Source organism: Saimiri boliviensis, chromosome 6 (genome assembly GCF_048565385.1).
Source record: "Saimiri boliviensis isolate mSaiBol1 chromosome 6, mSaiBol1.pri, whole genome shotgun sequence".
NCBI classification, from domain to species: Eukaryota; Metazoa; Chordata; class Mammalia; order Primates; family Cebidae; genus Saimiri; species Saimiri boliviensis.
In genome coordinates this window covers 47,088,082-47,160,170 of record NC_133454.1, presented here as the reverse complement: position 1 = coordinate 47,160,170, position 72,089 = coordinate 47,088,082, and the positions used below count along the sequence as shown (strand labels likewise).

At 43.4% G+C, this 72,089-nt stretch overlaps 1 protein-coding gene and 1 non-coding gene across 2 annotated transcripts; one reads left to right on the top strand and one right to left on the bottom strand.

The window, feature by feature from the left end:
- Positions 1-34,187: 34,187 nt before the first annotated feature.
- Positions 34,188-34,375, bottom strand: LOC120364881 (U2 spliceosomal RNA). The gene has a single exon (XR_005580009.1). It is a non-coding gene; the product is annotated as a U2 spliceosomal RNA (small nuclear RNA).
- A 3,612-nt stretch (positions 34,376-37,987) lies between these two features.
- POU2AF1 (POU class 2 homeobox associating factor 1) lies at positions 37,988-63,346 on the top strand. The gene is made up of 5 exons (XM_003923730.4): positions 37,988-38,240; positions 58,177-58,307; positions 59,273-59,315; positions 59,399-59,664; positions 62,440-63,346. Exons 1-5 carry the CDS (start codon positions 38,225-38,227, stop codon positions 62,752-62,754), a joined length of 771 nt encoding a protein of 256 aa, XP_003923779.1. The 5' UTR covers positions 37,988-38,224; the 3' UTR covers positions 62,755-63,346.
- The last annotated feature ends 8,743 nt before the right edge of the window (positions 63,347-72,089 follow it).

Sequence of the window (72,089 nt, the reverse complement as noted above, 5' to 3'; positions counted from 1 at the left end):
CGTGGAAACTAGCACAGCACTTTGCATAAAGTAAGGGCTCGTCTAGTGTGTTGGGTGAATGACTCTCTGAAAATCCCTTCCAGTTTTATGATGCCATAATTCTGTGGCCTCAGAGGTCCCATAGCACTCAGATGGCTGAGGGTGCTGCTGGTAGCTGGCGTGAAGGTGAACAGACATGGGGTTTTATGATATGCAAAATCATTTATTAACAATTAAACTGGAAACCAGGGAGGAGAGCATAATGAGCTTCCCTCCTTAGCCCAGATTTCTGGGAAAATCCTCAGGTGTAACAACAAGAACATAGCCAGTGCAGCTGCCCCAAGTGGATGATCAGAGGCGACGTCTTACTCTCCACAAAGCCAAGGTTGGTCAAGCTCCTCACAGCTGTTTCCCACAGAGAGGAAATCCCCTAAGTTCCCAGGTAGTGTAAGCTGACCGTGTGTTTATAAAATACACGCCATGGCCCAAGAACATGAAAACAGTCCAGATGCATGAACCTGCAATGCAGCAGGGATTCAAGACCCTTGGGAGTAGGGAGGAGAACGTCGGTGAGAGAACGCGCTTCAACGCCAAGGCAGAGTGGCTCTCCTTGGTAGAACACCCAAATGGATCTAAAACTGAAGTTCAAAAAAGAACAAACATGCAAGCCTTTTGAAAAGGAATTGTGCCTACAATTTGAATGCTGAGTGGTCAACCCTTAGACAGTGCTGAGTGAGTGATTGCGGACCACCCCGCACCCAAGGAATCAGGGGCAGCTCATGCTCCTGTGTGTCCAAGGGCTCTGAGAGCTCAGATTAAAATTCTTTCCGCCTGGCTTTTGCAAGATGGAGCCCAAAGAACTCACTTGTGAGAAGGCAGGGGATTGAGGTGGGGTCCCCTCCTCCCAGTACAGACTGTGTGGTGCCTTCAGATGAGCTGTTTTGTTTCACGCTGAGCTGAGCTCACCTAGGCGATGACAAGAATACCAGGCTGAGTCCAGATCAGCAAAGAGGGGACAGGAAGAGGAAGAGGAAGCAAGTGTAGCCATGCGAAGCTGTGACTGACCGAAGCCTTGTCAGAGCTGCTGGTTAGCATCATTTTTAATCCTTTATCCGGGTTAGTAAAATGTGGACAAGGGAGAATCCTTGTAGTGACTCTCTCAGTCTATTAAGAAAGCTGTTTCAGACCTGGGGACATAAGGCAGGAGTGTTGGAGTCATCAGACTGTCTGCAAAATATTAGTCGTCAGACTCTGCAAAAACCCTTAGGCTGCACTGGGTATGAGTCCCTCCAGGTCGAACTAAATGCGGCAAACTGGGTGTACACAGACATCCTTAATAGCTTCTGGGAACTCTGGAAAATGCTGGGTACCAGCTCCCTCAAAAATTGACTCTAAGAGAATTCACTGCAGGCCCAGCGTGGCTGCTGGCCTAGAGGCTAACAGTGACTATGGCAGTGCTGATAAAAATAAGAATGACTATGAGTTATTGAGTTATGGAGTATTTGATCTGCTCAGGCACCGTGCTGGGCCCAGATAGTATCTCATTCAGTATTACTAAGGACCATTATTGTCCCTTTCCCACCTAGGGGAAAAGGAGATTTAGTGAAGTCAAACTGCTTTCTCATGGTGACAGGTAGGTGGTGGAGCCAGAATACAAACGCAGAGGCTCCAGCCCCAAAGCCTGTGCTCCCTGCTCACGGTGATCCGCCCAGGGCAGGCACTGTCGGAACTTCCTGGAGGTTTCAGGCTGTTCTGGGAGGAGGCCCAGATACTGAATAGGAGCCAAGGCGGGCTCTGGATCTACCTGAAGCACCCAACTCACTCTATTCCGTGGTGTGACTAACGGCATTTCAGGTCTGTTCGTCTTGACCTGACCTCAGGAAGCCAAAGTCCCTTGAGGTCTAGGGTGTGTATGCTTGGGGACCTGAAATCAGAGGCACACCTACCTAGGATTGAATGTGACAATCTAACCAAGAAAAGGGGTGTGTGTGTGTGTGAGTGAGAAAACAGGAGAGCAGGAGAGAGAGGGCGGAGGAGGAGAAAGAGAGGGAGACAGAGAAAGACAGGCCCGGTTTGTTATCCAGGGGCCAGGAAAGGAACTGAGAAGGCCCTGAAGATGCCATCCAGGCAACCTATACCCCCCACCAGGCTTGACCCTCAGCAGTACTTCAGCTTTCCCTTCCCCACATCCTCCATGCTCTTTCCCCTTAACAGCTAGAGACACCCTAGGGCCAGGTGTCCCCAAACTACGGCCCGCGGGCCACATGCGGCCCTCTGAGGCCATTTATCCGGCCCCCCGCCGCACTTCAGGAAGGGGCACCTCTTTCACTGGTGGTCCTTGAGAGGAGCACAGTATGTGGCGGCCCTCCAATGGTCTGAGGGACAGTGAACTGGCCCCTGTGTAAAAAGTTTGGGGACGCCTGCTAGGCTGCCCAGAATGAAAAATATCCTGGAACTTAACAGCAAAGGAGCTGCCATGTTCGACTGGATTCCTTTCTTTCTTTTTTTTCAGACAAGGTCTCCCTCTGTTGCCCAGGCTAGTGTGCAGTGGTGTGATCTTGGCTCCCTGCAGCCTCGACCTCCCAGGCTCAAGTGATCTTCCTGCCTCAGCCTCCTGAGTACCTGCCTCAGACTCCCAAGTACCTGAGACCCACCTATTTTTTTTTTTCCTTGAGTTTTAGTAGAGACAGAGACATTGCTCAGGCCGATGTCAAACTCCTGAGCTCAAAGGATGCTCCCGTCTCCACCTTGTGAAGTGCTGGGATTACAGGCGTGAACCACCTCTGCTGTATTTCTCAACTGTGGGCCTCTGCCTCCTCTCCTTTTCCCCATCCTGTAGCCCCAGCCCCCAGGGCTGCCATATCTTCCCCTCCCAGCTCTGCTCTGGAGGCCTGATTCTCTGACTGGAAGGCCGTTAGGCTCACCATTGGGAAAGGCCATCCTTAGGTAACGTGGAGCCGTAAGCAATGCTAGCCGCCGCCGCCTCCTCTTCCTCCTCCTCCTCCTCCTCCTCCTTCTCCTTCTCCTGCCGTTTTGCACATCAGGAGATACACCAGGAACCTCAGTGTCTCTCTTTCTCTCTCTAGCCTGGCCTTTGGGACCTAGGTCAGGAGAGCACAATGCTTTTAAATAGAAGAAATCTCCGGTTCTTTCACCCTCTATCTTTGCAAGCCCTGTCTTTTATATGCACTTCCTCTGACTTCTCAGTAAACATCGGTTTGAAAGTCAATGGTATTATCAGTTGCTAGTTTACAATATAAGGGGGTCTGAAGAGGAATGAAGGAGAAGCAGCTTTGAAGGAAGGAAGAGTGATCAAAATTAGGTTTCCGTCCTTTTGGTTGCAGGGGAGGGAGGGTCACTGGTGATAGCAAGGCAGTCACAGGGCTTTGCAGAGCAGGACCAATTCTGTGTTCTGCACTGGGTGAGGCAGGTGCAGTTGCCATCTGGGCTACAGTCTGGGTCCCAGAGGAGTTAGTTCATATCTTGGGGCCATCTTGCAACTGCAATCCCATTTTGAAGCCAGGTAGCAGAGTTTGTGCTCATAACCATTTATTCTTTTTAGTTGTTTCTGTCTTTTATTTTCCTTCTTTGTTTTCCAGAGCAGTCTTCTCCCCTCTCCCTAGCTCCACAAAGACCTGCCAAGTTTGTTTTCTGTTAAGTGCTCATCTCTCCCACCCCCCTGCAGCTGGGGAAGGTGTTGGTGTCTCCAGTGACCTCAGGCTTCAAGTCTCCTTCTGGGAGGTACCAGTTAGCTGCCCATGCAAATCAGTTTTGCCTAGAGATCTTGGGAGAAGAAAGGGAAGCTCAGAGGAGGCACTGATCTTGCCCTGTGTTTTAGGGAAGCTGCTTTCGCTGCTGCTTTCAAGTGACCTGGATCTCATTAAAGATACTGATGTGGGGTGTGCTTCTGAGAAGGTGCCTGAGAAATGAACGTGACTTGCTTGCTGCCTTTGAGGGTCCGTGGGAGAGAATCACAATCCGGTCCAGATCTTATCTTCTCAGGAAGGGGCACAAAACAACACAGCAAAACAGCTGCCTGGACGAGAATACCACCTAGTGTCTTCACACCACACACCCACATGCGGTGAAGTTTCTGTTTCCCATGAAGATGAAAGAGGAGGGGAGAGGCGTGTCAGGGATTCCCTGAGCCCTGATAGGAGGGCTCAACTGGGAGAAGTGGGGATTATCAGGCCAACCCACGTAGACGGACCCACTCAGCTCTCAGAACGAATCTCCTCCACCTGGACTGCTCTCCCTGGTGCCGCACTGAGGGACTGAGGGCTCTGGTTTTGTTTTCCAGAAGAGGCAATCCATCAGTAAAAATGTATGAAACATGCACTCTGCATCCACCTTGTATTCTGGGGAATCCAATTAGATACAAGACCATCCTGGCCCACGTGCAACTTCATGAAACCAATCACCAATAAAGGAAAAGTTAAGTAACAGCTAACACATGTGCTCAAATCACACACGTGAGTGGTTAAGTGGTACATGACTCATTCGCAAATGAAAGACACATTCATTCTCAGTTTGCTCCTATACTGACATTTCGCTGAACGAACGGAACAGTCAGAAGGGTAACACACCACTGCAGCTAGCTGAGGTGGGGGCGGGAAGGGGAGGGTTTTAGGGCAGCATGGCATGGCTACGGCTACCTCTATATGTCCCCAGTTGTAATATGAAGAACTTGTTTTCTGGATGGAGTCAGGGCCAGCTTTGCCAGGTTCCCAGAAGGCTCAGTTTGTACCTTCCTGCAAGACATCGGTCCTATCTGCTCACATCTGTTCCCTTCCCTTCAATCAGAACCTACTGCTGAGCCTTCCTCCATTGTTTGCTTAACACACTCTGATACAGGTCCTCTGCTTCTACCCTTCACAATGATGCCAGCAGTAGCTTCTCTGCTATTGCCTTGGCCAGGATAAATTCTCACTGAAATGCTAATAGAAATGAATTGAATGGAACGGAAGGTAATTGGTTTGGGCAAGTCCCAGCTCTGTTTCTCACTAGGTATGTGACTGTGAGCCTCAATTTCCTCATCTGTAAAATGAGTACAAAAAGGATATCTTTATTATTATTACTACTATTAATATTTTTTTGAGATGGAGTTTCCCTCTTGCTGCCCAGGCTGGAGTGCAACAGTGCGATCTAGGCTCACTGCAACCTTTGCCTCCTGGGTTCAAGGGATTCTCGTGCCTCAGCCTCCTGAATAGCTGGGTTTACCAGTGCCCACCACCACACCCGGTGAATTTTTTGGTAAAGATGAGGTTTCACCATGTTGGTCAGGCTGGTCTCAAACTCCTGACCTCAGGTGATCAACCTGCCTCAGCCTCCCAAAGTGCTGGGATTACAGGCATGAGCTACCACGCTGGGCCAAAAAGGGATATCTTTATTGCATGATTGTTATGAGGATCCCAGGAGATAATGAACGTGAGGGCACCTGTCACAGTGCTTGGTGTGTGTTCAGAATCTCCTGCCGTGTGGGCATCACCAAAGTCCACGCCAAAACGGTGCTTCTCAAATCCTCATGTGCACCCTGATCACCAGAGGAGCTTGAGAAACATGGATTCTGATTCTGTGGAACTGGATGGGGCCTGAAATTCTATATTTCTAGTAAGTTCCTGAGCTGGGTCAAGGGTCACACTTTAAGTAACGAGGTATAAAAGGACTTTGTGATTGGAATCCTGCATTTCCATGACTCACTCAGGTGCTGACCCTCCCCTGCATTGACGGTTTACACTGACTCTTGCCTTCTCTGTGTTTGGAACCTTTTCTGCCTCCTCTAGTCTCTATTTCCCTCTGCCTCTGTTGCTGGCCTTTTGGGCACCTCAGTCTACTTTCTCTAGTGGCCTCTGACTCTACACTTCTCTCCGGCTCTGCGTTCTAGAGTGGCCGCACTCATACTGACCACCCGTTTTTAATGCTTCTGGTTTAGTGTCGCAAGACTCTCTTAAAATTTGCCCGAGGTAACCTTTGGATAAAGCCCAATCCATTTTTCTTCTCTCCTGGGCTGCCAGGAAACTGACAATCAAGTTTTGTTTTGAGTTATAACATTCTCTCCCCAAGTTTTAGGATAAAACTAGTTTCTTCCCACTTGCCCTCTTTTATGACTTGGTTCTTACAGATTTTCTTTTTTATTGTATTGTAGGTGTTGCTATCTACTAGCTGAGTGATCCTGGGCAAGTCACTTAACCTCTTTGGGATTCTGTTTTCTTTCCTATAAAGTGGGGATAATGAAGGTACCTACTTTGTAAGATTGTTGGAAAGATTAAAGGAGTGAATATCTGTAAAGTCCTTAGAACAGCGTTTGGCACATTGCGAGCACCACGTGAATGTTACTCATTTGTTGTTGTTACTATTTTATAAACGGCCTCAAACCCTTTGGAAAGTGAAAATGGGTATCGTCATCATCATCATCAGAAAAACCATGTCAGCATCAAAGTGGTATATAATATAACATGAAATTATTATACTACTCTGAAATGCGTAAGTTATGGGACATCTTTCAAGCTATTAAGAAAGAGATTTAGGACAAATTAAACCAAATACAGTAGATAGTAAACTTTAAGAAACTCGTTTCTTGTATCCTAAAATCAAGAAGTTCCAAGATGGATTGAAATGAAATGGATTCGTCCTACCCAACTCCGTGCCTTGAACGACAGCAGCCTACTGATAGGCCATATCATCTCCACACCGCGAAGTGGGCTTTGAGATTTGTAGTCTTGACTGAAACAATTCTTTTGAAGCTGCTTCTTTTGAACTTCTTTTCTGCCCTGTTTTTGCTTTCGGGTCTCTTCTAGCCCCTGACACATGGGCTTTGTCTCTCATTTCTGGTCCAGCTAATTTCTTAAACCTAATCATTGGATTCAGCTGACTGGATTTGACACTGTTGTCTTCTCTGCCTTATCACATTTCTGTTTGTTTCGGGACACCATCTCACTGGATTTTGCTGTAGCTCCTAGGACTTTACCGGATGACCTTCTGGGGTTCTCACATATCTGCCTCATGCCTTCATGATTCCCTTAGTGAAATTTATTTTATGTTGGTTCTGTGCCAAACACTGATATAAATGCTAAGGAATATAGATGTTAAAAAAAAAACCATTAAAAAAACCGACAAAGTTTTGGCTACCATAGAGGTTACATTTTTGCCAGAGGAGACAGACATAAACAAATCAACAAATGCTTTATACTCTACATTCTTAAAGTGTGATCCATGGGCCAGCAGCAATGGTATCATCTGAAAGCTTGTTACCAGTGCAGAACCCAACCCTGCAGAGTCAGAATGTGCAGTTAACAAGATCCCCAGTTGATCTGTGCGAACATTACAATTTGAGATGTGCTGCTTGTACAAGATAGCCTGTCCATGCTATGAAGTAAAAGAAAGCAGGTTAAGGGATTTGAAAGTGGAGGTGGGGTGGAGTGTGCATGAGTGCTACTTTCTATAGGATGGCCAGGGAAGGCTGCCTTGGTAAGACAGCATCTGCTCAGTGACCTGAAGAAGGGAGGAACATGCCTGGTAAATCCTTTCCCAGCAGAGGAAACAGCGAGTGCAAAGTTCCCTAAGCAGGATCATGGTGGACCTGTTCAAAGAGCAGCAAGGGGGTCAGTGTGCCTGGAGCAGAGTGAACAGGAGGAGAGTAGAAGGAGACAGGAGCAGGAGGCTGCCAGATCATTAGAGCGTGGGTCAGATTGAGAACCGTCTGCTCAAGTGAGATGGGAAGCCTTGGAGGTTTTTAAAGAAAGTAGGGACATAGTTATGCCTTAAAAGGATCACTCTGGCTGCTGTGACTGTGGAAGAACAAAGTTAGAGGCAGTAAGACCAGCTAGAGAAGGGTCATATTCATCTAGGGGAGAAATGACAGTAGCTTAGGCTAGTATGGTAATTTTGGTGGAGGTGCTGGGAAGTAGTGGTATATGAGACATATTTTGAAGGTAAAATTAATAGGATTTTCTGATGGGCTGGGTGCAGAGGATGAAAAAAGGAGGGAAGCCAAGGACAACCCCAAGGTTTTTGTCCAAGAAACTTAGATAGGATTGCCATTTGCAAGAGGAGCTGATTTGATGAGGAAAATTGTGGATTTTGTTTTAGACTTGTTAAGTTAGAAATGCTTACTGGAAAATCAAGTAGATAGGTTGATGATGCATTTGCTTACACGAGTTAAGGTTTGTGGGAGACATTTAAAGTAGGATGGACTTTAAGGATCTTTTACTTACTTCACAGCTGAATAAACTGAGTCTGAATGAGGTGAGGTGTCCTTGACCAAGGGCATACAGTGAGTTGGTCACTGTGCTGACTTTTGGCCTTTTGTACACATTGTATACTAGCTCTCCTTGCATGGAGAGATAGCAACAAATTAGGTCAACATATTATTAAAGTAAAGTTGTTTATTGGAATTCCCAAACTTTATAGAGTTGTGGAAATGAAAGAAAACCCATCTTTGATATTTCCTGCCAAAGCCTCATTCCTAGGCTAGAGGGCTCATAGGTTGGATTATAGGTGGCCATTCTTGAATCTCTAGTTATATCAGGAGGATCACTTGAGCCCAGGAGTTTGAGATCAGCATAGGCAACATTGCAAGATCCCTGTCTCTTCAAAAAGTTAAAAAATTAGCTGGTGTTCTGCCATGCACCTATAGTCCCAGCTACTTAGGAGTCTGAGGTGACAGGGCCAAACCCTGTCTAAAAAAGAAGTTTCAAAGAGATTCACAGATTCATTTTACAAATGAGGAAGTTGAGGCTTAGAGCAGTTAAATGAGTAATTCAAGATCCTATTGCAGGTTAGTAACAGACCTGAGACCGGAACTGTCTTCTGACTCACAGTGCAAAACTTAGGACCTCAAGTTGGAAGATCTGTCTTCAACTTCCATCATTTCCATGAGCCTAAAGCAGGAAGAATGAGTCTCTCACCTTCTTTGGGTTTTCGCTTTAAGTATGTGATACTGTGCAAGTTACTTATCACTCCAATACATTAGCTTATTCATTTGTAAAGCAGAGTTAATTGAATGAGATAACTTACAGAAAATGTTTCAGGAAATTGCTTTGTTTCCTACTAAAGCACATAGCATTTCATATGCCACAACCATCCGAAGGAGAGGAAATAATCAGAATCCCAATTAAATCCTTCATTAGGAAGAGGATACTGACATGGGAGAGTCCTGTGCACATGACTTACATCCCTAGTGTCATAGTTCATCTGTGTTGCTATAAAGGAATACCTTGAGATTAGGTAGTTTATAAAGAAAAGAATTGTATTTGGCTCATGATTCTTCAGGCTGTAAAAGAAGCATGGTGCTGGCATCAGCTTGGCTTCTGGTGTGGGCTTCAGTGCTGCATCAAGATAGGCAGAGAATGTCAAAGAGGAAGTGGGCACGTGGGAAGACAGACCAAATCTCAGGGACATCCTGGCTTTATACGAATTCACTCTCATGGGAACTAATCCATTTTCCCAAGGACCAATCCACTTTCTCAAGAGCAAGAACTCACCCATTGCCTTGAGAATGGCACCAAGCCATCCCACCACAAGGGATCCCCCCATGACTCACCACCTCCCATTAGGCCCTGCCTTCAACACCACCACACTGGTGATCAAATTTCAACATGCTAGCCAGCTCCTTTTCCAGGTCCTCTCATCTCCCAAAGGGGCGATTTTTCAACTTTCTCTCCTCTATCACCTCTTCTATCCCTCTCAGAGGAAATATAGGCACTCAGATGGGAGTTCCTTTGATTTTCTGTAACTACAAACATCTTCATAAATCCATTCCCATCTCTTTCTCCTTCTGAAATGGCGTTATCCCGCTTTTCCTCTTGGCTAACTCCAATTCCCACTTACTATTCCCAACTCGATTCAGAGGCCACTGCATCCCACCCACATCCCGCCTCCATTAGTGAATTGGCTGCTGATCTTCTTTCCTCCCACAGCACCTTGTGTCCCTCGATCATAGCATGAATCCCATTGTCTTACGTTATTCGCTTTCTCAAAAGCCTCCCTCATTAGAAGATAGGGATTCTATTTGTCACTCTACCTACCTGTTGCCTGGCCTGTAGTATGTTCTCAGCAAGTGCCTTTGTATAAGTGAATAGGTGCATGATGCTCACTTGGGTTGCCCTGAAGATGACTTCTTAGCTTGTGTTGCCATCTCACCTGGGTCTGAATTTCCTGCTGAGAGAAGAGTCTTCAGGTCATCCGGACTCTCTGTGCACCTCTTGGCTTCAGGTAGAAATGAATGAAAGCAAAGGCACTCTGTTTTGACTACTTTGCTCCAGCTGTATACCTGGTCCCCTGTTTGTCTGAAACCCTTTCTTGGATGGTAGAGGTGAAGACACCGATGTTAGGGATGGCTGCTAGAGGAGGCATGTGGTCCTGGGCCAATAGCTATATAGCTGTAAGCTCTTGATTTTCCCCGCAGTGAGTCTGCTCCTCCACCCATTCTCAAGCAGCCTTACCTGCTGCTGGGAACCTTTCTTGAGGAAGACCCCAGGGCCAGTAAGTCAGGCTGAGGAGGCTCTAAGCAGGTTGTGGGAATGGGGATCTCACCAACCAGGACACAAAAGGAAGTGGGAGGACGTAAGAGAAAGAAACGAGAAGGAGGGGGATGGCTTCCTGCTTCTCCCACCCCATCAAGTGTGGCCTGAGCTCCAGTAACTCAGCACAACCATTTCCACCTGTCCTCTCGGACTTGCATCTTTCTAAGACATGAGCTTGGAGGCTTAGGACAGGGAAGGCCTCGTGTTCTATGGGTCTGGCATCAACCATGGTAAGCCTGTGCAGAGTGGAGGGGTCTCAGCATTTTTTCACTTGTTCTGATGACACCCCTTTGCCCTGGCAGTGGGCTCCAGCTGTGGAGGCCTCTATGCCCCTCTCCATCCTAACCCTGACACTCCACACTTTTTCTGCCTTTCTGATTCTCATGGAAAGTCACATATCCTGAAGAATAAGGTACAGAGTTTAGGAACTTGGACTCTGGAGACTGTCACATGTGGGTGCAAATGGGCTCCACCATGGAACTGCTCTGCAAGCTACTTACGCTCTATGGGGATGAGCTTTCATAGTCAAAAGGTGGTGAGTATCTGCTTGTGGGATTTTGGGAGGACTGCATTAGATGATGCTTATGAACTGGCTTTTGAGCTTTTGACATAGTGACTACCATGCTCTTTTTCTTTCTTTCTTTTTTTTTTTTAAGACAGAGTCTTGCTCTTTCCTCCAGGCTGGAGTGCAATGGTGTGATGTTGGCTCACTGCAATCTCCATTTCCTGGGTTCTAGTGATTCTCCTGCCACAGCTTCCTGAGTAGCTGGAATTACAGGTGCCCTCTACCACACCCGGTTAATTTTTTGTATTTTTAGTAGAGATGGGTTTCTCCATGTTGATCAGGCTGGTCTCAAACTCCTGACCTTAGGTGATCCACACATCTCGGTCTCCCGAAGTGCTGGGATTACAGGTGTGAGCCACTGTGCTAGGCCCATTATGCTGTTTTTATAACTATATCTTTCTCTAACCTACCTTTTCAGAAATAATTCCCTTTCCATGGTGTTCCTGCAGAACATTGTGATAATATCGAATCATTTTCATAATAGTGTATATAATATGTGTTAGATATAAGCTATATGCTGCATATGTAGTATATATTATATATGCACTATATACTTATATGGTATAACTAGATACAGTAAATATACTATAGTGTTTATGGTATATACTATAGATTTAATAGTATATAATAGTGTATGATAATAGTCCTAATAATAATTTTTATTAAATGCTTATCATGTGCCGGACACTTATGAGCTTTACATGTATTAATTCACTTAATTCTCTCAAGGTAAGTGTGATCATTATCCAAGTTTTTCAGATAAATAACTGAGGCACAGAGGAAGTAGGTAACTTGCTAGTGATCTGCAGTAACAGCAAGAGCAGGATGTGAAACGAGGCAGGTGGGCTCCAGCATTAGAGATTGTTGAATATGGGCTTTAGTACCCACCCCTGGGCTGTGAGTTTTGTGACATGTACTGTCGGGGTCTAATTTATCCTTGTAATCTCCCCAGTGTCTTGCTCCAGGTCTGCAGTTATTTGTGGGATGCCTGTATGAAGGAGATGCCATCAGCAGAATGTACTAGCTCTTCAGTAGCTAATAGCCCCAGGAAGGAGGATGCCACCTTCCTGGTGCTCACATCCCAAAGCCCTGGCCTCCTGCTCATTTCTGGTTCAAGTAACTGGGCTATATCTGAATCTGGCAGCAGTCAGGAGATGTTTCCCGCCCAGGGAATTGTGCTTCTAGTGTACAAGGTGTACTGTGGTGGGAAAAAATGATGACTAAGGCAATTAAAATAAGAAAAATTGAGTCTCATTTTCCATCTAGGGATTCTTCTTGAAAAGTGAGCAGAGGTAAGACACTGGGCACAAGCATGGACTCAACTATGTGGTGGTCTGCCAGCAAAGAGAGATAGTGCTCAGTATCCCATTCAGGGGGCCAGCAGAGCCCTGCTGAGCCATCCACCCATACCCCACTCCAGGCATGCTGAAGCTGACAGTCACCTGAAGGTCATCATCATCAAAAGACATGAGTATGTAGCCAGGCACAGTGGTATGTGCCTGTAGTCTCAGCTACTTAGGAGGCTGACAGGGGAGAATGATTACTTGAGCCCAGCTTAGAGACCCTGTCTCTAAAACAAAATCAAAACAAAAACAAAAGACAGTAGTGTGTAGTGATACAGGCATATGATTATTGATTGTTAGGCTGTCATTTATGCTTTCTAATCTTAAATTGCCTCATCTGTGAAGTAAGGGTACTAATAAAACCTGTTTCACAAATTTGGTGGGAGAAAGTAAAGCATCATGCATTGCAAAGGGTGGTAAAAATATGTCGTATCTGCAGAATGCTATAATAATAATTTCTAAGTAAAGATGCTAGTAATAATAATATCTAATCTCTATATAGCACTTGCTATATGCCAGAAACTCTTTTAAGTGTTTTATACATATTTAATCCTCACAACACAATCTTTTTAAAATTATTCAATGTCAGTTTTATTCCTCAGCTATAACACTTTTATAATTTAACTGCTTTGGTTAAATTATAATACAATTACATATTTATTATAATTTAAATAAATAATTTATTATAATTTAAATTTATTATAATTAAAATACAGGAGCTTTATGTATTTATATATATATATATATATATATTTTATTGCACTTTAGGTTCTGGGGTACTGTGCAGAACATGCAGGATTGTTGCATAGGTACCTACATGGCAATGTGGTTTGCTGCCTCCATCCCCACTGTCACTTATATCTGGCATTTCTCCCCATGTTATCCCTCCCCAGACTCCCTCCCTGCTGTCCCTCCCCTCTTCCCCACACAACAGATGGGCCCCAGTGTGTGATGCTTCCCTCTCTGTGTCTATGTGTTCTCATTGTTCAACACCCACCTATGAGTGAGAACAGGTGGTGTTTAATTTCCTATTCTTGTGTCAGTTGCTGAGAATGATGGTTTCCAGATTCATCCATGTCCCTACAAAGGACACAAACTCATCATTTTTTATGGCTGCATAGTATTCCATGGACAACACAATCTTATAGGATAAGTACTATTATATTTATTTTACAAGTGAAAAAAACTAAAGCACAGAGAGGTTCAGTAGATTGTCCAAAGTTACACAGCTAGCAAGTAGCACGGTCGACATTTGAGCTCAGGCTTTGAGTCTGTGCTAACTGTCATGCTATCCTTCCTTTTTATGAAGAATGTGAACAGGTACTTTTTATAAAGCATAATTTCAGGTAGCCCTCCCTCCTCACTCCCTGAACTCTCTGGCAGCGGCAACATTGGGTCATTTTTCATACTGAGATCAATCCACTTCCTGAAAAATTATCTGGAGTCTGCTACAGATTCCAAATCTTACCAAAGCTTGCCTGGTGTCCCAGAAAACTATAAAAAGGGTCAGTTTTGTTCTTGTTGAGAGGCCAGGTAACCTCTGCAAATTCTCTGGGTTCTCATGGTTCTGACATCTCAATGTCCAGCAGAGTCCTCAATAGCTGAACCTGACTGCAGTGGAGGTGACTCCAGAAATTAGACTACAAATATACATTAGGCACCCACACTATGACTGGTATAGTGCTGGGATGTGGGGGATGATATATAAGAAGCAGGATAATGGTCTCTATCTACAAAGAGTTAGCAATACAGTTGGAAAGATCCAACAGATGAAACCACAGATTAAGATAACAAGATAACATGAAGTGACAACGTGATACTTGAAACTGTTCAATATTGACAATGAGACCAGGAGAGATAAAGGAAACATGCTGCTAACTGTATACCATTCAGCTCCTGGTCTTTATATCAAAGCTCCAAGTTTTCATGTCTCCCAGAATGAATGAACTGTCCTTTCTTCCTAGAGAAACAATTCCAAGTAAAAGGACATTCTTCACCCAGCAGCTTCTGCTACACTCGCTGAGATGTGTCTTTGTGTTTTCCTATGTATTTCTTCACCAGAGATGGTAGATAAGTGAATCTGAGGTCTGTTACCCCTTAAGTAATACCTGAAAAAGTGAGGAGAACAGAGGGCACTTGGGTCAAGTTGTGATGTCACATGATTCCCTGCACCCTGTTTTGTGGTGTGCTCTTACCTCTGAAGGGACCTAGAAACTGTGTTCTAACCACAAATGCTTAGGTTGCTTCAGATAAGGCATCATCTTAATTTTTGTTGGGCTGCAGCCCTTTCTTCTCTAGCTGGGTGACAAGCTGCTTACTCTCTTTAGAGTTTTAGTTTTCCTCATCTATAAAATGGATGTGTTAGTCCACTTTCATGCTGCTGATAAAGACATACCCGAGGCTGGGCAATTTATAAAAGAAAGAGGTTTAATGGACTCACAGTTCCATGTGGCTGAGGAGGCCTCACAATCATAGCAGAAGGTGAAAGGCACGTCTCATATGGTGGCAGACAAGAAAAGAGAGTTTGTGCAGGGAAACTCCCCTTTATAAAATCATTGGATCTCATGAGACTTATTCACTATCACAGTAACAGCATGGGAAAGACCTGTCCCCATGATCCAATGACCTCTCACTTGGTCCCTCCCACAACATGTGGGATTTCAAGATGAGATTTGGGTGGGGGCCCAGCCAAACCATATCAATGGATATATAAAAATGGATATGAAGACAAGCTGAAATAATCAATACAGAGTACTTACCATGCTGACTGGCACATAATACATTTTTCTAAAATGGTATTTTTGTTATTAGTTCTACTACCAATATCCTGACATTGCTACCACCATTATCATCACCATCATCATTACCACCAGCATCTCCAGTATCATCAATACCATCATCACCATCATCATCTGACCGGTACATCCCATGTCCGATTTCCTTAGGACCTATTCAAATGACTTATTGGTTAATCTGACAAATACTAAGCTCTCTCTGAGTGGCTTAATTTGTTGCTCCACTCAGGCAACATCTTCATTCAAGTTTGCAGGGGGCAAGGGAGTGACTTGTTGAAAATTAATGCTGACAATGGTAGGCCCCATGGTGGGAGAGAAAGGAAGTTAGTTTTGACTGGACGGATGCTTGAATGCTTCCCAGATCCCTTGCTCTGCAGCTGTCAGGTCTGGCTCAGAGATCAACTGCTTCACTGGGTTTTCTCCATTGTCCCACAATGCAAGTAAGGGAGACCTTAGCCCACAAACATCATTTCCCCTTTATCTATTAATTACAGTGTCATGGTGAAGGGAGGACTTCATTTTAATTTTAGTCCTACATAACCCAGTGCCCGGAGGAGAACAACAGAGTGTTTGAGGTTGGGATTCTGAAGCATAAAAAGCACAGGTTAATTACCTTTGGCTTCACAGGCAGATTTCTGTGTACACAATTTTGTTTCATCTTTGTCACCTGAGGCTCTACTTTGAGGGTTTCTCAAGTAGAGAAATTACCCATGCTCTGTCCAGAGTCATGCTTGAGTTAAGAGCTCACAGGATGATGAGCATAAATACCACTGGAGCAGCCCTGCACCTCTTGGGACCCCCATAACAGAAGTCTCTCTCTGGAGAGAAACTGATTTGGTCATTCAGAAGACTAAATGGACTCATTCTGAGTTTTTTGCTTGGGGCTTGTCATTTAATGTTCCACCTTGGAAAGGGGTATTCAGTTCCATTGAATTTTTTCACCAAGTCAACACAAATTGCAATGTGGAAATGAGTGTGTGGAGACATTTCCAATGTATTATTATTATTTTATTATTATTATTTTGCCCTTGGCAAAAAACACAGTCAGACCTTTGTGCAGAATGAGGATTCTGAAAGGCCATTGAAGGCCAATTGGGAGAATCTTTAAGGCATCTCAGCGGAACATTGAGCACAAATACAACACATGCCAACTTGCCTTGAGGCTGGGAAGGCTGAAGCTTTCTCTGCAGCACCCCCACTCCTCCTACACACAAACCCTGAGAGGATCTGGAAGGCATATCCCCTTGGCTGGTATGGGAGGCTTGTTTCATTCATCCATCGAACAAATATTTGTTGAATGTCTGCTAGTGCCAAACCTATTCTAGGTGTCAAGGATATAGCAGTGAACAAAAATAGGCAACAATCCCTCCTGACACAGAATTCACTTTTCCTCAGGTTGGTTGAATATTGGTATTTTGTTCTCTCTGATTGTATGTGTGTGTGCGTTATGTAAATGTATCTTAGATTTTATATATAAATCTTAGATTTCTTAGTTTGATATAAAGTAACATGAAATAAAAGATAACTATATTGACATACTGAATTAGTCTGTAATCACACTGCTAATAAAGACATACCCGAAACTGGGTAACTTATAAAGGAAAGATGTTTAATTGACTCACAGCTCCACATGAATGGGGAGGCCTCACAATCATGGCAGAAGGTGAATGAGGAGCAAAATCACATCTCACATGACAGCAGGCAAGGGGACACGTGCAAGGGAACTCCCCTTTATAAGCTCATCAGATCTCAAGAGACTATCACAAGAACAGCATGGGAAAAACCTGCCTCCATTTATTCCATTACCTCCCATCAGGTCCCTCCCATGACATGTGGGGATTATTACAATTCAAGGTGAGTTTTGAGTGGAGACATAGAGTCAAACCATATCACATATAAATAATATATGAATAAAAATATATAATTATATATTCTTAGATTGTGTGTTCCAAGAAGGCAGGGATAGAATTCATCCCCTGCCTTCTTTGTACAAGCCCAGAATAATACCAGTCATTCATTTATTCACTTAAAACATACCTTCTGAGTGCCTACTCTGAGTTGGTGATGGGGATACAGTGATAGGCAGAAAACCCCTTACAAGAGATTGTAGTCTAATTTAGTGAGTATGAAAACAAAGGCAGTGAAGCCATGGTATTTGTTGACATTTAATTTAAGTTTATGATGTACAAATCTTAAATCTTACATCCAAACAGTAATGCTATATTCATTGCTAGTTGACACATTTTTTTTTGCATGAATGACTTTGCCTACCTTATGTACAATCTGGTTTTTAAAAATGTTTTTATTCTGAAATATTTTTAGCTTTGCAGAAGTTTGCAAAGATAAAGCACAGAGGATTCCTATGCTCCCTTCTCCCAGCTTTCTTTAATGTTATTGACTTATGGAACTATGGTACATTTATCAAAACTAAGAAATTGGCATTTGTGTAATACCATGAACTAAATTACAAACTTTATTTGGAGTTCACCAATTTTTCTATTATTTTATGTTCCAGTCAGGTTCTAGTCAGGAACAGCCTGTGACCTCATTCACTGTATCTCTTTAGTGTCCTCTGCTCTGTGAGTTTCTCAGTCTTGTTTTTATGATCCTGATAGTTTTGAAGAGTACTGGTAAGATATTTTACAGAATGTCCCTCTGTTTGGGTTTGTTTGGTGTTTTCTTATGGTTATTCTGGGGTTATGGGTTTTTAGGAAGAATACTACAGAGGTGAAGTGGGTTTCCCACTACATCTGGTCAAGGCTATGTGATAGGACCATGACTGGTCACAGGTGATGTTAATATTGGTCATTTGGTTAAGGTGGTGTCTGTTAGATCTCTCCATGGTGAAGTAATTTTTTCCCCTTTATATACTCTTTGTTAGGAGCTAGTCATTAACCAGCTCACATGGGAGCAGGAGAGGTTAACCCCTATCTCCTGGAGGAAGGCTTCCTTTCTTCTTGAGTTTTCCTCACTTACATGTCTTGTTGTTGGGAATAAGGGCTTTAAGAATCATATGATTATTTTCCTTTGAAGTGATGTTAAAGTTATGCTATGTTAAAGTTCAGAAATTTAATCTGTACTGCACTTTGTTTAGAACATTCTCCATCTTTTAACATGAGCTTGTATGATACAGAGAGAGAGGGAGGGAGGAAGGAAGAGAGAGATGGATTTTCATTTGGAGGGTTCTGAAGTTCTTGCTATTTGTAAATTAACTCCAGTACTACAGATGCAATACCCTTTCCTGAGCTGAAAGCAGGTTTAGCAACTGCCTATTGCATCTTTTAATTTTTTAATTTTTTAATTGCATTTTAGGTTTTGGGGTACATGTGAAGAACATGCAAGATTGTTGCATAGGTACACACATGGCAGTGTGATTTGCTGCCTTCCTTCCCCTCAGCTATATCTGTCATTTCTCCCCATGCTATTTCTCCCCACCTCCCCATCTCCCCACCCCCCTGTCCCTCCCCCATTTCTCCCCAACAGACCTCAGTTACACAGCCATCAAAAACAATGAGTTCGTGTCCTTTGTAGGGACATGGATGAACCTGGAAACCATCATTCTCAGCAAACTGACACAAGAACAGAAAATCAAACACCGCATGTTCTCACTCATAGGCGGGTGTTGATCAATGAGAACACATGGACACAGGAAGGGGAGCACTGTCTATTGCATCTTAAGATAAGAGACCCAATAGTAGTTTAATTCACATAGCTGTAGAATCATAGACCACTAGGGCTGGGCACAATCATCTGCTCTGGCCTTCTCCCTTTAAAGATGAGGAAAGTGAGGCACAGAAAGCGGCATGACTTTTCTGAGGTTGCTCAGCCAGTTAGTGGGAACCTGAGCCTCCTGCTTCTCAGGGTTCTTTTGCTGTAAATTCCTGTCTGACCTCCCCAGTAACAGAGGGAATTTATGCTATCTCCCCTCACCCATCCTCACCCCACCCTCACCCATCTAGACTCTCTCCAGAGCCTCCCATTTCTCTCTGTAGATCAGGAATAAGTCCTCTATCCAGGCCATACTTAGGATAATGCAGGATTGCAAACACCCTCACACCTCAGTCCCACTCAGCTCACACTCACCACCCTGAGAGCAGAAGGACCTCTCAGGCTTTAGCCACTTGCCTGCATCCCATCCCACCAACCTCAGCTGTGGCCTGCAATTCCCACAACCCTCCTAGCCAGGCTCTGCTACAGGATGGAGATGTTGTGGTTTAAAAATGGAAGCTCTCTAGTAAATTTGGAGTTCACTCTCAGAGACTGCTGTCCCGGCAAAAAGGAGGTCAATTCTCAAAGATGACCAAGCCCTCTTAAAGCCATAAAGGGACTAAGCAAGTAAGTCTTATCTTCTCAAGAGGTGATATGACTCAGAAGTTGCACTTGGGAGAGGAAACAGGAAAAACATTGACCCCTTCCTCTTACCACCCACTTCCCCTGGGGTTAGAAAGTGAAGGGGTGAACATCTGACTGAATTTGCCCTCCTCATGAGACATGTCATTTCTCCCAGTGAAGTTAAAGTGAAGCTTAAAGTCCCATTGAGCTCCTACGTTCAAAGGCAGTCCAATGATCACATTCATATGGGGATGCTTTCCAGTGACTCCCTGGACAGCGAAGTTTACAGGAGGTCATGGGAAGAGCTTTCTCATGCCAGAGGCTAAGTGGTATCCAGGGCTTCAGTCAAAATATCTGACTGGCTGGATTTTTCACATTGCCCATTTGGACAGTCTTGGCTGCCGCTGGGGAGGCTACAGGAAGCAGAGCCAAAGGCAATAAAAACCTCCAAGGAAGCAGCTGCAATTGTGGCTTCAAGGGCACCTCCTGCATGAGGTTTCCACAGATTGGGCAGGTGATGACATGAGTAAAGGTGGGGTTTGGCTGCCTCTGTTTCTCTCCGGGGTTGTGCCTCATCCACATATCCCTCTTGGTCTGGGATCTTCAGTATTCATGCCCTTTCCCGCCACCAAAATCTCTCAGGAAAGCTCAAGAACTCATTTATGTTAGCTTGTAAATCACTGGCTCTGCATCGAAATATTAGACCTTTACAGGGATCATTGCTTTTTAATACGGATAACATGGTTCTCAACCTTGGCCATGCATCAGTATCACTTACGATACATTTATAAAATATGAAAAACTGGGCCCCACTCAAACTCTATAAAAATCAAAGACAAAAACAAACAAGCAAACAAACAAAAACTCCTCCACAGGTGAATCCCACTCACCACCAGGCCTGAAAGCCATTCCTAGTTTAAGTGGGAAGGTGTCACTGTGTGATTCCCAGACCAGCATCATCACCATCACCTGGAACATAGAAATGCAAATGTTCAGCCCGAAAGAGACTTCCTGAATCAGAAACTCTAGAGGTTAGTCCTAGCAATCTGATGCATGTGAGAGTTTGAAAACCACTGCTTTAGGCTAAAGGAAAGAGGTCTTACTGGGGCATTTTAGTTAAGAGTTGGAGTAATGTGGTTGGAAGGTAGGGGTGTCCTCTGAAACCATACCTGGTCAATTGTTGGCTGGTCTGCAAACTCACAGAGCTATCTCTGGTTGCTTGTCAATCTACGGAAGCTGTCTCAGCCTTGCAGATGATCAGCAATGTTGGAGCCTTTTCTTCCGGTAGGATAGACAGAGATGATTTGCCTAAAATGGCAGCAACGCAGTGGGTCACTAGTGGTGATAATGGTGATCATAACTACCCTCTTCCTTCCATACACGCCCCACAAGCCACAGACTACAAGTGAGGGTGGTGGACAGGACCGAAGCAGAGGATAAGGTTGTGGTAGGGGACGTTAATGATTTTATTTAAGAGAAATTATACTGAATTAGAGATTCTGGAACTCTTCCACACAGTACTTCTTTAATCCTACTTTTATCTTAAAAACAGTGATCCCAAAGCATCACTTGAAATGTAGTGCCTTTATGGCCTGAAAGCACCGTGTATAAGAAAGATTTCCCGAACATTTGACTGAAATGTGGTGACATTTCAATTCTATTCAGTAAGCACTATTGTTAGTATTGGGACACACCGTGAACAAGAGACACTGCCTCAGGATGTAGGAGGGAAGACCAGTGAGAAGACTCCCCCCTTAAAAAGGAGACAGATGCCCTGTGAACACCTATCAGTCGGCTTGATCTGACTTCTGGGGCTCAGGTAAGTCCTCTCTGGGTAAGTGATGTTTAATCTGAAAACTGAAAATTGAACAGGAATCAGTCAGGCAAAGGGATGGAGGAAAGGAAATAAAAAGGTGGGGAGAAGAACATTCTAGACAGAAAGAAGCACTCCTGTGAAGGCCTGGAATAGAGAGAGACCCTGGTGTGGAAAATTTAAGAACTGCAAGTTGAATATGCCGGATCCTAGAAAGTATGGGGGAATGTGACAGGAAATGAGGTTAGAATGGCAACCATCCCAGCTCCCAGAGGGCCTAGGAAGTTAGATGAAGGATTTAGACTGAGGCCTCGGGGAAACTGGAAGGGCAATTGAAGGATTTAAAGCCATGGAAGAAGATGAGAGATTTGCATAAAAAACGAACCTCTTGGCTGCATTTGGAAAGCAGACTGGGGGAGAAATTGTGGGTATTGGGAGACAGTCCGGAGATGGGTGTCATACAGATTAAATTTACAAATGTTTGCTCAAGAAAAATATGAAATGAACTAAGAAATTAGGAGATTAAAATGTGTGCTTCATCTCATGTTCTTCTTCAGCTCTAGTTTCGTTTCTTTGAATGAAACAGCTTTATGAGAGCTCTCTTCAGAGTTTGTATGTTCTCAACACTGTTCCTAGCCAGTGGCATGAATAAATCAACCTACACTAATTGAAAACTAGCTGTGGGCAAACCACAGTATAAAACACTGCTGGCCACCATGGGAGATGGGATGGCTCGGTCCTTGCCAGTAAGAAACAATTGAGTAATGAAAATAAACAAAAACTCTTAACTCTTAAGTGTTTATTGAAGATTCAAGCAACATGTGATTAATTATCAAAAAGTGAAGAATTGAATCATAAACACTCTAAAAGAAGGGTTAGAAGTGATTTCAGGGAAGTGTAGTAGGTCTTGGGCAACGCTTTGAAGGATGCTGGGAGGTGGGTGGACCCACACGCATGGGAACACTGAGGGCGGGAGTAGCGTGAGCTTTGGGCCTTGTGGTTCTATCCACATTTGTGGTTACATTTGTCTTGATTTTCAGGGAAGGTTGACTGAACCTCAGACATAATAGAAAAGCACACTAGCTTTTGCTAAAAAACAAGGGGGTAGAGAATGTTCTTATCTTAATTAGCGGGCACTTTTCTGGCGCATCTGCTGGAACTGCAGCAGAATGGGGACATGCGGGTAGACTTGGCTGGGAAGGGAAATGGGGCTGACTTGGGAGAGGCCTGAGAAGGGCAGAGGGGACAGGGAGTGCTGTGGACCTTCCATAACCCTGGCTGGTCACTCTGGAAATCAAAGTGACTTGTTTTTAGAATGTTACCTAATGCCAAGGCAGTTTAGAAGTTACATATAACAGGAGGGACCATTCTAAAAACTCTATCCCCAAAGCCCCAAGTCTTTGCCCCTTAGCATAGAGAGAACCTGTTTTTATGTAGGAATTCAACTGCTCTGAAGGGGGCATTGGCTCTGAATTGCTCTCAAGTCTCAAGTATAATTTGTTACTTGATGGCCACCTGTCACCATCCTGGGCAGGGGCTGAGGAGAATGTTGAAGGGCACAGGGGCTGAAACTGTGTGCTGCAACAGCAGCGCCACATCTGGGTTGGGCCTAGAGAAGACAGGCATGTCTCTGGGGTGGCTTCTGTGAGATGCCTGTACCAGCTGGTGGACCAGGTTGAGGAGCTGTGCAAAGCGATCAAGTGATACAGGAGGCATGCCTCCAAGTTTGGCTGGAAGACATTTGTCTGCAGGTTGAGTTCAAAGGGGGCATTGCCTAGGGCAGAGCATCTCCAACTCTGTGTGTTTTCTGGAGATGCTTGTGGGGCTGCCTGGACTGAGGGCTACGGAAGTCAAAGGAGTGGGAAGACCCCAAAGACAGCCTGTGGGCCCCACCTGCTCCCTTTTCACTGGAGTTGGAGCTTTTCTGTCTGCTTTGTGTTTTGGAGAACTGCTTAGTAATTTATTTGAAAAAGAAAAGAACATTGCTGATAGAAAGCAGTTGAAAATCTTTTATCATGTGAACAGCCTTTTCACAATATGCTCTTTTGATCCCTGCTACCAGACTTGGAGGCATGTCCCTAAAATAGGGAAGGTCCTTGACTTTCTGACACACACAGGAGTGACAGTGCTGAGCCCAGGACCTGCTCAGTGTGTACCTACTCTGCTGGAGTGCTGCGATGCAAGGCTCTGTTGGGGTCTCCAGGAGCAGGGATGGGAGCAGGAGCCAGTGAACTGCCAGCAGGAGGAAGAACAATGGGCTAGTGTGAGTGCTGCCTGAGGGGGCCTTCGGAGGTGACAGTCCACCGGGGCTGCGGAGGCGTGTTTGTCCAGGCAGGAAGCCACGTGGGACCTCAGGCCAGTCTCCCCTGGCACAGCTCCTGACCGCACCTGTAGCGGAGCCCCTGGGCACCTTGAGGATGGAGGAGCTGCTTCTGGATGCCCAAGCCCAGCTGGCCTGGGCCAATTTCTTCCTTACTTCCTGGTTGTGGTTGAGGACTGCCCTCTCTGCTCCAGGAAAAATTCTCCACTATTTTCAGGCCATTTGGCCTTCATCCTTAGTCACTCCATGGACTCACTATCCGGGAGCCAGATTTCCTGAGCTGGGGGCACTAAGTTCTAATGAAATGGCTTCTGAGGTGGAGAGGACTCATGGACAGGGTCTCCATTTATATACATGGAATGAATGATTTTATGAGCATCTCAGGCTTTTTCACTCTATTGAGATTATTAGGCCAACAAAGATAAGACCATATCTTGATAAGTGGCAGTCGTTTTATCACCAGGTGATGCCTTCCTGGCGTCAGTTACTTGAGGATGAGGTCTGCCTCTCAGACCAGGTACAGGGCTGGGCACAAGTGTCTGAAGAGGATGCTGAGGTGGGCCTATATGAAGATAAACAGTCGAAGAGGCCGTGGAGGTGGGCCAGACATTAATTTTCACACTAGGTATGTGTTTCATGCTGCTGTTAAAGCTATACCCAAGACTGGGTATCTTATAAAGAAAAATAAGTTTAATGGACTCACAGTTCCACCTGGCTGGGGAGGCCTCACTATCATGGCTGAAGACAAAAGGCATGCCTCACATGGCAGCAGGTAGGAGAATGAGAACCAAGGGAAAGGGGTTTCTGCTTATAAAACTATCAGATCTTGTAAGACTTATTCACTGCCACAAGAACAGTATGGGGGAAACTGCCCCTATGATTCAATTGTCTGGTCTCTCCTACAACATGTAGGAATTATGAGAACTACAATTCAAGATGAGATTTGGGTGGGGACACAGCCAAATCATATCAGTATAGAAAGGGCAGGAATTTTGAGCCACAGGAATGAGCTGGCTACAGCAAGTTTAGAAAGCTGGACTTGTCAGCTTGACTTCTTCCCCATGCCTGGTGTTCCCTGGGTCATTCCTAGCATGCTCGCTCTTGCTCAGTGCTTAGTAATACAATGGCCATTTCCTGGTCCGCTATGATTGTGAGTCTTCATGGTATGCCTTTTCATGCACTATCTGAGTTGATCCTTGTAACAGCCTGGTGAGGAACTATTGTATCTGTATCTTACAGGCGATGAAATCAAGACACAGAGCGTTAAGTGATTTTTCTCAAGATAACAGTTTTAAGAAGTAGACCTGAGATTTGAACCCAGATCTATTTAATTCCAGGGATCAAATTCTTCATTGCTTTTGGCTATGGAGTTTTTTTTTGACAGTACCAGTTTGTCTTGACTGTGCTGAGTATTTCTAAGAGCAGAGTTCAAGTTCACATTTGCATGGAGCTTTTCAAAGGGTAGTGGAGCTCCCAGAGTTCAATCAGCATGAAGTGGAGCCTGGGGACAGGTCATGTCACTTGGTAAGTAATCCATCCCTTCTAGAGCATCTCCCTCTCCTCCTCATGCTAGACCTTCGACACTCTGGTTTTGCTTTAGTAATTGCAGAGTTTTTCCTCCTGGCTTCTCTCTGCAACCTCTTCCCGGATGTCCCCAAAGCTGAGAGTGGCTAAAGAGGAAATCGTGGTGGTGTATCCTATGTTCGGGACTAGAGTAGTAGATTTCCAAATATACAGTTCTTTGGGTAACCAGCATCCTGGAGACCTGTACTCAGCTACTGCCTGGCTTCAGCATATGCTTCTCTGGCACCCAGGGGTTCTGGGCACCAAAATCGGTTGCTGCTGCTGCTGCCTGAGGGTGTGGAGGGCTGCAAGGAACAGGTGTTCCAATGCTGCCCTTTGCTTTGTTGCTTTAATCAGTCCAAGCTGACATCACAGCCTCTGATAGATGAGTGCATATGACCTTCTAGATTAGATAAAGTGACTCATAATTATAAACTGTGATTTAGTAATCTGGTTCCTTGACTCAGAGTAATAAGAGATCTAGTGGATTTGGAGGAAGCTTGGGGGAGATCTGGATAGCATCATCCCACAGTGGTATCCCTCCTAGGAACCTTTGCACTCATTGTTGATGTATATGTTTATGGATCTAGGTGACTATATGGTATAATCTATCACCACTCTGTGGCATATTCTCACACCTCTCTGTAGTTCAGGCAGTACCATCAGACTCCCCTCAGGGCCCAAGATCAAGCCTATCCATGGGATTGTAAGAATGGCTGTCCCTTTCCTGTGTTTATTGTTTGCCAGGCACTGTTGTACTGTTTTATGCACATTCAATAACCTAACCCTTATAAGAATTCTGTAATGTACATACCCAGAGGAGATAAGTTTGATGGAGACAGGATCGAACCCAGGCATTTGACTTGCAGGTCTGGGCTCTTAACCCACTTCCTATGGTGTGACTGAGCTTAGGGCTCCCTGAGCCAGTTTCTACCTTGTCTTCACATGTTGGACAGTGGCTAATGCCCAACTAATATTTCTTGAATTTGTTGCATGTAGAATATCTGGGTTGGATGTCATTGATGGTTTTTATCTGTATCTCTTAGCTGGGGTTTTAGAAATGCTTTTCTGAATGTGCTGAAGATGTTTATTTTGAAAGATACTTTCTGACTCACTGCTTTCCTTGTCCTGATGGGAAGATATTTGTTCTGGTTGCCTCTCCTCTACCTCTACCCACATCCACTGGAATGTCAACTCTAAGAAGTCAGGGACTTACTTTCCTTGTTCACTGTTCCATCGTCAATGCCAAATTCAGACTGGATGATGGTGGGATAACATTCAGCGAAAACATTTGCAGAATGAATGAGTGCATGAAAGAATGAATGAATGGACGGATGAATGATCAGCTGTCTGGGACTTAACTCTCTTGTATGTGTGTGTGTGTTGTGGGGAGTAGTGTGATGTGGTGATTAGAAGCTATGGAGTCAGATTGCCCAGATTAGATCCCTGGCTCTTTTCCTTATAAACTGTGTGTTTTAGCCAAGTTTCTTAACCTCATTCTGTCTGTTTCCTCATATGTAAAATGAGACTAATACTTCAAAGCATTGTTATGAGGATTAAATGAACTAATATGTGTAAAGTATTTAGAATAATTCCTCGCATATAGCCAATGCTCCAGAAGTCTTAGCTATGGTTGATGCTGTGAGCTGGAAGACATGCATGGAACTCCTGGAATTGTTTTATCTCCACCCACCTCTCTCCACTTTTGTTTTTTTATGATGTGATTGTGTGTATTTGTGGAACACAGTAATTAAGGGAGTTTTTTTTTTTTAAAGAAAAAAGTACTCGTGCCAATCATTTTATATTTATTGTGCGCCTGTTACATTTATTACCTTTTTCTTAAAAAAATGTAGTATTTTCTCCCATAGATAGTGATAGCAACACCGAGCTCAAGTCAAAATCTTTCATATTTGTTATTAATGAAAAAATAGTAATAACAATACTAGCTATCATTTTTAGAGTCTTTTCTACATTCTGGGCATTGTACACTTTGGTGGACCAGGGATCATGGATACCCAAGTATTGACTGAATGTCAGACTTTAGGTTCACTGAGGCCAGGCTTAGCTTACTTTGTTCATTAGTCTCACTCTAGTGTTACTGTGGCCAACAAACACCTCGTGTCGACTTAATGCTTAATTGAATTGACTGCTCTATCTTTGGAAGCAGATTTCTATTTTTTCTTTTGGACCTTCCAGATGTCTAAAATTTTGAGTTGTCATTATCACTTTCTCACCCTTTCTGTTTTTTTCTTTCTACCGACATTTCTATTTTCATCTCCTTTTCATTTTCTTTGTCTCTTCATTCATTTATTTATTCAAGTTGCTTTCCAACCAAATTATAGAAGTGGTAGTTGAAAAACAGCAGTACAGCTGCCAGCCTTACAGCTCCACCTGTGACCGAAAGTTGCCCGGGAGCATGGCATACATGCAAATAGACTTGTCTTCACATGTTGGAGCCTTTTTCTTTTTATAGTAAACTGTACCTTTGATTCATAAGGAAATGGACTTTGGCTTTATTGTAATTCCTATTTCCATGGTGTTTGGTCACAAATCATGCAATACACGTGGTGAAACTCCTGAGTCACTGGAGGGTTTGAAGTTTCAGGAAGAGGAAGAGGAGAAGGTTCCCGTGTGCCATCTTCAGAAGGGAGGATGATTGACAGGTATTATTACTTCTATCACTGGACAAACTCCCTTCACTTTACTCCTTTGAGCCTTTAGTTCAAGGGGAACAGGGCATTGGTCAGTAGTTGATCAAATCAATGGCATCCCTGATGTATATATTTGGGGGGGCTCTGGCCCTTTGGGGACTTTTAAATGCTGCACGGAGAAGAAATGAGGCTGAGAGCTTTGAGTCCTGGACAGGCAGAGTGTGTGCCAGGTCATAGGGTCACTGGATCACTATTTCTTGGGAGAATCATAGGAATGAGATTGTTTCTGGGTGTGGAGTGTTCATGAAGCCAAGCTCGCTCGTCTGTGTGGGAAATGATGGTTATGTGTTTAGCTAGACAAAGCATGTTCCACGCTACACTTAAGCTGGAGGCTTTTGTTTTTCTTGGTAATCAGGGTATTCTAGGGGCATTCCAATAAAGAAAACTTGAAAGGAGATAGGTAGAAAAGGAGATTTTGAGATAAAGGAAGGACTAGTTTTTGGTTGTCTAGGATTGTGCTTCCTAAATCTCAAAGCAATGTCACCTGAAATGTTGGTTACTATGCAGCCATAAAAAATGATGAGTTTGTGTCTTTTGTAGGGACATGGATGAACCTGGAGACCATCATTCTCGGCAAACTGACACAAGAACAGAAAATCAAACACTGCATGTTCTCACTCACAGGTGGGTGTTGAACAATGAGAACACATGGACACAGGGAGGGGAGCAGCACACACTGGGGTCTGTTGGGGGGAAATAGGGGAGGGACAGTGAGGGGTGGGCGGTCAGGGAGAGATAGCATGGGGAGAAATGCCAGATATAGGTGATGGGGAGGAAGGCAGCAAATCACACTGCTATGTGTGCACCTATGCAGCAATCTTGCATGTTCTTCACATGTACCCCCAAACCTAAAATGCAATTAAAAAAACCCTCCAAACCAACCAATCGACCGACCGACCGACCGACCAACCGACTGAGTCATGGCTGCTCTAGATCTACTAAGTCAGGTTCTCTAGAGGTGGGGCCCAATGGATATCTCTCTATAGTAAGTATCCCATGTAATTTAGATGGAAACTGTTCTCTGGGAATTCTTTTGGACTTTCAGTTGTAAGAAAAATATATCAGGTTTTTCATACCAGCAATAACTTGCTCGAGCATAGGAACTTTCTTATCTCATTATCTCTAACATTATTCCCAGCACAAAGTTTGTGCTCAATAAGTATTTGTAGAAGTATCATGGAAAATATTTCTTAAAGGTGTCCACTGATTATGCCGGAAGTGGGGAAAAATAATGTTGGTAACATGGAGGCAAAACTGTTAAATAAAGCCCCTTGTTCAGTGTGTGGTGCTAAGTAATGGTAAGAAAACAAACAAATAAACAAACAAACGAAAAAACTCTCTGCCTTGGAGAGACCACATGGTGAGTAGAATAGCCCAGAAACATTTTCTTTTGGCAAAGATTATTCCCCCCCCACAAACTCCATGGCATAATAGCACCGAAAGTAATAATTATTAGGCTTTCTTGACTATATTCCAAGGTCATTTATGGCAGTCTCAGGCCATAGATAATAATTAAAGCCACCTGTCCTTGGTTTTCTCATCTGCAAAATGATGGACACTTTCCAGCTGCCTGTATTAATGCAAGATTGTCAGAGTGGCTAGAGACCATCTGTCTAGTACCACAGGGAGTTCAGGAATGGCCATAAAAAGAGTTGGGCACCTTCCAGCCTTCCAGGCTGTCACACACAATAAAGCCCTGGCTTCTGAACACTGGCACTCATCCAGGCGCCACTTGGGTTGATGCAATCTCTATTTGATCAGATGAATATGATTTCCTTTTCATTGTGCCTAGTCATAATGTCTAATTATTGAAGGCAAAATAAAACTATAAATTCCAATGATGAGGCCTATTCCTAGCTAAGAACCTGCCATCCAGCTGTCAGCCATATTTGCAGATGATGCCTGGGAACTTGAGAAGATGAGATGTTTGAATCTTATCGCTTCTTTGGATAAGGTAGAAGGACCCGATCTTTTCTTGGAAAACTAGAAATTGGTAAAGTTTGAAGGGGCTCCCTAGTGTGTGTGAATTTTGAGAACAAAGATATGAAAGGGAATTTGGTGATATATTCTCTTGATCTGAATAGTACAATACAATTAGTGTATGTAGAAAACTCTATGCTAGGCTATCAACGCAACAGTTATTATTATTATTATTTCAACTTGGAAGAGGAGGAAATTAAAACTAGGAGAATTTGAACAACTTGACCAAGCCCACACTGCCAGCACTGCAGCCAGATTCCAAACCAGGCTTTCTGACTCTAAATTAAATAATCCCTTCACTATATCCTGCTGCCTCCCTCATAATTAAGGAAAATTATACATAAGAATGAAATTAGATACATTTGCCAGAGAAATGAGAAATGGGTTTAGCTGACTCAGTATGTAAAGAATATGTGGGAAATTGCCTGAAGGTGGCAATGGACTTCGATATGTTACCTGTGGATTACTCATTCTACCTTGGAGCCCATTACTGTGCTAGCTGGACCTACATCAACTTATCTTTTATATATTTAAAAATCTGATATCACAGTATTTCTCTATAATAAACAGTGGTTTTTAACCTTGAGGCTCTCATGAATTCTCTGAACTGTCTTCCAAGGAAAATATGCACACAGGATTCTTGCCCCTCCCCTTTAAAATCAACCTGGTCCTCCATTCTACTCCCATCTCCAAGGTTAAGGAATCCTCTATAGGTCTGAATTTACAAACTGCCCTGAATTTCTGGGCTATAGAAAAATCTTCATAGGTTTGAGGTGGTTGAGCCTCTTAGGTTGTCAATTTTTCTCTGCACGAGTCCATGTCTGAGTTGACGACAGATCATTTATTGCAAGGTCATATGAATTTTCTTTCTACCCAACACCAGATATCTAGATATATGATGCTAAAAATTTATCTTTTTTCACTGCTGAAAAAACATAAAGCCTTAAAGCCTGAAATAGAACTTGGCACAATTACATAGTATATTTTATATGTTTTATTTTTTGCACTATAGATACAAAACATTATGTGTGTAAAAACTGTTTGGAAATTAATCACGGAAGTGCAATGGGACAGCTTGTTCTTTGTTGCTCAGGGCTGGAATGTGGGTGGCACGATCACAGCTTACCTTGACCTACTGGGCTCCAGCAATCCTTCAATCTCCACCTTCAAGTAGCTGGGACTATAGGCACATGCCACCACACCTGGCTAATTTTTAAAATTTGTTGTGGAAATGAGATCTATGTTGCCTAGGCTGGTCTTGAACTTTTGAGCTCAAGAGTTCCTCCCACCTTGGCTGCCATACCTGGACAGCAACTTGTTTTTTTTTTTTTTTTTTTTTTGAGACGGAGTTTCGCTCTTGTTACCCAGGCTGGAGTGCAATGGCGTGATCTCGGCTCCAACCTCGGCCTCCTGGGTTCAGGCAATTCTCCTGCCTCGGCCTCCTGAGTAGCTGGGATTACAGGCACGCATCACCATGCCCAGCTAATTTTTTTGTATTTTTAGTAGAGACAGGGTTTCACCATGTTGACCAGGATGGTCTCAATCTCTTGACCTCGTGATCCACTTGCCTTGGCCTCCCAAAGTGCTGGGATTACAGGCGTGAGCCACAGTGCCCGGCCCAGCAACTTGTTTTTAAAGGGAATTTGTTTACAATTTCTCTTTTATGTATACCATCACTGTAGATTTCTGGCATATAAACTTTATCAAGTTAAGGAAATTTCCTTCTAGTCCTAAGTTTCTAAGAGTTATTTTTCTTACATTAAAAATAGATATTGGACTTTATCAAATGTTTAGGTTTGATTGACTAATTTAATAATTTTTCTCCTAAAGTTTTTCAATGTGGGGAATTACATTGATAGGTTTTCTAAGAATAAACCATCCTGGCATTCCTGGGATAAATCTTACCTATATTATTATGTCATGTTGTATTAGTCCTTAATATACTATTGAATTCAGCAAGCTAATATTTTGTTTAGGATTTTTGAATTGATGTTCACAAATTAGATGACCTATAATGTTCTTTTCTTATATTAACCTTATTTAGCTTTAGAATCAAGATTACATGATTGGATCTTTAAAATAATTTAAATTAAATTCAGAAATCTGTCTTTTAGTTGGTGGGTTTAATATTCTTAAATTCATTATAATTACTGTGCTAGTAGGACCTATCCTGCCAACTTATTCCTGTTTTCCATGCATTGTAATTTTTAAATATATTCTTCCTGTTTTTCATAGAAAGATCCAGTTTCTTTCAGAATGCTCAGAAGTTAAATGTTTAAAATTTAGAAATTAAACTTTTAAACATTAAATGTTAAACAGAATGTTTAAATGTCATTTATAAAAAAGTTAAACATTCGGAATGTTTAGAAGTTTAACTTTTTTGTTTTGTTATAATGTTATTATAAAACACTTTTGTTTTGATAATGTTATTTACATTATATATATTTTATAAAATATTATAAAAATATGTTTTTTAAATAAGATCAAAATGACGGTTACCTCTTACTTCAGATCTACTTTTATGTTTATTTGTCCCTATTGATTTTTTAAAATGTATTGATAGCTGTATTTTCTCCTAAGAAAACAAAAGCATTAGTGCATTTCGATTTCTCTTTGATCTCTTCAAGGACCACATTTTGCAAAATTAAATACAATGTAGTGTAATATAAGTGGTGTTCTCTGGACTTGTCTAATCATGTTATTTTAAAGATATTTTGTTCTGTGTTGTTATGTATGAATTTTCTCTTTTTTCTAGCTTTAAGAGAACTCGTATAATAAACTTTACCCAGTTTTTGATGACCTTTTGCTCTCATATGTCTTGCAACATCCTCCTGGGTCACTCTTTTCATTTGAATGTTTTCACCAAGAGCAATTTTAATGGGAGTCTTGAAGGTCTGAAGATGTCTTTGTTATTTTACAGTATTAAAATGACAATTTGGCTAGATTTAAAATTATAGGTTAGTGTTTGTTTTCTTAAGTACTTTTAAAAGTATTTCTTCATTATGTGCTTGCATCTAGTTTTGCTGTGGAGAAGTATACTGTCATTTTGATTCTTATTCCTTAGCTATGGATATGTTCTTTTTCTCAATAAGCTTTTAGAATGTCCTTTTTGTATTAATTGTTTTAAAATTTCATTATAATGTATCCAAGTGTTTGTTTTACCTTAACTCCATTGCTGCCCATGAGCTGTTTCAATCAAAGATTTTTTATCTTAAAAAAAATTTTAGGAATTTGTCATTTCTGTAAGACAAGGTCAAGGCAAGAAGGACCATTACTACCATTGCTACTTGTCATAGTACTGGCCAACACTGCAGGAAAGGAAAGAAATAAGAGATGGAAGAATTGGAAGGGAAAAAGTAAAACTTCATTACTTTCAGAAGAGATCACCTTCTACCTAGAAAGACTATGATAACCAGCAAACTATTAGAATAAATACAATAATCCAGCAAGGTTTCTAGAAATAAGATAAACTCTCAAATATTAGAATTTTTCTATAGCATCAATAACCAACTAGAAAATTATATAAAAAACAAGATGCCATTCACAATATCAACAGAAACTATAACATAATTGAGAATTAGCTTATTTAAGAATATACTATGCTTCTGTGGAGAAAATCTGAAAACTCAAATAATAAAAAACATGGAATATGATCTGAGGAGATTGAGGGTTGTCCCATGCTTAGCTGGACTAAATTAATTTTATAATGATATCAATCTTTCCCAAAGTAATCTATAAATTCACTGAAAACGAATCAAAATTTTAGGTTTTTTTTTTTTTTTTTTTTTTTTTTTTTTGGCAGAGTCTTTCTGTGTCGCCCAGGCTGGAGTGCAGTGGTGTGATCTCAGCTCACTGCAACCTCCATCTCCTGGGTTCAAGCTATTCTCTTGCATCAGCCTCCTGAGTAGCTGGGATTAGAGGTGCCTACCATTACGCCTAGCTGATTTTTGTATTTTTAGTGGAGACAGGGTTTCACAATGTTGGCCAGGCTGGTCTCAAACGCCTGACTTCAGGTGATCCATCCATCTGCCTCAGCATCCCAAAGTACTGGGATTACAGGCATGAGCCACTGTGCCTGGGTATGTTTTGAGGAACTTGATAAACCTATATGAAACTTTTAAGCTGTACTATAACAAATAACAATGAAAACTGTAAAGTACAAGAACAATGAGACCAATAAAATAAAATAGGTTTATGTACATAAAGTATGTATTTCTATTCAAAAAGCACACTAAGAATAAAGTTAGCAGATGACAAGAGTGAAGAAATTTGTGTTGAGCAAAACTGAAAATATCTAGAATTGTACATCAAGAATACAGATGTACAAAGAACTACTGATCAACAAGAAAAGGGCAACCCCGGTAGAGAAATTGGCAAAGGAATGAACACACATTTTAAACTGGCAAGAACGGATACTACACTTGACCTTAGCCAAAAGGCCTAGAAGTGATTGAACAGGCATTTTGGAGAAGAGAAACTCCATAGGGTTAACATGCATATGAAGACATGCTTACATGCATTAGTATTAGTAATGTAAAACAAACCACCACACTATCACTACACTACTACACTGAAATAAACCACTGCACTGTTGCTATCACTACATCTACTACACTAGCAACATTTAGACCTTGGATGATGCCAGGTTTGGTGGTAAAGCAGAAACATGAGAAGCTGGGGAAGAATGAACTGCTGGTGGAAGTCTTGGACAGCAGTTTGTTTGTATTTAGTTCAATTAAATATATACCTATTATTTGACCCAGTAATTCCACCTCTGGGCATATAACTTCCAGGAAATTTTCATATGCCTTTGAAAAAAGATGCACATAAGAATGTTCATCGATGCTTTGTTTGTGGAAGAGGGAGTTGGAGACAATCTGCTTAGGTGAAATGCAGTGCTTGCACACCATGGAATACGTTGCAGGTGTTAGAAGTGTGACACAGAATGTCTACACCAATGTGGATAGCTCTTACAACACTGTGCTGAATTAAAACAATAAGAAACAGTCTGAAATGTATAACATAACATCATCTATATGAATTAAACATCTATACATGCCAAACAAAACCTATCTTATAAGAACAGGTATGAATGTCTACAAATAAAAGGCTCAACATCAACCACTGAAAAGAGTTGCCCTGATTGGAATGGTGGGTGGGTGATGAGGGTGTGAGGGGACAGGAAAAAGAATAGACCTGGAAAAGGAGGGGGAAAGTAGAAGAAAGAATAAATCGATTACCGAGAAAATGAATGAATGAGTGAATAAGATAGGGGCTCTTCATAAATCAGAAATGACGCAGCGTCATGAATGAAGATGATTAAAGGCCAAATGAAAAGATTAAGACTTGGCAGAGGTAATGGCATATAATAAACACTCTAACTATCTATTAAATGATGGAAGAAATGAAGTCGATGGTGAATCTTTTTGCAAAGCTAAAATTTCTTTTACAATACACATCAGTGCTCTTTAAGAAATTATTTTAGAAGTCTTGATCTTGGTATATCAAATTCTTTAAAAATGGGAGCACGCCTGTATTTGGAGACATCTGGACCACATTCACAGATTTTTTTTTTTTTCTTTTCTTCCACTTCTTGAGACATTGCATAAACATAGTCGCCTCTTTTGAACTATGCCATGAAGTTTGACTTTTGATTCTAAGTCACAGAAAATATTTTCCTGGAAAATATGTGCTGTTTTGATGAAGTCTTGATTCCAAAGCACCTGCTTATATGTGGTCACTGATATGCAGGGTATTTGCTGGAAGAAATGAGCTGGAATCTGCCCATGAGCTTTGAGGCTGTAAGAGGTGGTGGGCTTTATTGCTGGCCCTGATGGTGGGCTTGCCTACTGACGTTTTTTTTTCTGCCACTGTACAAGGTCTGATTTGTCAGAGTATCTCTGGGTTTCACCTTTTCCTTCCCTCTTTCCAAAGGACAGAAATTTATCCCAGGGGATATAGCTTCTGTTGATCTGCTTTAGTTTGAATAATAGTGATCCTATATTACTACTAACAAACATAGCTGACACTTGGCTTTTACTGTTTTCTACCTAATGAATACCTTTTAGTTTAATTATTTAGAGCTCTGGCTCTAGTCAGATGAACTTGGGTCTGACACCACCCTATAATCTGATAGCCTGGTGACATTGGGCAAATGACATTCCCTAAGCATTTGTTTATTGCTCTGAACAATACAGATAGAAGTTTTCTTACAGAGTTTTTGTGGTGACTAGATTAGTTCATGTATTTAAGGCTTAATAAGGAGCCTCTTGCACAGTGAGTGGTTATTATTATTACTTTGTGGAAATGATCATGGTAGGCCTGTGGGGAGACACTGAGATGAATAAGAAAAAGTTCTCAATTTCACGGGCTTGGAGAGAATGAGACATAATCAAAATAGACAAAAGACAACCTATGGGAGAGAGGACCAGTGAGGTCATAGCCTCCTAAGAACCTGTGAGACATTCACAGAACTGGTTCTTCATTTTATAAATGAGGAAACTGAGGCTAGAAGAGTTATGTGACTTGTTGAAGGGGACACAGCAAGTGAGTGTCAGAGCCTTCATGGGAACCCACGTCTCCTGTGATTGAGCCAGGCTTGAGGGATGTGCCTCTGTTTCTCATGAAAACTCCTCAGTGCAGTCCAAGGCCTTGCCATGCTGCCCCCTGCCAGGCCAAGGTGCAGGCTGTCAGCTGCTGCAGCATGGGGGCCTCCACTGTCCCGAACTGCAGAGGCTTTGTGGGGAGGGCTTATTCCCAGCCAGGAGACAGCCTCCCTGGCATTTGAGTGAGTCATTTATGAAATGTGGACATCAGTTCTCTTCAAGACTTGGCCTCAAATCAACAACCCATTAGAGACATTAATTCATAACTTCATCAGATGAAGTTTCTCCTTGAGAAACTTACATGATGTGACAATTCACCATCATGTAATGAATTGATAAAGTGCTCTAAGAGCTGAAAAGAGCGACAAATATTTTCTGGGCTAAGGGGTTTGTCCCAGCAAGAGAGGATGGCAAAGTCAAAGGAGGGAATTGCACGGGTATTCGGTGGTGCTTAGAGGGCACTGGGACCAGTGGTTGGAGGGTTATGGGTGGTAAGGCTGGAAAGGAAGGCAAGGGCTCAATAGTGGGAGGCCTTCTAGACCTCCAGCTCTGTGGCTGAATGAAGGTGAATGCTTTGTAGGCTGGAGGATAGCATGATCAGGTCTAGGTGGTGCAAGATGGCTCTGAGGCACTATGGACTGCAGAGCAGCAAGGCCCCACACCTGCTCTAGGGGCAGTGTTCAAGGCGTCTTGACCCCAAACTGGCTGAGTCCCTGGAGCCTGAGCATGTGGACCTCAGATATGCAGTGGCAGAAGATTTCCAAACTGGGAAGGAGCTGGTTGCCAATACCCTCTACACTTCCAGGTGGTGAACTCATGACTTTTACTTCAAGAAACTTCCTGTTATCAGTGGGTGGGCACTCCCAGAGAGGCCCTGTTCATCCTGTGCCTACAAGCCCAGCTCCAGTCAAAAAGCACGGGCACGTTCTCCTTTCTTCCCTGAGAGGGTTGGCCTCTTTCTTCGTGAGCATAGCTGCCATCAAAACGAGCGCCCCCATATTTCAGCATGATTAAGCCTTGCCATTTTGGGGATGGCTGGGGGCGAGGGGAGGGGCTATTGTGTTTCAAAATGGAATAAACAGAAAAGCAATATTAAAAGAATGAGAAGGTTGTTTACTGAGGCTTGAAGAGATGAGATGACAGGTGTTTCCTCCGTGTTGAGAACCAGTGACCCCTGGGAATCGCATTTCCCGAAGAGCAGGCACCCATGGCGGGCTGAGTCCTACCCCATGCCCTGCACGCACTATGCAAAGCCCAACGTTTTCCAGAGGGGTTTTTGGGCTCATCACTGGACTGGGGAGGGCTAGACATGGGGTCCCCACAGCTTGCCCCACACCACCTTCACACCCACACCCAGCAGGTCCCCGTGGGGCCAGGGCAGGCTGTGGCCGCCTGCACTGCGCTGTTGCTCTGTCCCAGCTGGCTGGCTCCGGGTGTGGAGCACTCTGGGTTGGGGCCGCTGGGGCGCACACAGTGGGGTGACCGGCGGCCTGGCTGCAGAAACGTTGCACCCGTGTCTGAGGTGGGAGGGCGTGATGACGCGCCCCACGCAGCGGGAACCCAGGCCTTTAAAAAGCCCAGGAAACAGCCTCAGCACAAGCGGTGGCTCCACTGGAGGAAAGCACACCCGAGTCTCACATTAAAGAAGCCAAACTGTCGGCTTCAAAGCGAAAAGGCAACATCCTGTCACAGGCCATGCTCTGGCAAAAACGTAAGTGGTTTGGCGGTGGCTGTCAGAGCCAAGCGAGGGCCAGTGGGGGCCGGGCAATCACAGATTGGCCTGGAATTGGGGAGCTGGTGGTGGAGGTGATGGGGCCACCGGGTCTGGGTTCCAAGCTTGGGAGTGAGATGTGGGGAGGTGGGCGGGATGGAGCCTGGTGGAGAAACCAGCCTGTCAGAGGTGATGCTGATTTTCCAGGCTGGAGGGGAACGAACTAGAAGTGTTCCAAGGTGGGACGGGTCGGGGTACCTCGCTCCTGTGCATGAATCACTGTGGTGAAGAAAGGGCAGTTTATGATTCACACAACAAAAGCCAGATGTAGGATGGGCTTGGGGGCTGGGAGGAAAAGCCATGCAGTTCTTTATAGGAGGGGCTTTATTTCCAGAAGCAGCAGCTCTTCAGCCTGCTGTTGAATTCCCTGGGCCTTTTTCTAGCTGAGTGACTTGGCTTTCTGCCAGGGCATGACGTGTTCGTGTGGATACCCTGGAAGGAGTGGAGACCTGGCTTGGCGAAGCGTGTCCTCACTCGCTCCACTGTCTTGCCTTTTGTCATTCTTTTGCCCCTTCTGTGGCAAGTCCTGTCTATCCCACTGCAAAGGGAGCAGTGGGTTTATCTTTGGCCTTCATTTTTCTCCCTGGAGTTGGACGGGACAACTGTGAACTTTATTTTCCTTTATGTGGACCAAAAAGCAACTTGCTTTACTCATAACTGAAATAATACAGATTATTTACAACATTCTTTTCACGAGGTAAACAAAGTCAACTCATTAGCCTCTGAGAGTTGAACCTTATTGGGGCTTAGTTCTATACTTCCTCAAGTAAGAAGAATGACCAAAAATTGCTCTATCTTTTTCTTAAAGATTCTTAGTTTCTTAAAATGCCTTTTAAGTAATTTAAGTATGCTCTGCATCAAGCAAGCTTAATATAAAAGAATCTAGATCTACAGAAAAAGAAAAATTAGGAAGTGTTTCTTTTTATGGAAAGACACTTGACTGGATCCATTAAAGTTCTGAAAATATAACTTCACTGTTTAAAATGTGACACTGTCACCTTATCACCAATTTGTTGTTTGGTTTATACCTTATGTAAATTCTCTGGATTTAAGCTGGTTAACAAGTAATACAGAAGAGGGATTTCAAAATCTCCCAGATTGTGAAGACCCACCATTATTTGATACCAGTAAGATGCATTTTTTAAAAAATAAAGAGAAATGAACTTTAATTTGGGTTTGAGAGTTATGGACTCCTCCCAAGATAACTAGGAATATTCGAGAATGGTTGGCATGCAACTCCTACCAGCAAGCGATGGAGCAGCGACAGCCTATCCTTCTGGGGACAAGGCAGCTGACCCTGTTGTGAGTGCTCTTGGATGAGAGCAGGTGGGCATTCATCTCTTTACTGGGGGCTTCTAAGCATCTGTGTGCCCTTTGACTTAGGGCTGAATCATTCGATTTTTGTGTGAGCCCCTGGAGGGAGTTTTGCCTTGGCGCCGACCTTCTATAAGCAATTCACTTTCCTTTTTCTCAGTCCTTAGGTTTTTCATATGTAAAGTGGGGGTAAAAATCATACCCATTCTGAGGAGCTACCCGTAGTAAGTGAGGTGCCACTGAAGTCACATTCAGTGGCACCTCATGCTCTGTCTGTGTCAGCCTCTGAGATGTGAGCTGCTTCCCTGCATATACAATCTGCCATATTTTTCCTTCTTGGTTCTGTACTAAATTTTTTCATTTCTAATTACTTCTAAGAGATGAACAGACTTTTTTTTTTGAGACAGAATCTTGCTCTGTTGCTGAGGCTGGAGTGCAGTGGCATGATCTCGGCTCACTGTGACCTCTGCCTCCCAGGTTCAAGTGATTCTTTCACCACAGCCTCCCAAGTAGCTAGGACTACAGGTGCCCGCCACCACACCCAGCTAATTTTTTTTTTTTTGTATTTTTAATAGAGATAGTGTTTTGCTATGTTGTCCAGGCTGATCTCAAACTCCTGGACTCAAGTGATACACCTGCTTCTACCTCCCAAAGTGCTGGGATTACATGTGTGCATCACTGCGCCCAGCCCTAGGTTTTTGAAAGGGGATGCTGGAGGGCATGCTTCCTGCTCACACCCTGGAGACCAGTCAAGTCCAGCAAAACTCCATCGTAAGGGAGACCACATTGTAAGCTCATCAGTGGAATAACTGGGGTGAATATTTCCACATGTTTAAATGAACACAAATCAAAGTTATCCTGAATTGTCCTTTAAGCCTTAATGGAAAGTAGGAGAGGCCCTGAGCTCTGGACCCATCCCCTTAACCTGAACCCAAGTATGTGGTATAGAGGGCACCTGGCTGACTAAACCCTGTGGGAAAATCAGTAAAAACAGGGCAGCATTGTCAGCCCACTTACAAACACCCGATGGAAGGGCAGGGTTTGAAATCAGACACCAAGAGTGCTGAAAGGGCACTTTCTTTTTTCAGAAAACATCCTAGAGGCATGAGCTGAAATGACTGTACTATGGGGTTCTGGAAAGGGTTAAGAAAACATTCGCTTTGTGAACGTTGCCTCCTCCCTACCTAGCCCATGACCCTCGTTTGTGCACTAAATGTGAACATGAGCTTTTGGTTAAGATGAGAGAATAACACGACAAAGCCCAGAACTGCTGGCACAGAGAAGTGGAAATCTTTAAGCCTCAACCAATGGATTTGAAATTTGCCCGAGGGGCCAATTGGATGCAGTCACTCCATCTGTAGATTCCCTCCCTGGGTTCTGGACTTGGTCTGCTGGTCAGGTGTAGATGTGAAGAATTACCATCCCTCCCCAGCTAGTAACAGTGTAGTGGAAACAGCAGGAGCCTTGGAGGGAGACAGGTCTGGGTTTGAATGCTGACTGTGCAACTTAGTTATTCCTTCTCACACTCTAAAACATCTGGGAAGAGGGAATTATAATAACTGCTCCCCAAGGTTTTTGTGATCACTAAAGAAGAGAGTATAGGTAAAATGATAGCAAGTTTCCTGATAAGTAGTGATAGTGGTAAGTTAGTACCTTCTGTCCTGAAAATCTCCCATAGGCACATCTTGAGTGATCAGTGTTATGTTAAATTTGTATATCCTTTTCCACACTTTGATTAGAATACTTAAAAAGCCATAGTCTAAATGTTCTTGGATGACAGGATATTGCAAAGTTTTCCAAGAGTCTAAAATAGGGGTCTGCAAACTATGGCCTCTGTGCTAAATCAGGCCTGCCACCCCATTTGTAAATAAAGTTTTATTGGAACACAGCCATGTATATCATTTGAGTATTGTCTAAGACTGCTTTTGCTACAAGAAAGAGTCTAGTAGTTGTGACAGAGACTGTACAGCATACAAAGCCTAAAATACTTACTCTCTGGATTATTATAGAAAATAATTGCCAGCCTCTGGTCTGAGATGATTTGGTTGGTTCTTCAGGCATTCATTTCCTTAAGATACTCAGTATCCTGAGATAGCACAATGCCAGCACCAATGGGAAATAAAACTTGCACCCAATTTATTAAATAATTTGTACAATGCCCCAAATTGATTTGATTGAATTTCTTCCTTAAAAGCGATGGAACTGAGTATAATCACTTAACTCCATTTGTTAGAAAGTGAACAAATCGGACAGTTGTTTTTTTATTGTTGTTGTTTGTGTTAGGGAATGATCTACATGCTAATGAAAGATATGCTTGACTGATTTTCTTTAGATTGGTTTATTGTCTTGGTGTCCTGTAGACCTGGCCTTGGAACAGGAAATAATGTATCAAATTATTATGTCATGGATATGCCTTTGCTTTCAGACAACTTGAACAGAGCGGAGATTTAGCAAACAGAAAAATTAGGGCTTTAAAATTCTCCTCAGCATAGAACTCTGCTCTTCAGATTTACTCTGGGGTTCCATTAAAGAGCCAATATTTTTGGGGGGGCCAGTTAAAGGTAAGTAAAATGTGTACTATGCATACAATTTTTGGAAGTCTATCTCCTACATAAATTTAAGCACAACCTTAATGAGAAGTAATTTTGGTTTCTGAACAACCTCCAATATTTCTATTCTATGTTACAACCTTTGCTTATTTAATAGCCAAGTGAGCACCTTTACTTCTTACCAAGTTAATTCCATTGATTCAGCAGTTCTTTTTTTGAGATGGAGTCTTGGTCTGTCGCCCAGGCTGGAGTGCAGTGGTGCAGTCTCAGCTCACTGCAACCTCTGCCTCTGAGTTCAAGCGATTCTCCTGCTTCAGCCTCTGGTGTAGCTGGGCTTACAGAAACAAGCCATAACACTTGGCTATTTTTTTGCATTTTTACTGGAGATGGTGTTTCACCATGTTAGCCAGGCTGGTCTTGAACTCCTGACCTCCAGTGATTCAACCGCCTTGGCCTCCCAAAGTGCTGAGATTATAGGAGTGAACCACCATGCCTGGCCAGTTAAGCAGTTCTTGCTGTTAAGGGCAAGTAGAATCCAAAAGAGAGACACCAATTTACATGCATCTTCTAGAGGTGAAATAAGGGACACACATCAACCAAACACACAGATTTAATTGGTAAAAGAGCAGCTGATGTTTTTGGTGAATACTTTACTTCCTGTCTCTTACATTTACTTACTAAAGAAAAACGCCAAATTTGTCCCCAAAGTTTTGAAAATTCTCTTTCAATTCACACTTGAGATTCTGTTCTTTCATGAGGAACTGATAAAAAAAGAAAATCAAGTTTGCCTACACTTGTTCATTAAATGTGTGAACATTTAATTCATAAAGAAGTCTTGTAAATGATTGCTTTTAACTTTTCCATTACAAAGTAAGTGTTTTTCCCCCTTTGACATCTTCTAAAGTAGTTGATTTTCCCACTTAATGAATATGTCTACCAATTTCTTATTCTGAGCCAACCAAACCAATGTTGGCTAATTGATTATGAACATTAACATACTTCCCACCTTTATAAAATGCTTAGTAACACTCCAGTTTTCTCATTTTTGTAGAACTGCTTGACAAAAGTGGACCTATGTGGGATGGGGAGGCCTTCTCTGAAACCCTCTAGTGTAAAGCTGGGGACAAAGCATTGCTCTTTAAATCAGGAATTCTACTTTCCAATCTACAGATAATTAGGTGAAGGACCTTAGGCAAGCTACCTAACCTCTTTGCGTCTCAAATGTTCTAGTGTTCAAATGGAACTTGACTTTTCCTGGCTAATTTTCCTAGAGATTGAACTTGGTTGAGGTTTTTTTTTCCAGCTCTAACTGCTGAGTTTTCCTGAGTGTTTACATAAAAAATAAATACATGTTTTAAATCACAAGTACTTAATGTAATAGATTGGATTCCGTTTTTGTTTTTTTTTTTTTTTTTTGATACGGAGTTTTGCTCTTGCTGTGCAGGCTGGAATGCAATAGCACTATCTCTGCTCACCACAACCTCCACCTCCCAGGTTCAAGTGATTCTCCTGCCTCAGCCTCCCGAGTTGCTGGGATTACAGGCATGTGCCACCACGCCTGGCTAATTTTGTATTTTTAGTAGAGATGGAGTTTCTTCATGTTGGTCAGACTGGTCTGTAACTCCTGACCGCAGATGATCTGCCCACCTCGGCCTCCCAAAGTGCTGGCATTACAGGCATGAGCCACTGCGCCTGGGCCGGGATTCTCATATCTGCTTAGGGTAGTGTTTTTCCACCTTGGCTACACATTGGAATACTCTAGGGAGATTTAAGAGACACAGATGCCTGGATCTCAACCTAGAGCTTCTGATTAAATTGTCCTGGACATGGGAGGGGAGCAGCAAATGCCTCCCAGGTGATTCTAATGTTTAGTTAAGGCTGAGAACTGCTCACCTGGAGGTTGAAATTGATGACTTCTAATAAACCTTTGGGCATTACCCGGAGCAGAAGAATGCTGAATCCTTTTAACAGTGATAAATAAACAGCTCTGGGGGATGGATAACTTATTTGGTGCTATGCAGTATCCAAAATGTTCCGTTGGATAAGTTTGGATTGCATCTGATTGCTGGTGAAGAGACCTGAAATAACATAGATTTAAGTAAGACAGCAGTGTCCTTTCTCTCACATAAAAGAAATCCATAGTAGGTAGGTCAGAATCATGTGGAGTCTCACAGTGCTTCTGTCTTTCTAATCTACTGTCCCTGGCATGTGGCTCCTGTCCTCAAGGTTCTTTCACAGTTGCCACTGTAACTTCAGCCATCACATCTGTGATCATCACATCTTTGGATAAGGAAGAAGAAAAGGGAATGGCAAAAGATTATGACTCCTGATCGCTGCCTCTTCTCCTTCCCCAACACACAACTTCTTCTGAGATCTGATGGTCATTTCTAACTACGAGGGAGAACAGCATAATTGTTTAGCTGGGCACATTGCCACCCTCCATAATGCAGGGGTTGTTAGAAAGAAAAGGAAGGCAGATGTTGAGTGTCATAACTTCCAGTCTTCACTATGCTTTGAGTGTATTATCTCATTTAATCCTCATAAAAGCTCCACGAAGTAGATTCTGTTGTAAGGTCCATTTTATAGATAAGGAAACTGAACCATAAAGATTAAGTTAGTAACTCTCCTACACAGCAAAATTCATCTGAACAGACCTCAAGTGTTGGCCTGCTAAGCTGTCCTGTTTCCCTGCCACGGTACCTGTCTCTCTCACAGTGCTTAGGAGGTGCTCTTGGTAAAAGCACAACCCTTCCATGTCAGATAAGGGACTAATGGCAGAACAAAGTCTGCAGATGGAAGTTCATACCATGAGAACCTATTTTTGACTGTTTAACATCTACTTCAGCTTACTTATCGAAGAAAACAAGGTCTCTGCTTGCTGCTGTGCCTCTTTTGTGGGGCACTTTGAAGACATTTTAGCTACAATAAAAGGCTCAGAGAAGGACCTAGAGCTTGCCCCCAAATAACCTAGCCCTACTGTTTACTGGGCAGTTTTAGCGGAGAGCCTGGTGTGGCAGGCAGCCTTTGCTGGGAGCCAAGGCTTCTGCCTCCTTGGTACTTCTTTATTTCTCTTTCTCTCTCTCTCTCTCTCTCTCTCTCTCTCTCTCTCTTTCTCTCTCTCTCTCTCTCTCTCTGTGTGTGTGTGTGTGTGTGTGTGTGTGTGTGTGTTTGGGTGGGGTGTGGAGAGTGAAATGTAGAGAGAAGGATTTAACTTTGAGTTAGAGCATGACAGTTCTGCTTTTTCTTTGCCTTTAGTAGTTAAAGCTTAGCTTCTGGGGCAGGGGAATCTGAGTTTGAGTCCTAGGTTTACACCTTACTGGTTGTGTGATGCTGACAAGTCCTTTTGCCTCCTTCTGCTGCTATTTCTTTATAGGTACATGCCAGGGGTGTGGCTCTTACTTTACAGGTTTGTGGTGGGGGGTTTTCTGCTGTGCTTGGCATTAAGTAAACACTTGATAACTATTAGTTGCTATTATTATTTTCCCATTCTGTCACACTCTACCTTTGAAGACAAAGGTTATGCAGGCTAATTTTAGATTACAGTTTGTATGTCCTCTGAGTTCTGCACTTCTTGTGAAATGGCAGGGTGCGTATCTCCAGTCTTGTAACTTGCAGTGGCTTAGCGATCAGGGTTACTTCTGATGATTAATCTGACTATTCTATGATCAAACTTGGAACTTGGGTCTTAGTTTTCCTGCCAACCTTGTAACGTAGGCTGGCAGCAAGGCTTGTATTGACTGGCAAACTTGGGTCTGTTTTTTTAATTCACAAGATTGGACTGAGTGTTTATAATCTAGTTGTGAGCAGAATGACACTTGAAATATGCAAGAAATAGATACTGAAAACCGAAACAATGATGTGTGGCCTCCTTTTCTTAGTAATGGTTTCATTAGTACCACTTTCTGGGAAGAGCTGGTCACCAAAAAATTATAAACCAGAATAATTCTCAGACCAGGTGCTGGGACAAAAAAGGATTTGACCAATCTTAAACTGAATTACTTTTTAATCCACTAGAAAGAGACACATATCTCACTGGAAGAAACCAAGCATATAGGACATTGTTAAAACTTCCCAGGAGTAGGAAATGCTGAGGTGACAGAAAAGAAAGGAAAGAGAGACAAGAGGGTTGACAATAGGAGCACATCTTAATGTTGGATGAAAGCCACATCAATTCAGGAAGGAAAGGAATAGAAGGAAATTCAACCATCTATTCATCATCCATGCAGGCATGCATCCCTCCAGGCATCCATCCAATTATGGAATTATTTCTGGCTGGAGAAAGTAACCAGTGAAATGAATTATCTTCAGCAGAAGGTGGGGACCACGGAATCAAGGAAGGTGTCATGGAACATATAGCATTGGGTTTGAAGCCCGAAATAGATGGTAATTAGACTTCTTGCTTAGATCCAGGGGTTTGCAAATGCATCTTAGGACAAAAAATATTAGCACTGGGAAGAAAATCCAAGAATATCTAGGCTGGTGTCTACATCATTTTTGTTAGAAACTCCCTTATCCAAACCAAATCTACTGTAGAACTTCAGTGTAAGAATATAAATGGCACAGTTTTTGGAGGATATCTGGAGCTCTAATTGCTTATGTTCCCCCACATTGCCCTGCCATTCTTACTCTGTTGGAACCTGCAGGCACAATAAGTATATTCCAGGGTTCTTCAGATCACAGCTGGATCCCCTGACCTGGCCAATCTACTCCTTTTTTTTTTTTTAGCAAGATCCCTGTTAGCTGGTCACAGACAGTGGCAGTGAGTGGCCGTGAAACATGTTGCATTGGTCTTCATTAAGCTTTGAAGCTGCAAAGATTATGTTTTCAGTCTTTGTGGGTCTCTTGTGAATAAGGAGGGGCTCAAGTCCTAAAAAACCGACCAAGTGACTTCTTTCTCAGGCCTGATACTGACAACCACTTCCATTCTCCAATGTCCTTCATAAAGAAATCCCTTGCTTCATAAAGGCCACTGATTAGCAAAACTGAGAATTATCCAGAAAGCTCGTCTTGACTGGCAGTGATGTCTCTCATGAATCCATTGTTAGGGCTACTCTCACTCAAGTAGGCTGCACCTCAGGCCCCCATGAACCTTGGGACTTGGGCAGTTGGGTCTTACCCCAAATATAAAACTATGCTGGGGTCTGAAGAGCCCATCCTCCAAGGAAGTGGTCCCTACAACACGATGGTCTCAGGAAAAGTTAATTTTTCCCATAAATCTCTCTTTGGTCTTGAAAAACCTAAGTTAGATGTTGCTTAAATCAAGGGACAAACAACCGGATATCTAGCTACCTCCTTCAGCTGCCTATCCTAGCTCAGACGGGCAATTCTAGATTCACACCTTGATCTAATAAGGGTAGATACATCCGTTTCCTGTTCTTCATCACTCACTGTGGTACTGCCTTGCTATAGAATTGGGGTGGTCACTCAGGTAGGTGGACTTTTTCTATTCACCTGATCTGGGATGGTAGGTCTGGAGCTCTGTTTAGATCCTTTCTCTCTCCTTCTGATGCCTCACTCTCAGTAAAGCTGGGGCAATGCCAAATATGTAATCCAGGAAGCTGCCTTGCTCTACAAGGTGATAAAACTCCCACCTATGGTCACTGAAGAGCCCTCCCTTGCCCATTGCCACCTTTCTATTCCATATGTGATATGTGCTCCTAGGTTCCTACCCTGCTCAGAGTATTATCTACAACACAGCCTCAGCCATGGCTGTGCTCCTGGCCTTTAGGAGACAAGTACAGGTTCCTTAAGGGGCTGCATCTGAGGTCAGAACAAGGGGCTGCCATCATACTCTGTCTGCAACCTAATTGCTGCCATTCAAAAATATCCGAGGTTTTCATTTCTAGAGTAATCTTTTAAAAACTCAAATCTGCTAGAAACCTAATCCTTTGGTGACTTCTGAAGAAAGAAGTCTTCTGCTCAGCTCGTGATATCTTTATAAAAGGTCATTTATGGGGGTTTGATGTCTCTGTCTAGGATTGCTGTCTGAAAGCGAGGTCTTTGACCAGTCTCTCTGTGGCATCATTGGCTTCCCTGTCTCATAAGTGGGGCTGTCTTGATGCCTGCGGATTCCAGGTACCTGAGTGATAAATTCCAGGAGCACAATGAAGGCAGGCAGAGACAGGCCTTGCAGGCAGCAGAAGATCCTGGGTATGCTGAAGACAGAGACATTCAGTATCAGGACATAGTTGAATGGGGGCAAGTTATGGTCGTTGTACCAAGGCTGCTTCCAATGACAGATGGGCCATGGATTGTTGGCTGAGATCAAAGCAGAAATGGCTATTTGTTGGGAACCCATTGTGCACCAGGTGTTTCTTGTGTTACTCTCATACAGTTCTCATGATAACCCTTTGAGACAGATATTATTATTTTCATTTTGCAGATGGGGAAACTGAGGCACACACTGGTTAAGTGATTTGCCAAGAGTCACGCAGGTGATAAGCAACACAGCAGGCTTTCTAAACTAGGTCTAGTCCCAAACTATACCACACTGCTTCTCAATGACAAGGATATTAGTGTTGCACTGGGTCCTTCTTCCCCTCGCAGTTGAACAGGGCCCATGCATAGATGGAGCAGGTTATGACTCCATCAAGGGTAGTTCTAGCCTGGCACAAAAGCCTCAACAAATTTGATTCTTAGCAAGTCACGCTTGGGACTCAGCACGGAAACTCTGAAAACTGCTGATTTCCACCTTAGACTCTGAGTTCCCTGGACTTTTCTCTTGGTGGGCCAATCAGCCAAGATAGGATAGGAGCAGCTAGTGACACACCCTTAGGATTCACTCAGGACCTGCCACTTAGAGGGTACAGGACAAAGGTCTGCTCATGGTGTGGCCTCAGCCTCTGGCCCTAGTACAGCTCCTCTGCATTGGAGACCAAACAGTCATATCACTTGCACTCTCCTCTATACAGTCTCTGGAGACCGAGAAACACAGTTTGCTGCTTGTTCAAGCCTTACTAAACCAGGTGGAGGTGGAAACCATCCAAACAAGCCAGAACCACTTCATTTCTGAGGCATATGCGGCTCTGTCACGGTTTGCAATTCTAAATTTGCTTGTGCAATTATTTGATTAAAGTCTGTTTACCCCACTAGACTAGGGTGGGGAAACTGCTCCAAGAGAGCAGGAATCTCATCTGTTCTCAGCAAGTACTTGTTCAATGAATGCTCCGCCAGGGGTCTCCTGGTCTTGTCCCCTACCCTGGGACACAATGTAGCCGAGATGGGAACCCTTTCTGCTCCGCTGACTCCAGTTTCTGTAAAAGGCGGGCAGATGCAGCTGGTTTCTCAGGTGGACCTGTCCGCTGTCATTTCAGTCGAAAAACACCGAAAATAAAACCTTGCGGGGAATTGTTTGGGCCTCTCAGTTCTCGTCACTCCTCATGTGAGAAGGCTGCTGACAGGGTTCTCGTGGACTGCTCTCTCCTCTCTCAACCGGGCAACACCATTTCTTGGGGAAATTGGCAATTGAGGGAAACTGGATCAGAGTGGTCCAAGCCCAGACTTTAACTGGAGCAAGGAGGGTTAGGACTCGGCCAGGAATCGTTTGATGATTGAACTTTAGTGTCACTCAGAGAAAGAAACAGGACTTGCCTGGGAAGGGATGAGGCAGGCAGTGAGGCCGAAGTGGACTGTGCTTGGAATCACGGGTCCTGTGCTTGGTTGAGGACACTGTTACTTACAAATGGAGTCCTTGGTCAAGACAGTGAGTATCTCTGAGCATCACTTTCTTATTCAGTAAAGGAAAGGAGGGGAAGAGGAATTCGTTGCAGTGAGGATCCACCTGTAATCATTAGTGCCAAAGTCTCTGTGGAACATCATGCAAATGGGAGTATGGTGATATCAGAGTTCTTGAGAGTTAAGAATGTGACCAGGAAACACATGGACCTTTGCCACCCATTCATTTAACAGACCTGAGTCTAGATGAAAAGAGGCCTAACATTGAAACTGTCCCTGGGAGAAGAGAATGGCTACAAATAGCGTTTTGTGCTTGATCTGTTGTGCAGGAGGCGCCGAAGGAGGGAGGTGTGGTGTGGAAGGTGCGGAAAGCACCAGGGAGAGGATGCCTGGGCAGTTGTGCCTGTGAGGGAAGGGTTGGAGGGCCGCTGCCATGCTGAAACCTCTCACACTCGAGGCCTCCAGCTGCCTCTGCCTCCGGTTGTGGGGTGGACATCCAGAACTTTAGGGACAATCCAGGTAATCCTGAGGCCTCAAGGTGTAAGTGCTCAGGTCTGAGCTTGGTGGATAAGGGTGGTCTGTGGGTCAGTGGGCTCTTTACTTCAGCATAGCACAACCTAGAGGAATCCCTGTGTGATTTCCTGGGCATTGATTCCCTGCTGGCTATGGCCTTCGTTAAACAGGAATCACCTGGCTCCTAGACCACTTTGGTCTGGGGCTCTGTGGCTCTAAGGCTGAACAATCCTCTGTCGTCACCCCCAACATACCTTAAGAGCATCCCCTGGCTCCCGTTGTCAGGGCTGTTCTCTCTAGGTCCTGGTGGCTTGCCTAGATTTGAGGACAATCTCAGTCACTGTGGCCCCTGGTTCAGCCTTTCCCAGGGGACCTGTCTATGGTTGGTGAGTGAGCTCTGCAGGGCTGATGGGAAGGAATAGTCTTTTAGAGTGGGAATGCAGGGTGGGCAAATGTCACCGTCTGTCCCTTTCCTTTCTTCACCCAGACCAGAGAACGTGAGGTAAGCCACCATCTTTGTGATCTCCTGATAGAGACACCCCAGCTTATCAAGCAAGATAGTACAACTTACTCCTCAGCTATTCAGCAGCCTTTCAGGCAACATCAAATTGTATTTCAATCGTGGTTCCCCATTCTCTCATATCTTCCAATCATCTTTAAAGCTACCTTTCCCCTCTGCTGTCTTTTTCTCCTCTGTCCTGGGTATCATCCAGATTGTAGGATATATGAGTGATGTGTTTGTATTTCCTGGCTACAGGATTCTCTCAGTTCAAATGTCAGTGAACAGAAAGCCTACGTTTACATGCATATGGGATTTATTTGTGGGCCTACATTAAAAATAAAGGTAAACTACAGTATGGTGTAAATGGGCAGGAAACCTTTCTGTAGTGTGTCACGTCCAATCTTTGGCCAAAACCCAACTTCTTTCTTCCTGTTTGGAAAAAAAATCAGCCATTGTCCATGAATGGAAAGAACAAATTTGAAACTCTGACTCAGACTGTCACTGTAAGAAAAGCACCCACATTAGTGTTTCAGTTAAGGATGTGAATGATGCTTTAGCCAACTGGAGTTAACATTCTATAGAAGTCCTTTGGCCACAAGCACAAACAAAATTCTTTACATGAAAAATTTTTTTTTGAGATGGAGATTTTTTTTTTTTTTTTGTGAGATGGAGATTTGCTCCTGTTGCCCAGGCTGGAGTGCAATGGTGCAATCTTGGCTCACTGCAACCTCTGCCTCCTGGGTTCAAGTGATTCTCTTGCCTCAACCTCCTGAATAGCTGGGATTACAGGTGCCTGCCACCATGCCCAGCTAATTCTTGTATGAAAATATAAAGTATTTGTTATAAGAAAGTGACAGGTGGTCCCAACTTTTGTGACTTGATTTTCAGTTAGAAGCCAGGGCAAGTTTGTTAGTTTTGCTACAAATGAAGAGAAAATTGTATTTCTTCTCGCTGGGTCTTAAAGAAAACCCTGAAGAGTCAGAAGCAAAAGATATTTATAGTGGTTACTTAGAGTGATCAATAGTGTGTCACCATTAACAGTGTGTCATACGTCTTTCTAGGCTAGGAACTTTTATCTTTCAAAACGGCCTTGTGTGGCTATAAGGTGTACTTGTTTTTTAGGTAAGTTCCCCCAAAATTGACCAAGTGACTTCTTTCCCAGGCTTGATGCCAACAACCACTCCCCTTCTCTAATGTCCTTCATAAAGGAATTCCTTGCATCATGAGGGCCATTTGTTAGCAAAGCTGAGAATTATCCAGAAAGCTCCTCTTGACTGACAGTGATGTCTCTCATGAATCCATTGTTAGGGCTACTCTCACTCACATAGGCTGCACCCCAGGCCCCCATGAGCCTTGGGACTTGGGCAGTTGTTTCTGACCCCAGATATAAAACTAATGCTGGGGTCTGAAAAGTCTGTCCTCTAAGGAAGTGGTCCTTACATGATGGTCGCAGGAAAAGTTAATGTTTTCATAAGGCTCTCTTTGGTCTTGAAAAGGCAAAATTAGATATTGCTTGAATCAAGGGACAAATAACCAGATATCCAGCTACCTCCTTCAGCTGCCTAACCACAGGTTATCCCTACGTTATTGTATCCTAGGTCAATTGGGCAATTTCAGATTCAAGCCTTGATCTAATAAGGAAAGATACATCCCTCTCCTCTGCTCTATCCCTCACTGCGGTGCTGCCTTGCCAATTCAAGATTCAACTAGTCGGTCGTGAATGGAGAGTGCTCTCAGTGGATGAGATGGTTGGACAGAAATGCATGATTATCCTGCAGCCCACCTAGCCATTAGAGCAACTCTCTTAAGTGTCGTCCACCCTGGTGCCTGGCCCTGGCAGCCCATGGGACGTCACAAGAGAAAAATGGCTGGGAGAAGGGTCTTCTTTCAAGGGTGCCTTGGAGGCTGTTTTACTGAATGAATGCCTTCTGACATGCACTGTCTTAAAGTTGCCCCAGAAAAGAAGATACCAGTGACCAGGCCCTAGGAGTTTGCTTTGCTCAGAGCCATCAGGAGGGACTTACTTACCTCCTTAGCTGAGTAACTCCTGCACTGTGGCATGATTGTGGTTGGCAAGGTGTCATTAAATAAACAAGTGCTGACTATTTTGCATATTTCCTGGGTGATATTTTATTATACTTTCTTCAAGGAACTGGAGCACCATGTTCATTTGAATCAGGACACTCCATATGTTTCCTAGCTTGGTGCAAAGCAGAGACTCATGTCCACATGTAGCCAGAGCACTGGCTGAGGTGACCAGTTGGCTCGAGTCTTCATGCTCTGCACTCCCCAGTGGAACAGCAGCTGCAGGACTCTTATTTTTGTGATGTGGAGCATGTCTGGGTATGTGGCAGGGGGAACTGAAATAGTCTTTGCTGACTTTTTATACCTGCAGGTTTTGTTTCATTGCTCATTTTGGAAAAGGGAAGCTTTTATTAGGGGACAAATTAATGGTTTCTCCATAAATGATTTTTTTCCCTCTCAAACTCCGTTGGTCTGACTTCCAGTGGCATAGAAAGGCAATATGGTGAACTTCTCAGCCCCAAAAAGGAGATTTCCAATCCAGGCCAAGAGGCTCATGCTGAGGTGGGAAGATTTTCCTCAGTGATAGACTCTTGGATCCCATGGGAGACTTAAAAGGCTCTCAGACCACAGAATTGATGGTGAGAAAGCTTCAGGCTTTGAGGGTGTACTACCTGGAGCTGAAAGTTGATCAGGGGAACTCCACTTTGGGAAATTGGGCTTCTATCTTCTCTGCTGATATCTTATTATTTCAATCTCTTGGTTTATTTTCTTTGGATTTTTAAATTATTATTTTAGAAAATTATTTAAAAGGTTAAAAACATTTATTTTACATATTCCAGTTTAGTTGTTTTGAAGTTAATTCAGGGATACAGGAGCCCCAAGGTGAGGCAATCGTGATTTTAGACAAGCTTCTTTTCCTCTCCCAGATTTGTATTTGTGGGCTCAGTTCTCATGATGGTGACAGTAGGGAGCTCAGTGTTTACTGTGGAATTAAAAATGTTTATTGTTGCTGCACATAGGTTAGTGTGAAAGGTACCAACTGCAAGTTTCAACTTGCAAAAACACTTGCCTGTTGCTGGGCTCCTTCGGAATTGTCTTGAGGCTTCAGATTCTGATCTTTCATGAGCACTTTGCAAAGCCACTAGGAGAAGCACCCTCCCTCTTACCTGCTCAGTTGGAGTCAGTTACAGGATTGCTCGGCAGCTGGCTGTGGGCACATGGCGGGCAGTCAGGAGACCCTTGGGAGCTGTGGGAATCCTGCAACGGCAATAGGAAGAGGTGGGGACTTAGAGATAGTGCCACATATGGTCTGTTGTGCCAGGGCACACCTGTTGACACTGTGCTTTCCAAGGAAGTCCAGACATTAGAGGGTGATGCTCTCTGCCCACGGCACCTCCACCAGGCCCTCTTTGTTCATTGATTTACAAACAGCAGGAGGCAGAAAGCTGTCTCTTGACAAAATCCTGGAAGTGCCCAGCTGGTCCCTTTCCAGCCAAGCATGTGGTGTGTCCACTTCCTGGGAAGAACTGGGACCAGGAGGCCTCTGAGCCCTTCCTCAGAGGTGTACATGCAAACGAGAGGGGGTGAGCCATACACCTGTCTCTGAGCTGGTCTAATATATGTCCCTCGGTTGAATTAAGAGGGTGACCACAGTGCTCAGACCCCCAAATAACCCCTTTCCCAAATTTCTCTTAAGTGCACAATGCCTCAGACTGTACTTTATGCCTAAGGAGTAGCTGGGAACCCCGTTGGCGACAAGTGGGAATTGCAGGATATGGCTGTGAACAAAACTGATGTGTGCAACAGCATGGAAGGAACCGGACGGAGGACAGTCTGTTAAGGGAATAAGCCAGGCACAGAAAGACACATTTTTCATGCTCTCACTTATTTGTGGAAACTAAAAATTCACACACTTCTGGTAGAATTATGGCTACCAGAAGCTGGGAAGGGCAGCAGGGGGAGGGAGTGGTGATAATTAATGAGTATAAAAATATAGTGAGAGAGAATGAATACGACCTAGTATCTGATAGCACCACAGGGTGACTCTAGTCAACAATAATTTATGGTACACTTAAAAATAACTAAAAAAGTATAATTGAATTGCTTATGACACAAAGAAGTGATAAATGCTTGAGAGGACTGGTACTCCATTTACCCTAACGTGATGATTATGCATTACACGCCCATATCCAAATATCCCATGTACACCATAAATATATACACTGACTATGTACTCATAAAAATTAAAAATGCTGACATGGCCATGGAGTAAGCCTGAGAAAGAGTGAGCAGAGTCTGAGAGGGTAGGTGCCCTGCTAGCTTACATGTCAGGTCTTACCTGGGGTCTGTGGTCATTGCTGGGCACCACCCAGCAGTAGGGAAAGTGGCAAATGGAACTTGTGCAAGAGTGACTCACCCAGATGGAAAGCAGGGGGACTGAAACTATGTCATTAAGAAATAAGTCCCTTCAGACCTGGGGGGGCACCTAGTGTCTCTCAGATGTGGAAAAGGAATATTACTACTAATACGCATGATAATAAGAGCTCACACATATTAAATGCTCTGTGCCAAACTCTAGTCCAAGCACTTCACATGTAATCCTTAAATTACCCTACAACATCATACCATTATGATCCTCACTTTATAGATAAGACAGCTGTAAATGGAGAAGGATTGTGAGTTTCTTTAGAAGGGAATGGAGGGAAATACAGCATGAGTTACCGTAAGGCAGCTTCAGTAAGATGAAGAGCTGTCTGATATGATATCCCCCTGAAGGAAGGCAGAAATGGCCTGAGGGAAGAGAAGAAAAACGACATGCATTGAGCATCTAGATGTGGCCTGGAGCTCCCCATGTATTAGTTCAGCTAGTCCTCACAACCACTGTGTGAGAGAAGAATTATTATTCCCATTTTACAAATGAGGAAATTGAAGCCCAGAGACATTAAATAAATCTAAGAACTTTCCACTAGTAAGTGACAGCCCAGATTTGAATACGGGTATGTGTGTTCTCAAGTCCACTGTCACTGGTGTTCAGAACTAAGGTGAAGGTGCACAGGTGGCCCTGGGGCACAGATACCAGGCTGGTTCCCCCTGCTAGACACTCCTATGGCAGAATTTCACAAGTTGTGACGTTCTGCTGCTGGTAACTTCTCTTGCTTGTCTTCCCCATTAGACTGCAAGATCCACGTGGGCAGGGGCTGCATGGGTCCTGCTCAGTGCTGTACTCCTGGGCACTACAAATATTTGAAAGAATGAATAAAGACCAGTAGATCTCTTGTTCAGACAGGGGAAGTTAAAATAAGGATAATGACTCTTCTATTGGGATGTTATAGGGAGATTCTTATGTTAAATTAGGAATGAATTATCAGTGGTTGTAGTCCCAATAGATTTTCAGAATTACCTGAGAGATTTTTATACACATAGATTCCTAGGCCCATATCAGCCCCCTAGAATCACACTCTCCCAGAGCAGGACCTGCACCTGTATATTGTATCAATTCCTGGTTGATTTGCTATCTGGCCAGCTGAGGGACCTTGGAGGATGGGTCTGAAGTCCACTTGAGATACTGGGATTCCTCACCCCATATCATGTGCCCATGGGGCTCACTTTCCGCTTCCTGTTGTCTCTGCCCAAGCTTCTCTCTGCCTTCTGGGCTTCAAGGCCAAGCCTTGCTCATGGCTAGAACCTGGAGGGAGGTCTGGTGCCGAGTCAGGCATGGGACCTTATCAGCTGGATGTTTACTGAGCAAAGTTCAACCAGGGTAGCGCTGCAGATCCGGGTTTAACAGATACCCAGGCTTCCAGGACTTTGATTCAGAGCCCACATCCCTGGGGTCCTTATCGGTGGATGATAATGGGCTCCCTGTGGAAGTCCTAAGGGCTAGGGTTTCTTGGCTGACCCAGGCCTGCTCTCTGAGAGCCCAGGGCCCCTAGACCACAGGCGATCTGGGTGGGCAGCTTGTCACTTCCCAGCCATGGCTGCTTTCCAGTTTTGCTCTCCCAGGCCAGGAAGGGCCCTATGCACTGACTTTTATTTGGGTCAATGCCTTGGTTTCTTTGCTTTGATGACAAGAGGGGAAGGAAACCTTTTCTCAGCAGCAGGTGGATGCTCTCTGGCCCCAGGGCACATGGATCACCCTTGGGTATTTGCTCCGTGCCCTGGAAGTCGTTGAGAACCTGGGAGCCTCTTGCCTCCATTCTAAAGGTGTAGGAGAGGTGAAGGGAAGACAAATGGCAGCATAGCTTAAAGAATCACCCAATGGATTAATCAACTGACCTTAAGACGGATAAGTATCAACTGAGCTTAAGACGGATGGGCATGCTACTGGGAACACATAGAGAAATAAGGTACAAGAACTCACCTTGAAAAGTTTATAATCTAGTTGTGGGCATAAGACACATCAGAAAGAATAACTATTACGTAACAGACTGAGTTGTTTTGAATGCCTACCCTGTACCTGAGTTTATTTGAAGCACATACTGTTCTACCCATTTGCCACATCAGATGACTTCTCTCAACATTCCTTTGATAAAGAAACTGAGGATTAAGAGGCACAGAGAGGTTTAGTAACTTGCTCAGGATCACACAGCGAGGTGGTGGCAGGGGCAGGATTTGAGGCCTGTGCCATCTGGCTCAGGGTCCCTGCTCTTATGGCTGCCCTGTACTGCCACCTATGATGAATACTAATCAGATCTGGAAATGTTTGAGAGGCTGCAGGATGTGGAAATTCCTCAGGCTGCAGGGGTCAGGCAGGAGGATTGCACTTGTCTTGGGTCAGCAAGAACCAAGAGGTTGAAAGAAGTGAGAGAGAATTCTGACCACAGAAAACCTCAACCACAGATGAGGGGGTGAGACATGCAGAGAACACGTGGAGAAATACAGACAGACCTTCTGGTTGGAGTCAGGGATTGGGTAGCAGAGAGTGTGCAAAGTGGTGAGAACAATGGGCTTGGATCTCATTCTGAAGGCTTATCCAACCATCACCACCTACACTTGAGGGATTTGCATTTGCATTTAGCAGGAAGTCTGTGCACTAAATGGAAACTGTGGGTCCACTGCACCCAGACAACTAAGTTGTAGGATAAGGAGCTGGGCCTTAGTCGTCTGTGTGCAGGGGACCCACAGAAGGTTTGGAAGCAGGAGGAGTGACAATCCTGGAGAAGTATTCCAGGAAGTGTCACATGGTTTTCTATGTTTAAGCATGAATTAGCGAGCAGGCAGATCCATGAGCAAATGAGCACTTTGGGGTGGGGGCTTGTCTGAGGAGGATCATGGGCTCCAGGGACATTGTTTTTCACAGCCACAGCTCCAGAACAAGCCCCAGCCCCGGCCCGGCCATACCAGGGCGTCCGTGTGAAGGAGCCAGTGAAGGAACTGCTGAGGAGGAAGCGAGGCCATGCCAGCAGCGGGACAGCACCTGCACCCACGGCGGTGAGTGTGCCAGTGTGTGTGTGAGTGTGCAAGCGTATGCGTGTGTGTGTGTATGTGTGAGTGTGTGAATGTGGGAGAATATGTGCGTATGAGAATGTGTATTTGTGTGTGAGAATTGGGGCATGGGTGTCATAGTGCGTGTGTATGTGTATGTGTGTGAGACCGTATGTGTATGTGAGTGTATGAGATTGTGAATACGTGTGTGTATGTGTGTGCGTGTGTGCATGTGTGTGTGAGAGAGCGTGTGTGTGTCTACGTGTGTATGTGTGTGTGTGAGTGTATGTGTATGTATGTGTGTGTATGTGTGTGTATGTGTGTGATTGTGTGTGTGAGAGAGCGTGTGTGTCTATGTGTGTGTGAGAGCATGTGTATGAGTGTGTATATATGTGTGTTTGTGTCTGTGTGTGTGTATGTGTGTGAGAGAGTGTGTGTGAGAGAGATTGTGCGTGTGTGTGTGTGTGTCTGTCTGTGTGTGTGTGTGTGTGTGCAGGTGAATGGGTTGAGACGTAACCAAAGGGATTAGGCAGGAAGGAGTGTAGGTCCTCACTGTGTGGGATAGTCACTGGGGGCAAAAGGCAGCAGGCTGCATGGTGGAGGCTGCCATGGATAGAGTGAGGGTGGAGAAACTGGGATGAGGGATCGGGCTGGCTCAGCTGGCCCACTGAACACAGCTACTGTCAAGGTCTGAGTGAGCAAATGACTCACATGCCCTGGCGTGAGTTGGGGGCTGTCCCTAAGAAGAGGAAGATGCCATCTCCCTGAGTGCACAGACTTCCTGCTAAATGGAAACACAAATTCCTCAAGTGTAGGTGGTGATGGTTGGGTACCAGGTGGGGTGTTTTGTTCTAACCAGAGAGATTCCTACGTTCTACTCTCCTGCCCTTAGGCCCTATGGGCAAGTCCCCTGCACAGAGCCAGTTGGGGATGGCTGAGCACTGACCCTGGTCTTCTCTTCTCCCCTCTAGGTGGTGCTGCCCCATCAGCCCCTGGCGACCTACACCACAGTGGGTAAGAGTGCCCTGTAGCCCTGGTCTCTTCAGGCCTCTCATCTGGGTGGCATCTGCAGTTCCATAATGTCCTTCTTCCCACAGGTCCTTCCTGCCTGGACATGGAGGTCTCTGCATCTGCAGTGACGGAGGAGGGTGCCCTGTGTGCTGGCTGGCTCTCCCAGCCCACCCCGGCCACCCTCCAGCCCCTGGCCCCATGGACACCTTACACCGAGTATGTGCCCCATGAAGCTGTCAGCTGTCCCTACTCAGCTGACATGTATGTGCAGCCCGTGTGCCCCAGCTACACGGTGGTGGGGCCCTCCTCAGTGTTGACCTATGCCTCTCCGCCACTCATCACCAATGTCACGGTATGTTACACAAAGGCAGAACTGCACCTGCCCATGCTGAGTGCACCTTTTAGAATCAGAACTGACTTCCTGACCCTGATCTTCCTTGGTATTGATTCTTAGGATAATCAGGTCATCAAAGCTCACCTTGTCCTCCATGGAGGCCTGCCCTGATTCTCATTTCCTGAAATAACTTCCACAAAGATGTCTTGCAGCCTGCTTGTCATACTTTCTGCCCCTCAGGACTGGGAAGGTCTTCTCTGATTCCCTGTTCTAAATCTCCCAGCTTCCCTGAAAGCAGTGAGTCCTGGTTCCAAGTTGAGGTTTTTAGTGAATAGGGTAGCAGGTGAGATCTACATGGGGGTTTGTGTTGGAACCAGCCTTTCATTTCTATTCCGATAACTTAGGGAGCGATTGTTCACTTAATAATAGGATTTAACAGAAGATTTCTAGGCTGAGCCACAGGTGATATTTTTGATGGCATCAGACTCATGTGTAGGGTAATTCTTTAAAGTTCGGTCCCTACTGTCAGATTGCCTGTGTTCAAATCCCTGCCCCTTCATTTACTAGCTATGTGACTTTGGGCTTATTGACTTAAACTCTGAGCCTCAGTGTCCCCATCTATAAAATGGGAATACCAAGAAAAGGGTTGTTGTCAGGATCAAATGAGATAATGCATGTGGAGGGCTTAGCACATCATTGTATCAGAATCTGCTAACATTAACCAAGGGCCCAATGGGGAAGGAAGGGCCTCTTCTTCCCCCAGGAAAGAAGGAAAGAAGAGAAATAAATTTATGTTAATGGTGCCTGTTTGATTAAAGGAATGGGAGTTTTGCAAGTGCTAAAGGGCAAAAAGACCTGTGGTTACACCTGTATCCAGCTCCAGTTCAGGGAAACCATGGGAAGTAAAGCTGGGCCTTGAGCAGTCCCAGAGCCCACCTCCAATGGTGAGCTTGTTTTGGTCCACCTTGTCTCCTCCATTTCCCTCCAGGGTCCAGGGTAATCCTGATGCACCTGTCCTTCCTCCAAGCACCTTGTATGCAAGGCCTTCCATCCCAGGCCCAGCTGGCTACCCAGCAAACCAATTTTGGAGCCTGGATGATGATAGATAAGAAGGAGTTAATCCAATACCTCTCCCAGGCAACTCATTTCCATGTCAGGGGGCCTGGGGTGGGCCTGGAGGGGTGCAGGACTCATGGTTCCCAGCCACTTCATTACCAAGGATTCCTTTCATTATTTATCCCCTTTCATCCTCCCCACCTTCTGCTTTGAAAGTTTCTGTGTATCAAACAAAGAGTATTTATTAAGAAATAATTTATTTGTTTTGCCATTTTATAAATTAACTCATCAAAGCTGGCTACAGCTACAAGTCCACACTCCTGATCAGCAGAGATAAGATCTGCTGTGGTGCCGGGTGGGTGTAATTCTATTCCTGAGCAAAGAAGCCTGTAGCTGCAATGGACCTGTGCAGGTGTATGACTGGGAAATGTAGGATTTCCATTTGGACTTTTGAAAAGTTGGAAATAATGAGGCTTTCCTGGATCCCGTCTGGGTTTCAGGACACTGGGATGAGGACCACTGGCTTAAGTCAAAGGAGACGAAGTGGGTGTGCTGTGGTGGGGTGCACACCTCAGCCTGGATCTCGGGAGGCTGAAAGACCTCTGAGACCCCTTCCAGCTCTATCATTCTATGCAAAACACCCTAAAACCTTGCTACTCAAACTCTGGTCCCTGGACTGGCCACATTGGTGTCCCCTGAACATGCAAAATTCCAGGGCCCCCTCCAGACTTCCTGTGGCAGAAGCTGCACTGTAACAAGATCCCCAGGAAGTTGAAAAAAGCCTTGACCTCATTCTAGCAGTTTGCTCTCAAGACACAGTGATAATAGGAGGGAGATGTGACTGGGAAGACAGGGATAGTAGGGGGAGATTTTGGCCTTTCTCACATGAATCCATGCAGAGAGAATCCTCTTCTATCTGCTTTCCTCAACTATGAAAGAAAAGTAAGAATCCAGGCCCGCCTCTTGCTGCGGTTTGTGAGGGCAGTCACTGAGCAGGGGAGAGGTATGACTCAGAGCATGCAAGCTGACCCTTGGAGGGTCATGGGGGGTGCCCATGAGTGGGGTGGCCATGCAGACCAGCTCAGAGACAGAGGAGTATGAGGATGTGGAAGGCACCAGGCAGCAGCAGGAAGGCAGGCCACGTTTGCTGACAAAGCAGTGCTTCTCACACCTGGGGATGGCTGGACCTCCCCATGCTGGCCACCACTAGAGGGGTGGGAGGTGACGGAGCTGTGTTGGCTCATGGGGACCTCCAAAGCTGCTGTGTGGAGCCTGGGCAGGACAGTGGCCACCTTCTGGATACAGCTGCCAGGCTATGGCTTAATGTGTTGTATTTTCATAGATCTTAAGATGCATATTTTTTCATGCTTTAAGATCTCTGAAATAGAAACGCATTTTGTATTCAAAGAAACCTGGAAAATCCTCTCTAATTGGCTTAACCCAATGAGTTCATTACTATTTGTATTCTATTTCATAGATGAGAACAATGAGCCTTCCGAGCAGGAAGTGGCCTAAGCAAGGACATATAGCTAGGGAGGGACAGGGAGGGCGCTGTCGTTGAAGTCTGCATGGCTTCTCCTTTGGGGAAGACTTTGAGTAGGAGAAGTGGAGCCCCATGAAGTGAGAAACCAGGAAAGGGCAGAGTGGAAGGGGGAGATGGAGACCCCTCTAAGGGCAAGGACAGGTGGGTTGGTCTCCTGGGCTGCTAACCCTCTGTCCTGTGTTTCCCTGTCACAGACAAGAAGCTCCGCCACACCCACAGTGGGACCCCCGCTGGAGGGCCCAGAGCACCAGGCACCCCTCACCTATTTCCCGTGGCCTCAGCCCCTTTCCACGCTACCCACCTCCACCCTGCAGTACCAGCCTCCGGCCCCAGCCCTGCCCGGGCCCCAGTTTGTCCAGCTCCCCATCTCTATCCCAGAGCCAGTCCTTCAGGAGATGGAAGACCCGAGGAGAGCCGCCAGCTCACTGACCATCGACAAGCTGCTTTTGGAGGAAGAGGATAATGATGCCTACGCGCTCAACCACACTCTCTCTGTGGAAGGCTTTTAGGGGTGGTTCCCACCTGAGTCCTGTTCCCTGAAACTGGGATTTTAAATTGAGCCTGGAATTGAGCCCCAGGTTCATGCCTGTTTGGAGTAGCTATATGATAACTACACTTTCTACCCACAGCTAGAATTGTAGACCTGTAAACCTTCCTTCCCTTCTTCCTTCCCTTCCCTTTTTCCCTTCCCTCCCTCCCACGCTTCTTCTCTCTTTCTTATTTCTTTTTCGATTCTGTTCTATTTTGGGAGGCAATCATAGGGATTTTAGTGATAATATTTTATGTCAAATGTTGCCAAGTCTGTGGTCCAGGGGCTTTCATTTCTGTCACATTTCATTTCTTGGAAAAGGCCCCTCTTCTCCAGTGCCTGTGGACCTGTCTTGGGCCACTCACACCCTCTGTCATTTTGAGCTGTATGCAGTGGCCGGTGGGAAGACCAGCCCTGGCAGCACCTCCTGAGAAAGGCAGCCAAGGGCCCACCCTGATGCCACAGTCCTTGAGCTGTCAGTTCCCACAGTTGCTCCTTTGTTTGCTCTTCTCAGCATTGGCCAGATTTATAGTCTGGGCAGCAAAATCTCAAGGCCTGGGGCTCAGGGTAGTGAGGGGTGGGGAGTGGGTGGGGGAGAAAAAAGAACATCAGGGTGGGTGGGGACAGGCCAGTGACAGAGAGAGGGGCACAGGAGGGATGGGAACAGGCTGTGCATTTTAGTTGGTGAGAGGGGTGTGGGAGGAAGCTTGAGTTTGATGCGGGGAGGAGGAAGGCTGAGGCATGACTTGGCTCCTGATTACTTGGTTATTAAGAAGAACAATAAACTGAAGGAAAGCATTGCTTGAAGAGGTGGTTTTACTGCTCTTCTTGAGGATACGTGCAAGGGAAGCTGGGCTGTGGTAAACATGGTGGAGGATGTGTTTGGCCATTTCTTGCTCAACTCTAGGCCCTCTGCTGGTACTGAGGAGGCCAAGACCCTGTGAAGCTTAAAGGTGATAGGCCCTTGCTTAGGCTTAGTGGTACCATGTGGGTTTCTTTTTCTTTTGAGATGGAGTCTCACTCTGTTACCCAGGCTGGAGTGCAATGGCATAATCTTGGCAACCTCTGCCTCCCAGGTTCAAGTGATTCTCCTGCCTCCCGAGTAGCTGGGATTATAGGTGCGCGCCACCGCACCCAGCTAATTTTTGTATTTTTAGTAGAGAGAGGGTTTAACCATGTTGGCCGGGCTGGTCTCAAACTCCTGACTTGTGATCTGTACGCTTCAGCCTCCCAAAGTGCTGGGATTACAGGCATGAGTCACCGTGCCCAGCCTTTTACCATGTGGGTTTCTTTAGTGTCTTAAAAGATTCCATAAGCCTCCATTCTGTAGAGCCAAGGCCTCCTCCATCCAAACACCCACCCTCCTGCGGACTTCTAGAGCCTCAGCCAGAAGTACTGTTAGGTTTAATTTTAATTTATTTTTATTTTTATTTTTATTTTTTGCTGAAGAAACATCAGGTTTAGAAGAGACTGAGTTGTTAACAGGGGTACTTAGCCCCTGACAGTGAACCTCTGCCTTGGGAACTGGCACATCCACCTGCTAAGAGCACCATTGTCACTATTAAGCAGACACTTCAGTTGGTAGAATTCACATAGAAGTCACGAACTTTTCTGGGGAATGACTTTTCTGGGAAATGACAGTTTCTTTGACACATTTTCTTTGCCCATTTTAAATAAAAGCTCTGGAGAAAGTTGCCTGTTTTGGATTTTTTTTTCTTCTGCTTAGGGTTAATTTTGACTCAATTTTCTCTGTATTTGCCTAAAATCCCAGTACACAAATCCTGAATTGCTTTTATTCAGATTTTTTTTAGATTTAAAAGCTCAAGACAGCATTTGAGATGATACATTTACATCTTTGTTGGTAGTGATGTTGAGTATGTGGGAGGGGATCTCAGTTCTATTGGATTAAAAGCCCTGATTTTCCATAAAAAACCACTATGCAAGATTTTTCAGTGACTCTTTGAAAGCGTGCAAAAGCAACCTCCGTAAAGGAGTTAACATTGGAAAAAACTAGGAAAGAAATAAAATACTTTACTTATTGCTAAGATAAATGATCTATTTTTTTCTTTTATCTTGAGGTCAAATGTCTTGGTAGTAGTCCATCTAGGTTTCTTCCTGGGTCACTCTGCTAAGATGGAAACATTTTCATAAAGATTTGTAGAGACTTTTCTGTGCCAAAGTGTTTCATTTCTTATCAAGTTAATCCCCCTTAGCTTTCAGTCCCATGTTAGACAACGTGATTAGAGGAAGGAACTTACACTAGTCTTGTTGACTTTGCAAATTGATCTGTTGCAGAAGAAGATAAAACCAGTCCCCACTGTGGCTGCAGTCCCGTTCTCCCAAGGCTAGTGGGCTTGTTGTCCAGGAGAGTGGGGAGCTGAGGAGAGAAAGGAAGTCTTTTAACTCGATTGCTCTTCCTGTTATTCATGCCATCATGAGTAACTTCTCATGATGCTGAGTGTCCAGAGATAAGTTCTACCATGGGCATTTCCACAGCAGGCTCTGAAAATCCATCAGTCAGGATCCAGGAGCATGTGACATCATGCTGGAAACATGACCTAAGGAAGCCATCTCATAAGGCCAGACGTCACCATGGAATGGAAATTCCAGAAGCCAATTAGTCCCCTCCAAGATCAGTCCATGGAGTGAATTATGGTTTGGAAGGGGTCTGTAGTTACAGTTGTAGTTTGGAAGGGATCTCCTTTTCCTGAGTTTCTAAAGGCTTCTGAGCTCACTGACTTCATTGCTAATCTTCATCGAAGTAACTGTTTTAAAAGTAATACATTATTCTGCTATTTGTCTTATTTCCAGATTTTGGAGGATGACAACGCATCCAGTTACTTAGCCCTCTTTAGATTACCAGTACCATTGTCTTTTTGGCTTATTTTACCTGAAAACCAGAACCTAGAAAAATAACATGGAAGGAAAGGGATTTGAGGTTTTATCTTCTGCTTTAGTGAGGCTCAAGTGACAAGTGATCTATTAAAAACGCATTTGTCTTACCTACTCTCTTTTGAAGTAGAGGCATGAACAACTTGATCTGCAACTTGAAGAAGAGCATGGCCGGTGTTATGTAGGTTAGTGTTTTACGAGATTCTGATCCATGAGGCTGTCCAATTCCAGCATAAAACAGGGAGCAAGGAGACAAGTATGTGGCAAGATGAAGAAGGTAGACATCTGAAAAAAAATAAAATCACATGACCAAGTGGCTAAAATTTTCTGAACATCAAGCTGCACTCATATCTAAGTAGAAATTTGAAGACATGTTCTAAAGCTAAACATAATTTTTTTGACATCAGAAACCATAGATAACTTATTTTGTATTAACTTACTTCATTTGAATGTCAAATATGAGACTCTCTTAATTTTTGTTGAGTTGAATTAACTGGGGGGATTCTCTATCCACTACGTCTAAATATTGATATAGATGATTGCAAGTTGATTATAATGGAGTCTCCTTTATTGGATGGACAGAGACATGATGCTTGAAAGATGTTTTTTTCTGAAAGCTTCAGTAGAAACATCCAGAAGCTGGTGCTGTTAATCTGTCAGTTCTTCTACAGCTGTGGCTGCTGTGGAGGGTGTTTCATTCATTCATTCATTCATTCATTCAACACAGATTTTTAAAAATTTATTTTATTGAAAATTGACAATTTATATATGTTTGTGGGATATGAATATAATACAACGTATGGGATACAATTTACAGATTGATGTTATAATTTATGAATTCAATGTGAAATACTTAAATCAAGCTAATTAACATACCCATTATCTCCAATACTTATTTTTTTGTGTTGAGAACATTTGCAGTTTACTCTCTTAGAAATTTGGAAATGTATAATACATTATTATTAATTATATTCACCATGCTAAGCAGTAGATCTCAAAAAAACTTATTCCTCCTTTCTAAGACTTTGTACCATTTGACCATCTCTCCATTTCTCCATCCCCCCGCCTCTGTAACTACCATTCTACAATCTGCTTCTATGTGTTCGATTGTTTTAGATTCCACATATAAGCGAAAACACGCAGTACCTGTCTTTCTGTGTCTGGCTAATTTCACTCAGCATAATGTTCTCTGTTCATACATGCTGCTGCCAATGATAGATTTCCCTTCTTTTTAAAGGTGGAATAGTAGTCCTTTACGTATATATGCCACATTTTCTCTATCCATTTATCGCTTGAGGGACACTTAGGTGGATTTCATAACTTGATTATTGTGAATAGTGTTGTAATGAACATTGGAGTGCAGATGCCTTTTTGACAAACTGATTTAAAATTTTTGGGTAAGTCGCCAGAAGTGGGATTGCTGGATCATATGGTAATTCTATTTCAAGCTTTTTGAGGAACCTCCACACAGTTTTCCATAATGGCCGTACTAATTCACATTCCCACCAACAGTGTGCAAGCGTTTCCTTTTCTCCATATCCTTGCCAACACTTGCTATCTTTTGTCTTTTTTATTATAATAGCCATTCTGACAGGTGTGAGATGATATCTCATTGTGGTTTTAATTTGCATTTCTCTAATGATTAGCGATGTTTAATGTTTTTTCATAAATATATTAACCATCAAAACATATTTATTGAGTGCCAACGATGGGCTAGGCAGGCATCATGGATTATTACAGATGTCTGCTTTGAAATAGTTTTCTAATTCAGTGATCTCTTTTCAGTATGAGTGTTCATTCTTACATATGTATATTCCATTATTTATAAATAGTATTCTTGAGCTATTTGTATCCCACAAACATATAGCTAATTGTATGTATTATAAAACATTCACAGTAATAGGAATTTTAAAAGATGAGTTACGTATAAAAATAAATATTTTAACTATTTGATTTATTAACTACAAAATTCATTTGACCTCATTAACTATAAATAATATCTAGAAGGAGCATCTTTGTGATATACTGATTTGAAGATCTGGGTTTAACTTCAATTGATTTCAGTGTTTTGTCATAGTTGAAAAAAATACCACACAAAGATATTTAGATCCAAATAAAAAAAGTGTATCATGGGCTGTGCTAAATAAATTACAAAAATTATTTAAAAATTTCTTCCATCAATCATGCAAAGGTGTTATTTTAAAATTTGGTCTGCAAAATTTCATTTTAGCTGATGTCAACTTGTCTTACACATGTATTAAAGGAGTTGCTTTTTCATTGAGTTAAAACCACTTAAACTCTTTATTTGGAAAATTTTTAAGCCATCTGAAAAATTCCACTTCTATATCTTTTTTAAAAAGACCAAAGTTATGAAAGTTTTTCTGGGTGACACACACCTATATTGTTGTTAGCAACAATATCTCATGATGAAAACGTTCCTAAACATCTGAATTTTCACTTGCTAAATCTTCCCCTCATTGCATGAATTTCAAAAAGCATCAATGTTATCTTGATCTTGATGGGCTGGATTAAGTACAAATTGTGTTTATTACTTAAAAAAATATCTGCAGGTAACATATTTTGGACAATCAACTTATCAACCAAAAAAGATCATCAATTTAGTATGCTTGTATTTGTATTACATATACAAATATGTAATATATATTGTATATGTATATATATGTGTATATATAGTATATGTATATATAATATATATGTATATATTGTATATGTATATATAATATATATGTGTCTATATTATATATGTATATATAATATATATGTGTCTATGTTGTATATGTATATACAATATATATGTGTATATTTAGTGTATATATATATGTGTATATATTGTATATGTATATATTATATATATGTGTATATATAGTGTATGTATTATATATACATATATAATATATATGTATATATGTTATATATATGTGTATATATATAAATTCATTTTTTAGTTTCACAATTCTTTGGGTGTCTTTAGTCATGAGATAATCAGTGATTCTTTTTATGGCATAGAAAGTCTTATATCATTATAAAGATTGTATATTTAGTGATGATGGGTCTATAAAATTGACCACACTGATGTCTCCTTAAATCTCAATATGTTGCAATATGATGGGAGTAATTAACTGAGGGCATCACCACTACCCCCCCATTTTCATGCATAACTTCCTCTTGTCTCTGAGGACATTCTCAGAACCATGTGTCACACATAACTAAAGTGTGGAGAGCACCAGCATTACAGTGACCAAATGTCCAAGTTTATTATTTATATTTATTATTTAAACATAAATAAATCTCAATTTCCTTTTCCTTTCCTTCTTTTTTCTTTTACTTCTTTTACTTTTTTTAAATAAAAAAAATAAATTAGTAGTTTCTTTTTGCATTCCAGTGAATTGTCTCATGTGGTCCCTAAGACACATGCATCCCACTTCGGTCACTTTGGAGCTTGTAAAAGTAACTGGTAGATGAGAATGGAGACCCTTGCTTCTTTTACAATGGGCTATAGCATTCCTGCTTGCTATATTTCTTTCTCACATCCCCTCTGGAGGCCACACGAAAGAAGTTGGCTCTGGCCTGAGGAACCATGCCGTTGTTTGTTCTAAGATGGGACTAGGTCCAGTAGTATCAGTGGTTCTGCCAGGGGGTGATCCTGGTGTTTGTCAGGAGTGGCAGTAGCATGGGATACACAGCCTTTATATGCTCCCCTACAACTAAAATCCACTTCTCATTAAAAGTTTTCTTTATCCAACCTATTCTTAAGTGACACTCATATTAACATGAAAATGTTAAATCATCTGGGAAAATCTTAAGAGGAAGAAAACACACTTTTCTTAAGATCAAGATGCTGTCTTCTCTCCACCCAAGCCAATTAGGTGGAAATCTATAACAGCAGTTCTCAACCTTGGCTGCACATTAGAATCATTTGGGACTTTGAAAAATCCCTGTGTCCAGACTGTGCCTTTGGCTGATTAAAATGGACTTGCTGGGGGTAGATGCAAGCATCAGGATTTTTTTTTTTTTTTTTTTTTTTTGAGACAGAGTCTCGCTGTGCCACTAGGTGCCAGGCTGGAGTGCCGTGGTGCAATCTCGGCTCACTGCAACCTCCACCTCCTGGGTTCAAGCTATTCTCCTGCCTCAGCCTCCTGAGTAGCTGGGACTACAGGTGCGTGCCACAATGTCCAGCTAATTTTTGTATTTTAGTAAAAACAGGGATTTCACTATGTTGGCCAGGATGGTCTCGATCTCTTGACCTCATGATCCACCCGCCTTGGCCTCCCAAAGTGCTGGGATTACAGGCATGAGCCACTGCTTCGGGCTGGCATCAGGAATTTTTAAAGCTCTTCCAGGTGATTCCAATGTGCGGTGAAAACTGAGAACCACCAGGCATCTACCTTTCCCCTCTAGTGGGGGTGGGATTGTGTCCAAGTCTTAATGTGGAGAAAGAGATCCCAGAGGCAACTTGTATGTGGCATTGTAGTATGGATGCTGTCTTATTCAATTAGAGGGTTTTTCCCCTTACTAAACCAGGCAGGGTTATGGTAATGCATACTCTCTTCACTAGAGAGTGAAAGCCCTGTGGTCTTAGCAGTCACTATAGGAGGCCTCTAGAGTAGCCTGACTTGCAAGGAGGTATAGCTAAAGTGATTTTAAATGTCCTTTATCTCATAGCATGATGATTTCCTTTTAATGTGTGTAGACCCATAAACAAATTCAAGAATGAAACATAAAGAGAATAATAGGATGTCGGAGGGTCTGCCCCTTGTCTCACCTGTGTACTTTTAAACCTCATTAGTGGATTGATGTATTCAAATATGCAGCAAATAGGGTCAAGTGAAAAGATATGGAGACAGCCACTGTGGTAGAACCCCACATTTAAGCCTTTACTTGAAGTCTACTCAGGGCCTCCCTGGGCAAAGGGCTTTATGATGTTGAAGCCAAATGAAAATTTAAAGAATGAACTATATAGGACTGATGAATTTGTTTTTCCTAATGATAGGGTTTAACTAAGCCATAACTAGTGTCCTTATTTCCTGCTTTCGATTCTACCTATTTCAGTGCAGAGAGATTTTGGAGTCTGCAGTAGCTGAAAGAACTGGAGGACTTGGGGCTCAGGAGCCTAAAGAAGATTGTCACCAACTTCTGGTAGATGAGAATGGAGACCCTTGCTTCCTTTACAATGTGCTATAGCATTTATATCCTGGATACTGTGCTACCTGCTAAAAAATTCAAAGAAAAGTCAGGTGCATCCTTGATCAGAAGAAACTCAAGAGTTATTGGGGCAAATTCAGGTGATCTGCCCACTTTGGCTTTCCAAAGTGCTGGGATTACAGATGAGAGCCACCGTGCCCGGCCCACTCTTTTTTTATTCCTTAGGTTTTTATATGCAAACATTTTATATCTGAGCTGAGATTTTCCTTCTTTTTTTTCCCCCTTCCAATTGGTATTCTTTTCTTTTTTTTTTTGAGACAGAGTCTCACTCTGTCACCTAGGCTGGAGTGCAATGGCATGATCTGGACTCACTGCAACCTCCACCTCCTGGGTTCAAGTGATTCTTCTGCCTCAGCTTCCTGAGTAGCTGGGATTGCAGGTGCATGCCACTGTGCCCAGCTAATTTTTGTATTTTTAGTAGAGATGGGCTTTCGGCCAGGCTGATCTTGAACTCCTGACCTTGTGAGCCACCTGCCTCTACCTCCCAAAGTGCTGGGATTACAGGCCTGAGCCACTGCACCTGGCCTTGGTATTGTTTTTCAAAAATTTTTATTGCATTGGCTATGATCTCTAGTACAATAATAAACAGAAACAGTGAGAAACAGCGTTCTTGCCTTGTTCCTAATCTTAGAGAGAAAGCACTCAATATTTCACCATTATGTGTGATATTAGTTGTAGATTTTTTTATGGGTACCCTTCATCAACTTGAAAAAGTACGCTTTTATTTCCAATTTTGCAGAAAAGAAAATCACAAGTGGCATTGAATTTGTCATATGAATTTTTTGATTCATTGGGATGATCATGGTGATTTTCTACCTCATTCACCATTAATATGGTGAATTACACTGATAGATTATTTTGAAAGTTAAATTAACCTTGTATTCTGGAATAAATTTGACTTAGCCACAGTATATTATTTCTCTGGTAAAGATTTTTTGTCTATGTTCATGAAGGCTATTGGTCTGTAATTATTTTAATTATAATGTCTTTATCAGATTTTGGTATCAGGTTATGATAGCCACATAAATTGAATTAAGAAGCATTCTTTTTCTATTTTCTGCAATAGTTCATATAAGATTGGTGTTACTTTTTCCCTGAAATGTTTGATATAATTCACCAGGAAATTACTGGGCCTAGAGTTTTCATTGTGGAAATGTTTTTGATGACAAGTTCAATTTCTTTAATAAACAAATGATTACT

What these genes read in the sequence shown, in the direction of transcription:
- POU2AF1 (XM_003923730.4), top strand. An exon ending in GGCGACCTACACCACAGTGG is followed by an intron (nt 59,316 to 59,398) that starts GTAAGAGTGCCC and finishes TTCTTCCCACAG; the next exon opens with GTCCTTCCTGCCTGGACATG. An exon ending in CACTCATCACCAATGTCACG is followed by an intron (nt 59,665 to 62,439) that starts GTATGTTACACA and finishes TCCCTGTCACAG; the next exon opens with ACAAGAAGCTCCGCCACACC.